The sequence below is a fragment of the Camellia sinensis genome, chromosome 7 (genome assembly GCF_055761805.1).
Source record: "Camellia sinensis isolate YWXY chromosome 7, ASM5576180v1, whole genome shotgun sequence".
NCBI lineage: Eukaryota > Viridiplantae > Streptophyta > Magnoliopsida > Ericales > Theaceae > Camellia > Camellia sinensis.
The window spans coordinates 115,112,604-115,184,692 of NC_138967.1; the positions used below are offsets into that span (position 1 = coordinate 115,112,604).

The window sequence follows — 72,089 nt, forward strand, 5'->3', positions numbered from 1 at the left end:
AACAACACTTGTTGGATTCAAACCACACCTATTCATTTGAATTATATACCTGTTCGGACAGCACTTGTGCTGCCTATAAATACCAACATTCCAGCAGTGTTTTTGGATCCGAAAATCAATCTGCAATTTTCGTATTGCTGTCCAGAATTTTCTCCTTTGCATTTTAATCTCCATTCTAGTTTTAGAGATAAAATAAAGAGAGTATAAGAACACAAGGTTCTAGTTCGTCGTACAAATTTGTGTCGAGTGTGACTACAAGTTTGTGAAGATCATCGTATCTTGGGAGATAGACGCCACTCAACTGTAAGCACCGTAGCAGGGCGAATCTGTCTTAAGGATACAGTGTCATACACTCGAGTTGGTCTTTTATTTTTCATTTGGTTCATCAAAATAAAATCTGTAAGTTTTTATTTTATTTTGTTTGAATTAGTTTCAATTTATTTTATTTATACAGAAGATTGTTCCAACAATCTTATGACAGACTCGAATTATTCTATTTACAGAATTTTTTGTTTGTTTCCCTTTCTCCTTCTTCTTTTATAGAAATTATTTTTTGTGGATTTACAAAATAATATTCTGGTTGGAAAAACAAATAGTGATTATATGCTATTTGACAGATAGTAGTAATATACTGTCTATTTTCTTTGACAACTAGTAGTAATATACTGGTGTCATTAACAATTCAGAATATATTTTTGTGAAATTTTGTCAGAAAATTAATTTTGGCTTTTAGAAATTATTTTCTGAGTTTTCATTAATTAAAATTTTGTTTCAGTATTTTAATTATTGAAATGAAACAGAAATTTAATTTTCTATGTGGAATTAATTTGGTTAAATAAAATTTTATTTTTTTTCCAAATTAATTGAAAAATAAAAGTTACATTCTTGTTTCTTTTATTTTTACAGAATTTAATTCTGTGAATTTGGATTAGTTTTCTGTGTCGTATAAATTCTAATTATAATTTTGTTTTATAATTTAGAATTAATGGCTATTGAAACAAATGCTCAAACAAGTACTACTGTGGTGGTTGTAATGACGCCAACCCACTCTCCTGTGATGACAGTACCGGTAAATCACGATGAAAAGCCAGAGAAGTTCTCAGGAACTGATTTTAAAAGATGGCAACAGAAAATGTTGTTCTATCTTACAACTCTGAACCTGGTTCGTTTCCTCCATGAGGATGCTTCTATTTTGAAAGAGGTTGAAACCGACCGGCAAGTGGTTGCTGCGGTCGATGCCTGGAAACATGCTGATTTCCTTTGCCGGAACTATATCTTGAACGGACTTGACAACACATTATATAACGTTTACAGTCCTATCAAGACAGCAAAGGAACTTTGGGAGTCTTTGGAGAAAAAATACAAAACGGAAGATACCGGCTCAAAGAAATTTGTAGTTGGCAAATTCCTGGATTTTGTAATGGTTGATTAAAAAACTGTGATAAACCAAGTTCAAGATCTCCAACTCATTCTGCATGACATTCACGCAGAAGGCATGTCTCTCAGTGAATCCTTCCAAGTTACAGCCTTAATTGAGAAATTACCACAAGGCTGGAAGGAATTCAAGAATTACCTCAAACACAAGCACAAAGAAATGTCTATGGAAGAATTAATTGTGCGTTTGAGGATTGAAGAGGACAACCGCAATTCTGAAAAGCGGGCTGGTAAGCATCCTATGGAGTCTAAGGAAAATGTGGTAGAACATGCTTCAAAAACCAAGAAACGAAAGTCTTCTGGAGAAAGTTCATCATAAGGCTTTAAATGAGGGGAAAATAAAAAGTACAAATTTAATGGCAAATGTTACATCTGTGACAAAGAGGGACACCGAGCCAAAGATTGTCGTAGCAAAGGCAAAGGCAAAAGAAGAACAAGCAAGAAGCCTGCTCAAGTCCATATGACCAAAGTGGACAATATTTCCAATGGTGTAGATAACATCAATCTTTCTGAAGTTGTTTCCGAGGCAAATCTTTTTAGAAATCCGAAATAATGGTGGGTGGACACTGGTGCTACTCGCCATATCTGTGCTGACAAAAAAATGTTTACATCTTATTCTACAGTGAACAATGGTGAACAACTTTTTATGGGTAACTCCTCAACTTCCAAAGTTGAAGGACAAGGGAAGATTGTTCTGAAAATGACATCTGGAAAGGAACTCACTCTCAATAATGTGCTGCATGTACCGGACATTCGCAAGAATCTTATTTCCGGATCTTTGTTGAGTAAGAATGGGTTTAGGCTAGTATTTGAGAGTGATAAATTTGTACTTACTAAGAATGGGATGTATGTAGGGAAATGTTACATGTCTGATGGCCTTTTCAAGATAAATGTAATGACCGTTGTACCCTCAGTTATTAATAAAAATGCATCTTCTTCTTATTTGCTTGAGTCTTCAAATTTATGGCATGGTATGATAGGACATGTTAATTATGGATCTTTGTGTAGATTAATTAATATGGAATGTTTACCTAAATTTGACATTGATTCAAATCATAAATGTGAAATTTGCGTTGAGGCAAAATTATCCAAAACTCCTTTTCATTCAATTGAAAGAAGTACGGAACCACTTGAATTAATTCATAGTAACATTTGTGATTTTAAATCAATTCAAACTAGAGGTGGGAAAAAATATTTTATCACTTTTATAGATGACTATACTAGATACAGTTATCTTTATTTAATTCGAACCAAGGATGAAGCTTTGGAAACTTTCATTCAATATAAAAATGAAGTTGAAAATTAACTTGGTAAGAAAATCAAGAAACTTAGAAGTGATAAAGGTGGTGAATATGAATCACCTTTTGGTGAATTTTGTAAAGAACATGGAATAATTCATCAAACCACCGCTCCTTACTCACCTCAGCAAAATGGAATTGCTGAAAGGAAAAATAGGACTTTAAAAGAAATGATAAATGCCATGTTAATAAGTTCTGAATTACCTCAGAACTTGTGGGGGAAGCAATACTTTCTGCAAATTATATTTTAAATAAAATAACCCGAAAGAAAATAAATCAAACACCTTATGAATTGTGGCATGGAAAAGTACCATCCTACAAATACTTAAAAGTGTGGGGGTGTTTCGCTTTAAAGCGGCTATTCCTAGTCCTAAAAAGACTGAGATAGGTCCTAAGACCATTGATTGCATTTTCATTGGTTATGCCAAGAATAGTAGTGCATATCAGTTTTTGATTCATAAATCAGAACATACTGAAATGCATGTAAATACTATTATTGAGTCTCAGAATGCATCATTCTTTGAACATGTATTTCCAAATAAGACTGGACAAGAGACTAGTACTAATAAAAGATCTTTTGATGCTATTACTAGTAATGATCAAGAACATGATCAAGAGCATGAGTTAGATCAAAATGAGGAAGAGGAACCTGGGCGTAGTAAACGTGCTAGAACCTCAAAATCTTTTGGTCCAGATTTTCTAACTTATTTGTTAGAAAATGAGCCTTTAACCTTTAAAGAGGCTATGTCCAGTCCTGAAGCTCTTTTATGGAAAGAAGCTGTCAATAGTGAAGTTGAATCCATCTTGCAAAATCACACTTGGGAATTAGTGGTCTTACCACCAGGTTGTAAACCATTTGGGTACAAGTGGATTTTCAAAAGGCAAATGAAAGCAGATGGATCAATTGACAAATACAAGGCAAGTCTTGTGGTCAAAGGTTTTAGACAAAAAGAAGGTCTTGATTACTTTGACACATACTCACCAGTTACTAGAATAGCATCCATTAGAATGCTAATTGCCATTGCATCTCTATACAATCTAGAAATTCATCAAATGGATGTGAAAACCGCTTTCTTAAATGGTGAGTTAAATGAAGAAATTTACATGGAACAACCAGAAGGTTTTTCTGTTCCAGGAAAAGAAAAGAAAGTGTGTAAATTGTTTAAATCATTATATGGTTTAAAACAAGCGCCAAAGCAATGACATAAGAAATTTGACAAGGCAATGATGTCAAATGGATTTAAAATTAATGAGTGTGACAAATATGTTTATATTAAAACCAAAGACAAAGATTATGTCATTGTATGTCTTTATGTAGATGATATGCTCATCATAAGTAGTAATAATGATATGATTAAAACTACTAAGAAAATGTTGAATAAACATTTTGACATGAAGGACATGGGCATTGCTGATGTAATTCTTGGTATGAAAATTATCAAAACATCAGAATGATATGCTTTGCCACAATCTCATTACATTGAGAAAATACTTGACAAATTCAGCAAAGATGATGATCATCTTTCCAGAACACCTGTAGATGTTAATTTGTATCTTTCTAAGAATGTACAGGAAAGTATTTCTCAATTAGAGTATGCCCAAATTATTGGAAGCTTAATGTACTTGATGAACTGCACTCGCCCGGATATAGCTTATGCAATAAGTAAATTAAGTAGGTATACGAGTAATCCGGGAGTAGAACATTGGAAAGCAATTATAAGGGTTCTAAGATATCTCCGATTTACTCGTAACATTGGGCTTAATTATACTAGATATCCAGCAGTACTTGAAGGATACTGTGATGCAAATTGGATATCGAATACTAGAGACTCAAAGTCCACCAGTGGGTATGTCTTTACTCTTGGTGGGGCGACTGTATCTTGGAAATCTTCCAAACATACTTGCATTGCTAGTTGTACTATGGAATCAAAATTCATAACTTTAGACAAAGCAGGGGAAGAAGCAGAATGGCTTCACCACTTCCTTGAAGATATTCCAATATGGCCAAAACTGGTGCCTGCTATATTCATACATTGCGATAGTCAATCAGTAATTGATAGAGCACAGAGTCATATGTATAACGGTAAGTCACGACACATTCGTCGTCGACATAACACCGTGTGATAACTACTCTCCGATGGAATTATATCCATTGAATATGTGAAGTCTAAAGATAACATAGCGGATCCACTAACTAAAGGGTTAGCAAGAGAGTTAGTTGAGAATTCATCGAGGGGAATGGGACTAAAGCCTATTAAATAAGAGTTACCACAATGGCAACCCAACCTAGTTGACTGGAGATCCCAAAATCTAGGTTCAAAGGGACAACCGAGTTGTGTATGACTCAAAAGGATCACTGGGGAGTCAAACTCCTACCCATTTCTAGGATGAAATAATGATGTCTGCAGCGTTTTAGGTTAAGTAAAATTTTAATGGTTCTTATATCTAGGTAAACCTAGTGGAGTATGGCAGGATACTCTTTATAAGAATCACCTATATGAGTGTGAACTGGGCCGGTTCTATGAGATTTGTGAAGGGCTACAATTCTCTAGAGCACTCATGAAAGACCAGGTTGTTTAGGGCCAAAATGAACACAATAGTGAGAACTAAACTGTGTCTGGGGATATACTGTGTGAGTTCTATTGTCTTGGTTTACACAAACGGCTGAACAGTTCAAGACATCATGTTCACTGTTTAGCTAGTAAATCCGATAGTATCTCACAATGGAAGGTTCAAAGCCAAAAGCTACCTATCATATGCAGAATATTTCCAATTTCTGTACTCTCTGTAATTAGATCATGTTGTTGTATTTTCTCTTCGTCAAATTCCATTCATGTGGAGAATCATTGAAAATTTTGGTTTATTAGGCTTATTTTGGGCCGACTTTGAGCCCAAAATTGAGTGGGCCCCAAACGTCTTTTTCGGGTGGGTCCGAAAAGGTGAAGTGTTCCTCGCTGCGTGGCAAGTTACACGGTGAAGACGGTTCGTTAAAACTATTTATGAGTGAATGGGAACATGACGTCGTTTTCGGATTCGTGAAATGAACATTTAAAGTTTTTAATGTGGGTTTTCTTGTGAGGCTTGTCCCACATTGAAACTTTAAGAGAGTTTTGTTAAGTATATGAGCTCTAGCCTACAACACTTGGGATGGGCCCCAAGGGGCACCCCAAGTTTGTAGAAGGGAAGAGTTATGGACAAAGTGAACCTTAGCCCAAACCACTACACACGCGTGCCGCCACAGCCGTCCGTCCGTCCGACCGAGCTGAGCTATGCCGGGCGGTTGTGGGTCGGGTCGGTTTTAATATTAATTTTTTGGACAAAATTCATTTGAATTTTTTCAAAAAATTATTGCGGGAATTTAATTCAAATTTGAATTCCAATTTTTGTCCAACATTTAAGTTTCATTCTGTTCAAAATTCCTCTCAGATTCAAATTGAAAAACTGCCCAGCAGGTTCGGTTTTAACTGCCCAGCAGTTACAAATCTGTTACTTCCGAACAGATTCAAAACCTAGCAGAATATCTGTTTGTTTTCAAAATAGCACCTGTTGGATTCAAACCACACCTGTTCATTTGAATTTTATACCTGTTCGGACAGCACTTGTGCTACCTATAAATACCAACATTCCAGCAGTGTTTTTGGATTCGAAAATCAGTCTGCAATTTTCATATTGCTGTTCAGAATTTTCTCCTTTGCATTTTAATCTTCATTATAGTTTTAGAGATAAAATAAAGAGAGTATAAGAACACAAGGTTCTAGTTCGCCGTACAAATTTGTGTGGAGTGCAACTACAAGTTTGTGAAGATCATTGTATCTTAGGAGATAGATGCCACTCAATCGTAAGCACCGTAGCGGGGCGAATCTGTCTTAAGGACAGAGTGTCACACACTCGACTTGGCCTTTTATTTTTCGTTTGGTTCATCAAAATAAAATTTGTAAGTTTTTATTTTATTTTGTTTGAATTAGTTTCAATTTATTTTATTTATACAGAAGATTGTTCCAACAAGCGATGCATTGGTATGGTATTAACCAAGGGGGAGTTAGAATTGCTTGTAGCCAGTGTTAGTGGTTGGGTAAGAACGACATTCTGCGGGGAGTTGCCTAGAACTAACTAAAATTGACTATTATTCATGAGAACTGAAATTTAATTATAAGCTCTGCTTAATTAGTGCTTTTCGCTGTATGTTATGATCGTGGCGTTATGTTACTTGTGTATTTAGAATGGGAAAAGGGTCGGGGTGTGTGTGTTTACTGGACATTCTAAGCTCATGGCGTTTTATGTCAGGTGAATGCGAGTTTTACACTGAGAGCAGAATCCCTAAAAGCTTTGCAAAACTATGGCTGCCTTAGAGATTAGATTTTATATTTCCTGTATTTGAGATAATCTTTTTGTGTCAAGGAACTGATCTGTATTTAAAGGGTTGAAGAATTTTATCTGTAACTATTATTAATATTTTCTTTTAGTATAATTATTTGTATTTTGTGCATAAAAATGATATGTATCTGCTAGTTAAACTCCGGTGTATCATTTTATTATATTATCAAAATTTGAAACGTCACGTGAAAGGGTTAACATCATATTTTACAAATTTAAAATTTCTAACATTATGATGTTTTTGGTTAAAGATATAAAAAATTTGTTATGTCATGAAACGTTGAGGATAAAAAAAAGATAAATTTTTTTAAAGATTTATTTATTTACGGAACAAAAAAAAATTTATTTTGTTATATTTAAAAGACCGTCTAAATGGTAGTAATAATACCATTTGTGTAATGAGTTTTGAAAAGACTTTTAAATTTTGTTTGGATCAAAATCATGATCTCAAAATAAAACCAAATGGTACCAAAATATTTTCAATATCAAAACAAATGATTACAATTGTTAAGAAAGGTAGTAAAATGATTTAATAAAAATATTTCTGCTTTGTGTTGGGTTTATTTTTTTCGTTAAATATTTCAAATTGTTGTTATTTTATACAACTTTGAAAATATTTTTTTTGTTTTTGTAATATGCATTTATTTCCAGAACAAACAAAAAACAAAATTATTATTATTATTATTATTTTTACAAAAAGAGTTGCGCAAATAGTTGGGTTATGAGTTTTCAAAATGAATTGTTATAAGAGTTTTTGAATTTTACAACTTTAGTTTGGTTATGAGTTTTGAAAAGAATTTTGAAATATTTTGATCAAAATCGTCATCCCAAATGTGAAAAAAATGTTTTCAATATCAACAAATATGATTTGTACATATGTAAAAATTTGTATAAATTATTTAAAAATTTTGTTAATATTTAATTAATTTATTTTAAATATATATTTTTAATTATTTCGTTCTTTACAAAATAACAAATAAAGAATGATTTATTATTTATTTTTTTTAAAAAAAAAGAATTTTGTAAAAGAGTTTAGTTATGAATTGTGAAAATAATTCATGAAAGATTTTTTGAATTTTAAAAATTTAATTTGATTATGAATTTTAAAAAGAAATGTGAAGTTTTTTGACCAGGAATCATGATGCCAAAAAGCAAGACCGTACAAAAAAAATTCAATATCAAAAGTAGGAAAAAAATTGTTTTTACTCCATTGGTAGAGATTCTTGAGTGCAAATGGACAAAGGTTTATGTATTTATTGCGCCTTCACAATTTGTTGCGTGTTATGACTGTAAGATGTGCAATATGGCAATAGGTGACAGCTACTTAACCGTTGCCAGACGAACAAAAAAAAGAAAAAAAATTAGAGTCTTATTAGAGCATTCCCATCAAGCTAAATAAATTTTAGTTAAAAAAGTTACTTTTTTATTTTAGCTAGTTATGTTTTTGAATGTCTTCTGCATCAAACTCTATATTTAAAAAATATATATTTTATTTAAATAACTTTTATTTGTTTTTTTGTTCCTATTATCGATTATCATATTTTTTAAATCATCAATTTTGGGACAATCATATTTTATAATGGTAATATTTTAACAGTCATATTTTTTATACAGTCACTTTTCCTAGATTAAGAAATCGCATTTTCATAACTGTTTTGTTAACTTTAATTTCAAGAATTAATTTATGAGATGTACAAAAACTAAAATAATTTAAGTTTATATGTGGATAAAAATTATAAGTAAAAACAAAAAGAATAATCCTATATTTATCGTCTATTTTGATTATTTATATTTTACTATTTGATGTGACATACTTTATTAATATAATAAATCTCACGTACATATAATTGGTATCTAAGAATTATGGGGTGTATCACATGATATGGTATAATAAATAATAATTATAGTATTTAAAAAAAAATAAAAACAAAACAGTGGAAGAGAGATGAACACTGTTTTATATATTTTATTTTTTTAAATTCAGTGTCAAGCCTTCAAAGGCTGGCTACATGTGGCGAGAAAGTGCAGCCTGTTCTAAAATGGCACAAGCACTAGCAAGCTTGATGCAGAAGGAAATTGATGGCTTTACTCCACAAATTAACAGAAAAAATGCTTTGGCGAGATTGAGATTGATATTGATGCTCTTAGGTCATCTTCAACGGTTTATCAAACCTTACATCAAATTTAAAATTTGGTGAAAAAGTTACTTTTTAGAACTTTAATGGTTTCAGCAAATTGGTATTAAAATGAGAATGGAACAAAAAATTCATCAAAGTGAGAACAGGTTCCAGATTTCACTATTTTACTGTGTTTTACCGTTGGGGAGACCAACCGGTCAATTAGTCAGATGCCCGGCCGGTTGACCAACCGGTCGTCCGGTTCCCTTTCAAATAGGTAAATTCAAACAGGTCAAAAGGTTCAAATAGGTTTTAAAAAAAAAATTAACCTTACCGATTGACCGGCCGGTCGACCCACCGAATGACCCTTCCCTTTTGATGCACTGTTGGAGCAACCCATATCAAATTGAGAAATCAAAAATTTTTTACTCAAATTTAGTGAAAAAAATAGTTAACGGTTGGAGATGCTCTTACACGACTTGCAGCTTTGTTGGTCAAAAAAATATGGGTATAAAAGTAAATTTATATGTTTATCTATTATTTTATGTTACATTTTTTTTTAATTTTATAAAAAATTAAAAAAATAATCCAAACATATAAATTTTTTAATTTTTTTTAAACTAATTTTTTAAGGAAAAAGTCAAAAATGCCCACCTTATACTGGCCACTTGTTAAGATTATGAAATTTTGATTCGCTGGATAAGCCTCCATATCCATTCCAACCACACCTCCGCTCTCTTAAATTTTCCGAGAAAATTAGACTTCTCTTTCCTGCGGATTTTCTCATCCTCTCCACACTCTCCACCATGAGAATCCACTTCCGATCCTGAAAAATCTCCCTCGAAAATCTTCCAACCTATAACTTATCTGCTCTCCCTTTTGCTCTCTCATGGCGGCTGTTACTTCTCTATCTTTCTCCACATTGGGTCAATCCTCTGAGAGGAGAGTCTCTGTTCCGTCTTCTCGTCTGTTCGTCTCCAATTTCGACGCGTTTCGAATCCGCACGAGCTTTTCCTGCGATTCTGCTGGTGTTCGAGCTTCGAATTCGAATTCTTCAATGGTTATTCGGTGCATGTCTTCTGGAACTGGTAATGCTATGTAAATTGATTGAGTTCTATTCATATTTCAAATGCTTTGTTCTAATGCTGAGAAGATGCAAAATCAATTTTAAGTTCCAACTTTGTATTTTTCCCCTAATCACGATTCACGATTGCTTAAATTAAAATTCCACTGAACTGACACTGATGACTGATGGAATAGCTATTCGGCTTAGTTGTATTGCACTGAGTTCATCAGCTATGAGAATATATAGCATTGAACTGAATTCTTGGTTGTCTGTCTTGTTTTTCTTTATATTTTCTCAGTTACCAAACAGAAGGTTTTACTAATGATTTCTTTAGTTCTTCGGAGTATACTTCTGTTTGAATTACATCAATACTTTCTTAAAAGTAACTATGGGACTATGTGGTGTTTCATAAACACTTTTGTTATATGATAATACGGAAATGTCCTAGATTTGGATAGCTATAAAGTAGAGAATTTTACTTTCTGCAACAATTTAGTGTCTATTAATTTTCTGGTCTTTTGCATTGATTTTCATTAATTGAGATCAATTCACATCTATATGATAAATAGATACACATAGTTATAATTAGATTTGCATCAATCCAAACAGAATGCATGCACGATATACTTTCTAAGAACAGTTTTGTACTATATGACCACATAATGATTCTTGGAAGAATTTAAGTTAAATTTTGTTTTCGTTGTGTTTTGAATTTTGATGTGTTTTATTTACTACGTTTCAGATGTGCCCACTGTTTCAGAAACAAAGTTGAATTTCTTGAATGCTTATAAACGACCAATTCCCAGTATCTACAACACTGTGCTGCAGGAGCTGATAGTCCAACAGCATCTGATGAGGTATAAGAGGACGTATTGTTATGATGCTGTCTTTGCCCTTGGTTTTGTTACTGTGTATGATCAACTCATGGAAGGCTACCCAAGTGATGAAGATCGAGAGGCCATCTTCCAGGCATATATCAAGGCACTAAAGGAGGACCCTGATCAATATAGGTCTCTTTAATTTTTTCCCTCTTTAGTTTTCCTTTCATTTTTTCCCTCTACCAAACATGAGTAGGCAGTTATGCATGTTAAGTATTTTTTTCTCAAGGTAGAACAACTGTGAGTTTTTTTCACCTAATGTTTCATGATGGGTAATTCTATTAATGCTCCACATTTTAGCTTGCTAACCTCCATTTTCTGGACATCATTGAATTCCTATGAGCTTACAAGTACAAGCCTGTTAATGGAGTGCCTATAGTACTTATATTCTGTTAGAAAATAAAAGCTTGTTGGGTACTAAAATTGTGGTAGAGCATTGAAGTTTTTGATTGCATGAGATCAATAGACCTAGCTCTGCCTACTGTTCCATTAAATATTTTGTCAATTTTTAATGTTTGGTGCGAGTAATAACCTTTATTTTTCCTTTAGTTCATTTATTGTAGAAAGAAGTGATTGGTAATCCATATTTTCTAATTCTGAATCTATTTAGCACTTGGTAATGAATAGAAACCTTAAATAATTTTATTTACTAGACTTAGTGATTGCATATTTGTATTCACTACAGAAATGATGCAAAGAAGTTAGAGGAATGGGCCCGTGCACAGAATGCTAGTTCATTAGTTAATTTTTCATCGAGAGAAGGGGAAGTTGAAGGTATTCTAAAAGACATTGCAGAAAGAGCTGGGGGTAAGGGGAGTTTCAGCTACAGTCGTTTCTTTGCTATTGGTCTGTTTCGCCTTCTCGAGTTGGCAAATGCTACAGAGCCCACCATTTTAGAACAAGTAAACCCTCCTTTACCCTCTGCGGCACTATTGCAGTTTTTCAGTAGATGAAACAATGGACTACTGTTGATATATGTGAGATCTACTTGCTGAAAATTGTATTATGTTTCATTGTTTTTGTAGTTGTTAATCAAATGATAGAATGATCATTGCTGACCTATGAAACCTGAATATGACCTATATGAAACCTGAATACTTCATTTAGGTCGTCTTATTTGTATTCAAAATGGTACACGTATGTATCGGACACGCGTCATACGTATCTGATAGTTATTTCTATGTATATATGTATTTGAGACGGATACACGATGGATATATAAGTATCTCAGGGTTAAAATTGTCTCACATTGAACCCTTAATTTTTGAATTTTGGTTTCATTTTGTAATAATGTTTTAATTTGTACTCTCTAATACTTTAAAATTAAAGGAAATCAAGATTGATTATAGTAATAAAATGAAACAAAAATTTAGAAATTGAGAGTGCAAGTAGAGGTGCAAATTTATTTATTTATTTTTTCCTTTAATTTTTAATAAACAGGTGAAATATGGGGCTGACTTTAAATTTGAGGAACAAAGTGAAGCTGTTTTAAAATTTAACAGATAAAATGTCATTAGCCCCTTTCCGAACTAGAATTTTTTCAAAACTATAATTATAATATATCATATATAATCTTATCAAACTAATAATATATTTTATTATAGAATTACCATGGCCGTATTTGTATCCTAGTTTTAAATTTTTTGATGTATTGTTGTATTCGTATTGCATCCATATCTGTGCTTCCTAGTTGCTAGAGACGATGATACCATCCTTACTTGAAATTGATCAGTTAAATGGCTGCTATTGCATTCTTCTTGTTGCGAGGTGTCTTGTCTTTTTACTGTATACTCATACTACTGTGAGGGGCTTTTTACAGAGGCTTAAGGGTTGAGGCTGTTATACCCATATTGCCGAACCACGTATATCTTGTGTTCTTTTTGTTTGATTGTTTCTCTTTGCTTCCCTTTTGGATTCCACTAGGTGCAAAAGAAGAGTCACATGGGGTAAATCAAAAGTCCCTTTTTGAAAGTCTCATCTAGCTAGAAAAAATATCTAGAAGGAAATAAAAGGTCAGTCAATAAGTCTGCTACCCAAGAAAAGGAAGCTTACCGAAAAAGCAATTTAAAAATGGAAATCCCAAGTCATTTAACCAACAGTTCGTCCGTGCCTAGCTAATATGCGGTTTTACTAGAATAAAAATGTCAGGATGTGTCAATACCTTTTCCTCCCAAGTCAGTACCTTTTCCTCTTTTTCTTATAGGGGTCAGTACTTTTTCCTCCCTCTCTTTTTGTCGTGTCTGTGAAGTGTCACCTACGTGTCTTGGGGTGTGGCCGTGAAAAAAATTGAGAGATGGCCAAATATGTCTCAGACACGTGTCCGGGATGTGTCGTCGCTTCATAGGGTAATGATGAGCTGTGAAAGGCCATTGGAAGAGGTATATTGATAGTCAAGATGTTTGATGGTGTTGTGAGGGACCTAACTAATGTCAGACATGTTCCAGAACATAGAAAGAATTTAATTTCTGTGGGTGTGTTGAATTATTTGGCAAAGTGTGAAGCAGTAAGATTAGCAAAGGTGTGGGGACAGAATGTGGGAAATCTGTATAGATTGGTTGGGAACATAGTTGTAGATGGAGCAGTAGTCTCCATGCTGGTAGATTCGTGCACGGATGACACACAACTTTGGCACATTTGGCTTGGTCATATTGGCAAGCGTGGTATGTTGGAGCTTCATAAGAAAAATCTGTTGAAGGGTATGAAAATGTGCAAACTGGAATTCTGCAAATATAGTGTGTATATATGGGAAGCAGCACACTGTCAGTTTCAAGACAGGCTCTCATATCAGTAAGGGTGTTCTTGACTATGTCTACTCAGATGTTTGGGGGCCAGTGACAGTTTCTTCTCACAAGTGGTGCACATTACTTCATTAGTTTCATTGATGATTATAGGAAGGTATGAGTTTACCTTATGAAGTATAAGTTTGATGTTTTCAATATATTTGAGAAATGGAAAGCGCAAGTTGAACTTAGATGGACAGGAACATTAAATACTTTAGAACAAATAATGGCCAAGAGTATAGAGAAAAGGAATTTATGGGGTTTTGTGTATCAAAAGGCATTATTTGTCACTTCACAATGAGGAAAAGTCCACAGCAGAATGGAGTTGTAGAAAGAATGAACAGAATTTTGACAGAAGGCCAAATGTATAGTTTAAATAAAAGGGTTGGCCAAGATATTTTGGGCAGAGGCAGTTAACACAACAAGCTTCATCATAACAACCATTGTTTTCAAGATTCTGCAAGAGGTTTGGTCAGGTAAAACAGTTGATTTTTTCAAATTTGAGAATTTTTGTTTGCCTAGTTTATGTGCTTGTACAGAGTGGAGAATGCTTGAAACTGGATCCAAAATCAAGAAAATGCATATTTCTTGGTTATGAAAATGGTGTTAAAGTTACGATTATAGGACCCAGTTTCAAAGAAGAAGGTGATCAGCAGAGACATCACAATTGATGAAGCATTCATGGAATTAGAATGAAGTTGAGACATGTAATGATGGTTTGAGGGAGAAATTAACAGTTGAAGTGGAGTTTGATGAGGTTGGTTCACCTGGTGATACAGGTGATGTTGATATTAGTATTGACCTACAGCAGTAGCAAGATCCTTACAGAGTTGCTAGAGGCAGATAAAAACGACCTCACAAAGCTCTATAGGGGTATAGATTTATGGCTAGTTTTTCTTTAGTAACTGGCATTGGAGGTCCATTGTCTTTCAAGGATGCTACAAACAGGAAAGATAGTAAAATGGGTAGAGCAGCAACGTCCGAAGAGATGGAATCAGTATAGAAAATTAAGACTTGGGAATTGGTGAAATTTCCTAAAGGTAAGAATGTTGTAGGCTACAAATGGGTATACCACAAGAAAGAGGCATTGCTAGAAAAAGAGGTGAGAAGTACAAGGACAGTTAGTTGCTAAAGGTTATTCGAATAGAGAGGGAATTGACTTTAGTGAGATCTTTTCACCAGTTGTGAAGCACACTTCAATTCAGGTAATCTTAGCAATGGTGAAAATGCATGACATGGAGTTAGAGAAGTTCGATGTAATTATAGCATTCCTCCATGGAGATTTGGAAGAGCAAATTTATATGCAACTGTCTGAAGGCTTCAAGGAACCTGGCAAAGAAGAGTATGTATGTTTGTTGAACAAATCCTTATATAGGTTGAAGAAGTCTCCCAACCAATGGTACAAACTTTGACTCATTCATGGGGTCACATGGGTACATATGCTGTGAGTATGACTCTTGCATTTATTTTGGAGTGCTTGTTGATGGTTCATGTCTTGCTTGCTCCTTATGTTGATGATATGTTAGTTACTGCAAAGAGTAAGCTGGAAATCGTTAAATTGAAGCCTTTGTTGTGTAGTGAGTTTGACAGGAAGGATCTTGGCTTTGGGCTGCCAAAAAGGTCCTTGGAATTGAGATTCACCGTGATAGGAGGGTTAAAAAGTTGTGGTTGTCTCTAAAAGGTTATTTGAAGAAGGTATTAGAGAGGCTTAGCACGTTGGATGCAAAACCAGTTAGTACACCACTTGCTGCTCACTTCAAATTGTCTTCAAAGTTGTGTCCTAGTTTAGATGAGGAAGTAGAGCACATGTCTAAGGTGCCATATGCAAATGCAGTTAGCTGTCTTTACATATTTGAGGGTATGCACTAGATTTGATATATGTTTGCAGTCAGTGCAGTCAGTAGATATCTGGAAAATTCAGGGAAAGAGCGTTGGAAGGTGGTAGAGTGGTTAAATATCTTGTGGGCACTCGTGACTTCAGTATCCTGTTTGACCAGAAAATTGTTACTAGAGATGTTATGGGTTATGTGGATACTGATTATGTAGGGGATCTTGACTTCAGGTTGTCCATGACAGGCTTTGTGTTTATGTATCTGGTGGCACAATTTGCTGGAAACTACTCTACTGGATATAGTTGTTTTATCCACCACAGAGGCAGAGCATATGGCAGTAACAAATGTAGCAAAAGAAGCAGTTTGGCTGAGAAGACGGATTAGTGAGCTTGGGTTCAAGCAAGACAATGTTTCGTTGTATTGTGATAGTTTGAGCACCGTTGATCTGGCCTAGAATCAGGTATTTCATTTGGCCAAGTATCAGGTATATCATGCAAGAACAAAGCACATTGATGTGTGATATGATATCACAAGATCATAGAATGAGTTTCTTTGGGGGAAGTATCTTTTTCAAAGATTCACACAGATGAAAGTGCTTTTGAATCTTGATATGTTGACAAAGCCGGTTTCTAGGCATAAAGTTCGAGCATTGGTTGGACTTGATCCATGTTCTTTCTTGTTAAAGAAATGAAGGGTAGTGCACCCTTACCTATAAAGGGGCTGAAGAGACGTACCTATGGCTAGGTACTACATGGTGACATGTACAAATTTTCTTCAGGATGGTTTATGGAAATATAAGCCAAGGTGGAGATTGTTGTGAGGTGTCTTGTAGTTTTTCTGTACATTTAGATTTACTGTAAGGGGCCTCTTACGGGCCTCGGCCCAGAGATTTGGAGGTACATATGTAATAGTTTCTGTTAGGGTTTGAGAGACAGTGTGACAGCGTAGTAGAGTGGTTGAATCGAGAGGTTCAGAGCTATATAATCCTTATTGCGGATAGTGGATTTGATCTCCTCCCCTCCGTGGACGTAGGCATATTGTTGAATCACGTATGTCTTGTGTTCTGTGTTTGATTGATTATCTTTACTTATTTTGTTTTGTTTTATTTTTTGTGATTAGAACTATTTGATTTCTGCACAACACTTCTCCCATTCATTGTCCAAACTAAGTTGCTATATCACTTCTTGTGGCCTGATTACATATTCTTCTCAAATGCTAAATAAGTGTAAGAGAAAATGTGTCAAAGGAGAAATGAGAAGATCATCAAAATCTCAATTTAAATGAGGTGACAGAGATAAATTACTTTCATGCATGTACTTAAAAACTTAACAAGCAGCTAATCCTATTCCTTCAATCAGACTGATCCCTACTAGCAATTAAAACCAACCAAAGAAACTGTAAAGACTAAAGAATCCATTCGAGTTTGTTGATACAGTAGTGTGCACTTGGCTAAAACAACATGACTATAACAGAGCAAGCTATGCCTTGATAACTTGAAAGTTTCTGTCTTGACTGAAAAACAAAATGTAGATTATTAAATATAGACTCAAATATAAATATATAATGGAAAGCAATTGAAGGAATTACATAATTATGACAGACCCTTTTTTCATATCATAAAATCTTCTTTATTAACGTGATCCTAGGTCATTCGAGCAATCCTTTTTATTTAGGCATCTGTTTAGGTATCAACCACCGCAGGTTCAGGGTCTCCATTGAGGTCATCATGAGGGTTTGGTTGCCTCTTACAATGAGGAGAACCAGTTTAAATTTTGATGGATGCTCTCTTGGTAACTTTTTAATGGTAATTGGTGGCTTTACAGAGATCATAATGAGGAGTTATATTGAATCAGTGTGTTTGGCTTAAGTTTTTTGAATTTGGCTTAGTTTTTTGAAAACTGAGTTTTTTGTTTTTCATGTTTTTTTTTTTTTGTTTTTAGTGAATATTTTTAAAATTTTAAGCATTTTTTTTTTACTTTTTTAGATGTACCTTACTTAGATGTATCTAAAAAGTATAATATTTGTGAAAAAATTAATAAATACACAAAAATACGAAAAATATTCTGAATTTTTGTATTTTTTTTTTTTTTTTGTATTTTTGGTATTTAGTGAATTTTTTAAAGATTTTTTTCACAAAAATTATACTTTTTAAGTGTATTTATGTTAGGTGTGTCTAAAAATTAAAAAAAAAATTGCTTAAAATATTAAAAATATTCACTAAAAACAAAAAAATACGGAAAACAATAAAGTAAAATTTTCTGAAAAGTATTTTCAAAAAATTGGAAACAAACATGGTGAAGACTATCAGGTATTGAGTTTACTATCAACATTGATCCTTGCCCTTTTGGAAGGTTTCAAGGAAATTAGAGTTGGGGGGGTTTAGTAGTTTGGTGGTTCAGGTTGATGAAGGCCAGATCCTAGCAGTATGGTCACTGACTAAGCAATATTAAGGATTTGGTAGTCTGATGGTTCAGATCAACAAATGTCAAACCCTGGCAGTATGGCTCATTTACTAAAAAAATATTAAAGTTTTAGCTAGTGTAATATAGTGGAGAATACTAGGTTTTTGAGACCAAATAATGAAGAATTACTGGTATGGTAAAAGGGGAGTAACTACTTTTTATATAGATGGGCTTTTCTTACGTAGGCTTTATTTTTTCTTTTGGGTTTTTATTCTCTGGAAGGAAGTTTCATTTCTTTATCTGCATGTTTATTTTTCCATAATGATATAGTTTTCTGTTGCTTGGAAAATGAATACACAAAGATCAGGCACTATATTATTTGGTATGAAATAGGGGTGACTTGAGCTTAGCAGAGAAATATCATTAATCACTGACAGAACATATCTCCATTTAGGCATTTTATGGTCCCTTGGTTGCCAAAAAGTTTTTGTTGGTAAGCTGAATTTTGGGTTTGAGAAATATATCAGTAAGTTTGTATCTATTGACATAGCCTAGTGATTGAGAAACATCTGTTTAGATTCACAAACGCCGATCTTTTCTTCTCTAATGATTGAGAACATCAGTTTAGATTCACAAACATCGATCTTTTCTTCTCTAAGGAGCTAACATCCTTGAGGCCCCAGGTGCTTGTAGAAAGTTATGGTAATTTGCAATGTTAGTAGGGATGCCAAAATAAGTCTTGTGTCCTGGAGCTTTGGCTTGCTTGTGCAAAATGACAACCCAATATATATATTCCTAAAGTTCACTACCATGTGAAATTTGAGAAAAAGAGAAATGCCAAAATTTGGTTCACATAGATTTCTACTTATAAGCCACTTATGAGCTACTTGTCATGTGCCAACTCATTGGAGGTGCGAGTTCTACACCATACGACTTGCAAGCGCATTAGTTTGTGAGCGGTAAGGCAGCCAGGGTAGATCCTTATTGCATCTCCTGGGTTGGTCTTTGGGCATAAATTACATGGGGTATGCAGTACCACTAGTGGAGCCGGCTTCTCGGGAGAATGACAAGCGCCTAGTCCATGACAAGTGGTATCAGATCCAGCATAGGAGTACTATGATGGGGACGGTACATGGGACTTACACCAAGCACCTTCATTATGGGGTCCACACCAAGGGTGGTGTCTGCGTGGGGCGGGTTTCCCATGGGTAGGGGATGGACAAGCATGGAGGCAGGCAGGGTAATGTCCTCCTGACGAGGGTGCCACGGATTGGCGGTGGTAGCATGTCACGTACTGGCTCATTGGGGATGCAAGGTTTACACCAAACACCTTGCAAGCGCATTAGCTTGTGAGTAACAAGGCAGGCAGGCAGGATAGATCCATATCGCATCTCCTGGGTTGGTCCTTGGGCATAATACACGGGATATGCAGTACCACTCGTGGAGCCGGCTTCTCGAGAGGATGACTAGCGTCCAGTCCGTGACATACTTCTCATTTAATAGATTATTACCTCTTGGCCTTATTTGATCAACAGGATTAATAGTGAAAGGATTAATAATCCCATGAATTAGTGTAGGATTAGTTATCTAATTAAATTAGTGAGATAATCATTTGGTATGTATTCATTTTGTTTTTTTTTTTTTGTTTTGTTTTTTTTCTTTCATACTTGAAATTATGATCCCCATCCCCTCTCAATATTAGAAGTTTCCCAATTTTGTCGGATTGAATGTCTGGCATACATGTCATCCGGTTAATAAAATTTGCAATCAAACATGGGATTGTGAGTCCATGGACTAACAATTCCAATCTTATGCTATAATCTTACTAATCAAACATGCCCCTTATGTTCTTCTTGGTGAAGTAGCCTTCTTGCTTAATCTTGTATAAGGACACAAGTTGTCTTTTGAAAGCAGAAGTGAATTTTGTGATATGTGATGCCTATTCTCTTAGGTGTGCTTGGTGGGAAAGCTCTGCTTAAAGGCCTTTGTGTCTTGCGGTTGGCTACCTACCACTTGGCCTCTTTTGCTCTTATATCTAGGATATCTCTAGACCAGTGACGAATCTTCTTCTAGTCTCATTTCCTATGTACAAAAGTTAGGTGATCTTGTCTTGCTTGGTAGGAGAGAGGAAGATTCCGAACGACTTGTTCTAACTTTTCTTCATTCTTTGCTTTGAAGCCTTTTGGGCTTTGCTCGACTTTGATAAAGGAATATATATACTCGTTCCGTTCCATAATATTAGTCCCTTTTGGGGAATCCAACTTTTTTTGGTAGAACAATTATTACATTTCAAAAATATTAACTTTTCAAAACTACCCGTTGGTAGTATAATTATTACACTTCAAAAATATTAGTAATAAATTTAAAAGAATGGCAAAATAGAAAATTCAGGTTATTTTAATCTTTGATTTTTGAAAAGAGACTAATATTTTGGGATAATGAAAAATGGAATAAGGGACTAATATTTTGGGACGGAGGGAGTATGCATATATTTTCTTTCTTGTTTTGGGGGGGTGGGGGACGAAGATATTGAATACTTGAATGGTAATCATAAAAGAATGATACAATGTGGAGCAACCAACCTTATATTTGTATGATAAATAAGTTATGAAGCATGGGTACTTCAAAAAAATGTCGTACCTGTACCAGGTATGTATTGGGTACTGGTATTTTGCATTGTATTTCTATATACGTATTGGATACACAAAACATGTACCTAAATGCTTTTTTTTTTCTTAATTTTTACTGTATCCCCAAGGTACCTAATATATATCCAAGCTATACCTCAACCGGAATAATATTTTCTTTTATATAGAAGTGAAGTTAGTTTCATTAGATTTTTACTATGCTTAGCATGAATCTTGTAAATTATTTAATACAATGAATTTAACTTTGGTTTATATGTTACTTTTTGACAATAAAATGTGAGTTATAGGTTGGATCCTTAACAACCTAATTCACAATACTTATTTTTACGTTACTCCAAATTAAAATAAATACCTTTTTATGTATGTACGTAGTTGTATCTATACAATTTTTTTAGATTGTACCGTATTGACATACCCGTACAGTACCAGTGCCCACACACATGCTCCATAGTAAATAAGTGAGCCAACAAGTGTCTATTTTTTATTGGGTTAGAGGTTATGTCGGTGAAACCGATTCTCACAAGTATAGAATGGATTGTCTCATGCTTCGTCTCTTCCTTGCCATTCTCATTTCTATCCCCTACTTCCATGATCAATGTGGCAGGGCAAGTTTCCTTGATTGGTCTCAGCTATAGCTTGCTTTGCTCATTCACTGGGGCTAGAGGGCGGGATAAGAATGGTATTGCCTTCCCAGTCTTGTTCTGTCTTGTCTTGTTTAGTAGAAATAGTCAAAAGTCGAAAATAGGATTTGTGACCTAGGCTCTTTTAGCTAAACATTGTTTGTGTTCTGGGAATTACAGAGGTATTTTTTGAAATCTCTCTTCTGATTTGAAATTGTGATGTAACATGTATCCTCCCTATTCCAGTAACGGAATAGATGAAATAGATCAAAAATGGATTTTTGTTCAAGGTTGAAATCTTATTGGAACGGTCCACTGGATAGTTCATCGCCGATCATCGGACAACTTTCTTCAATACTTGAAAGTGTCATCCAAGTGACTTAGTGATTGACTTCAAAGAACACTATTTCAAGTTAAAAGGAATCTTTTTCACAAAGCATGGCCAGTGCGTTGATTTCACATCCCAATTTAGAAAATGCTATTTACGAAACAAACCTTTATCAAGTATAGCAACATGACCTGGTTCAGAACCAATCTTCACTTTTCAACATCCATAACGGATTAAGCAAAGAGTTCTAACAGCAGTTACACAACCGCTGAATGTTGTAGATAGCTGTAAGTGAAAGAAGCATACTAACTAGCTGGGAATGCAGCTAGCTCAGCTAGTTTACTTGTTTATACTCCCATCTGAAATAGTACTTGAAAGTCCAGCCTATGGTGTGTTCCAGCAAAGCACCAGGTTGTTGATAAGGAGCATGAGGATAGATTCATAAGGAATATCCTTACAAAGATGCTACCAAACTGGTGAAGACTCATTATGATTCACCAAAGGTCAAGGCTTTCTTAGAGAAGGTGCAGCGTGGAAGCATTTTAGATTCTTCTGAACTCAAAAAGTATAAATTTACATCAAAGAGTCTTAGACTCTCCTTTTTCTTCTCCAATGGCAATGCCAGTAGTAATCTGATTAAGAAATTATTACCTTTCCATATGATTTTGTGCTCCAAAAGACCCTAGGTGTCGTCAATCCACAAAAGACCAGACTAATTTATGACGGGGTCATTCAGAGAGCCTGAAGTTTTCATGAAGGTAGTTGAGATACTGAGGAAAGGATGTAATGTCCATTCAATTTATGGAAATAACACAGTACATACACTTTGTGGTATGAATACGGTGGCAGTTTGGCAATGTTTCTTTCTTTTATTTATTATTTTTACTAAGAGTGGGAGTTATGCAACCTTTACACTCATAATATTAGGTCGACTGACATGCTCTATGGAATTCCTTGAGGGCTGTAATTTAAAATGTTATAAATTCAGAATGATGCTGCAAATTCATCTGGTGATTGATTTTTGTGGTAAAGATTAGGGATTTTGGCATTGTTGGACAGTGTCAGTGTGGACAAACATGTTGCCATCCAACTAGTGATGCTGCTCTACATGTACAAACCACGGTGTGAACAAGGAGAAACCAGGTTCCAATTGGTGCTGGAGTTTGATTGGTGATGAGTTTGGAGGTTGAGTCAAGGGTTGGGGCAGTGTTATTAAAGGCGATAGGCGCACCAAGGCGCCAAGGTCTCTTGGGGCCGAGGCCTAGGCTCAAGGCGCAAGGCAAGGCACAAGCTTCACCGAAGTGAGGCACACCTTGTACGGGAAAAAAAAAAATTTAATATAAGTAAATAGTTTAGGGTTCAACATAAATAAAATGAAATGTTAAACATTTAGTGTTTTTTGGAGATTAGAAATTAGGTTAATTTTTCTTCTATCATTGATTTGGGGTTGAATGTCCAATATATTGGCAACTGTAATAAAAATAGGGATCTTCTGTGGCTGCACCATATTAAATTAATGGTCATATTTTAAACAAAACCAATTAAAGCAACAATAAAAAAAAAAAACCTTCAAGAAGCAAGCTTTGGGCCAGTCAGGCGCCTTATCATAGTCGCTTGGTCTAGAACACTACAAGGTGCAAATCTTGGGCTTGGCCGGACTTGGGCCTAGATGCACGCCTAGGCGCACCTTATTGAAGTCACTTGGCCTGGAACACTACGAGGCACAAACCTTGGGCTTGGATGGAACTTGGGCCTAGGTGCACCTTTAATAACACTGGGTTGGGGAGTATAATGTGGGCATCTTCAATTTTTGTATTGTTTTATTTTATTTTCCTTCAACTTTTGCTTCCTTATTGTTTAAATTTAAAATAAATCCATCTGTTGCAGTATATTCATGTGTATTCATATTATCTCTCCTTTTCTTTCTTTTATCACCTTGTGGGGGGAGGAGGGAGGGATGCTATACAAAGAAAGGAAAACACACTTCAAATGTTATTCAAAATGAGAGAATGATTTTATCTGTGTGGTTTACATAGAAATGATGCATGATTTTGTCCATCTGAATTCCGTTCTAGTTTCCATCTATTATCAACTAACTTGATGACGAGCTATCACATATGGCATGTTTATCCTTGTAAGAAAATGATATTTGCGTCAGACAAATTTGAAAGTTTCATTATAGTATTAATGTTAACTGTCCAACTACATATGTCAAAAAAATGTCCAATATCTAGTTATATGTTATGGTTAAGACTTGGTTCAATGGTTAAGACTTGGCCTAATAACCTTAAGGTTATGGTTTCAAGTCTTGGGGCCACCACTTTGTGCATTATGCTAAAGGTTAGGTGTGTACTTAATCTTTTCCCTCCCAAACACACATTAATGTTGTTAGAATTTATCTCCACCTACCACCTCCACTATCACACACTCCACACCTACCACCTCCACTATCACACACTCCACCTACCACCTCCACTTCACTCCTACACCTACTACCACATTTTCTTCTATATATAGGAATTGTAAATATATCAACAATCAATCAATCAGATATCAATCAATAATAATACATCAGTTATTTTACATGGTATCAGAGCAAGGTTAAGAAGCTAGTAATTCTGCTTCACCAGCGGGCGGCAACCTCGCCTTGGCCGCCCGCCGGACCTCTACACATGCCTTTTCTCTCTCTCTCTCGCTCTCCCTCCCAACTGCGACTGAAAATGGAGAACAAGGCAGAAGCAGAGCTCTCACCACCACCACCTCAAAACCCTGATACAGAACTATCAACAACAGCAACTTCCTTCGCCGCCGTCGAATCCTGCTTCATCCTCGGCAACGTCACCTACGGCGCTTGTTGCGTCGACGATCTCTCCGCCGCCGCACTCTCCGCCGACCTCCTCATTCACTACGGCCACAGCTGCCTCGTCCCCATTGACAACACTTCGATCCCTTGCCTCTATGTCTTCGTCGATATCAAAATCAATGTGAATCGCTTGATCGAAACAGTCCAGCTTAATTTCGATTCGTTTATCCACAAACAGATCGTTTTGGCCGGGACGATTCAGTTCGCGAATGCGATTCGGGCTGCGAAGCCTGACTTGGAAACCCTCGGGTTTAAAGTTTTTTTTTTTTCTGGGTTGTACTGCGCCGAGCGTATGTATAACGCCGCCGTTTGATCTCCACCGGGAGCCACTCATACCAGAAGACAAGACTCGAGCTGATGAAGAAGATGGCTGTGTACCAAGGAGGAGCCTATGAGCGCATGTTTAGGTTGCCTGTTTACAGGCAGAAGCATGAGGTCGAGAAGCACCTAAACCGCTTGAACAAACCTCCCCTTAAAAGCATTAAGGGTCCAGATGGGGATATCATTGACTGTATACACATCTCTCATCAACCAGCTTTTGATCACCCATGCCTCAAAGCCCACTGATTGACAGTCCATCTGCAGACGTTTTTTATTTATATATTTAATCTGCCACACACTCCCACTTTCTATATTTTAATAAGATGAGTGCCTCACTTTTCCACCACTTTCTATATTTTAATAAGATGAGTGCCTCACTTTTCCACCGCACATACATCCATTTACCTTTTTTTTTTTAAAAAAAATCACTTTACCTTTCTTTATTTTTTCTCTTCCCTTTTCCAACCTTCTCCACTTGCCATAATGATGCTGTCCATGCCTTGGTTCATCTTCTTATTCTTATTACCAAAAAAAAAAAAAAAAAAAAAAAAAAAAAAAAAAAAAAAAAAAAACCAAGTTCCATATTTGCACAACACACCATATTTTATTCATATTGGGAATCAACCCCGATCACCATTTTACAAAAAAAAAAAAAAAAAAAAAAAAAACACCCACACCCACAGTGGGTTTTTCTTCTCTACTCTGCTGCAGGTCTCTTCTTTTTGCCTCCGTCCTGGGCGGTCCTTGACGGTGCTGCCTCCGTGCTTCCTAGTCCACCGAGCACGTTCACTCCCCCCTGCTCCTCCACTACAGCATATGGAGGACCTCCAAAACGGAACATCACGGTGGCCTTCCGCTTCAGCTCCTTGTTTTCTGCCCTTAGCACGCTTATCTCTGCTCGCGCATCCTTATACATGCGTTGGAGCAGAGCCAGCTGGGAGTTTAAATGCTGCACCTCATCTGTCCTACTCTGCAGCCGGTTCGACAAGTTTGTGACCGCCGTCATGCTTTCCACACATGCCTTCAGAGTATACTGATTGGCCTCCACATCCGACTGCACTGCCATTCTTTGCTCCACCGACCGCATCGGAAAGTTCAACGGAGCAAACTCCGGGGCGCTTGGTTGAGTTTCCAGTGCCACCGCACCAGTTCTCTCTCTCGTTGACTCGTTGAGGTCGGGAAAGAGGGTGAGCAGCCCGCGGGAAGACGATGAAGCCATTTTCTAGGCAACAGAGTGTTACACAGTATCTCTCTCAGAAATCTCTCTCAGAAAACAGAGTGTTACAGAATCTCTCTCAGAAATCTCTCTCAGAATATCTCTCGCAGTTTTTTTGTTGCCTCAGCCTCAGCCTCCGTCTTATAGCCGAGGCAGCCACGCGCATCGCGCGCCTCTTACCACCAGCCGACAACACGGGCGCGCAAGCCAAGGCGCCCACATGCCTCGCCATCATGTCCGGCACACCTTTTGATGGCACGCCTTTTGACAAAATTGGGCACGCCTTTTGACAAAATTGGGCACACCTTTTGAGGGTGCACCTTTCCACAACGGTCCGACATGACCCCATAAATTGTCCCGACATTGATTCCGGTTAGCTCCTTTATGGGTCCGACAAGACTCTGTAAACTGTCCCGACATTGATTCCGGTTAGCTCCTTTATGGGTCCGACAAGACTCTGTAAACTGTCTCGACATTTGATTCCGGTTAGCTTTTTCAAGGGTCCGACAAGACTCTGTAAACTGTCCCGACATTGATTCCGGTTAGCTCCTTCATGGGTCCGACAAGACTCTGTAAACTGTCCCGACATAGATTCCGGTTAGTTTCTACAAGGGTCCGACAAGACTCTGTAAACTGTCCCGACATTGATTCCGGTTAGTTTCTACAAGGGTCCAGCAAGACTCCGTAAACTGTCACAACTACTGTCACCACATTGTCTGCTACAACGGTCCGACATGACCCCATAAACTGTCTTCTACAACGGTCCGACATGACCCCATAAACTGTCTTCTACAGCGGTCTGACACCGCCATACAGTGTCCTCTACAACGTTATGACACCACCATCCAGTGTCTTCACCAATGGTCTGACACGACCATACAGTGTCTCCTATCCTCTTTTATTTTTATGTATTTTATTATTTTGTTCCTCTCTCCAAACTCAAGTTGGTTAGTTTCTATCCTCCTTGAGTTTGCGGGGGGCTGTTAGAATTTATCTCCACCTACCACCTCCACTATCACACACTCCACACCTACCACCTCCACTATCACACACTCCACCTACCACCTCCACTTCACTCCTACACCTACTACCACATTTTCTTCTATATATAGGAATTGTAAATATATCAACAATCAATCAATCAGATATCAATCAATAATAATACATCAGTTATTTTACAAATGTGTATTAATTGGGCGTTGTTTTTATCTAGTTATATGTGTGTGCATCCAACATGCTAATTACACTCTTGGTAATATGACATCTGGCTGATCTATTTCATCTGTCTCTTGCAGCTTTGTGTTGCATTGAACATAAACAAGCGAGGTGTGGATCGGGATCTTGATGTATACCGCAATCTGCTGTCTAAGCTGGTTCAAGCGAAAGAACTCCTGAAGGAATATGTAGACAGGTAAAATTCAGTTTATTGCAACTCCAAATTGAGTATATTTCTCCAAGTATGCTTTATTTTTCCACATATTTGCATGAAGTCAATAGTAAAATAAACTGTGTTCGCCACAAAAAAGGGAAAAACAGGGAGGAAGAAAGATGAAACAGCTGTGGTCATACCTCGACCTAGACTTCAGTTTTTTTTTTTGGAGCAATCGGCAGAACTTAAATTCATGGGTACAAACTACAAGCTTAGCACAGAAAAATTTGAAGATCTATTGTTGCCGGGTATCCATGTGCTTTTAGTGATCCCCCCTAGTCCCTTCATATTGAGAAGCAGTTTTTTCGCCGTATGAACACTTGAAACCAAAGCAGTGATGGGTTAAATCATGAATCAGTTTAATAGCCTGGCTTTCTCAGTTGCCCTAGCGTCAATAGTGTGTATAGTTTCCTAGCATCCAGGATTGGTTTCAATGATGATCAAGGCATTAATGTACACCTGTTAGTCCTCATATGTTCTTATGAAAGTAAATTCCCCATATAACTCAAAAAGTAAATTCTCATTGGTTTTCAGGGAGAAGAAGAAAATGGTGGAAAGGGCAGAGTCTCAAAAGGCTAATGAGGCAATTACAAAATGCTTGGGAGAACCTCAATACACAGAACGATAATTCAAGCATTGTTGTGGTCACTTGCAGTAATCCCCATCCATCAATTTCTTGTTTATTTTGAGGTAAGAGTTGAAACCTCCATGGTTGAGGCCTACTTGCAGCAAATAGGGTATGCATTTGATTGTAGTACTATTGTGATGCCTCTTTAACAACATGATCGTGCTTGCGTGTTTAAATCATCATATTTTCCATGTTATAACCCACTTCTATTTTATTCAATGGTAGTTAGTGAAACACAAACGGATTTGTTTATTTATTTTTAATGTATGAAGAGCAATGTTATGAAGATTTCTTTATTTGGTTTTAATAATATTATTTTTTTGCAATTATGTATAAAATTAGTGAGACGGATATTAATAAATGTATGTGAAAAAAACCTAAATTGTAAGAAATCTAAAATCTTAATGACTCTCTTCCCCTCCCCATCCTGGTGTTTAGAGATCATTACCAGTGAATACAACCATCCACATTATCCTTTAATTGCCTAATGGATTTGAGTAGAGATTTGAAAAGGAGAAGGAAAAAAATGTGGGAGAAGTGTGTAAAATGTAATTATTTTTCATTCACATTTTACCTATTTTTTCACTTTCCAAATCTTTCACCAAATTTATAAACAAAAAGCAACCTAAAGGAATAGGTTGAAGCAAGGTTTTAAAAAGTGGCTGCAACTGCTACGTAACGTCATTACGTAATGGTTGTGGTGGTTACTTCACCTGTTATGGCCGCTATAGCGGTACGAAGGAAATTTATGTGTAATGGCTGTTTTACGTTTTTTAATTTTTGTTACATTATATTAACATGTAAAATAAAAAGTATATAAACAGTGATTATATTTATTTTTATAACTATTTTATTTAATATTTAATTATACATACTTTTTATTTTGTTACTATAATGTGTTGTCTAAAAAAAGTTTTTAAGAATCTCAATTTTTTTTTAAATTTATTTATGGCATAATCCTTATTTTTATAATCATTTCATTTAATACTTAATTGTATATAACTTTATTTAGTTACTTGTAAAATGTTGTCTAAAAAAATACCTCAAAATAATTTTTGTTTATGGCACAATTTTTATTTTTATAATTATTTCATTTAATAATTGTGAATATTTTTTATTCAATTAGTTCAAGTATGGATAAAAAATAATTTGTAGACATTTAAATCAATTATTCTTAAACTCATTAACTATTAAAATAAAATGTAAAAATTCATTTTATAGTCATTTGAAAATATAAAATATATTGGATGGTACTTAAAAATTAATAAAAATTTATCAAAATTTATTTTAAATCCTAATAAATGTGATTTTAGAATATATATATATATGTGTGTGTGTATCGGTACATTTTTTTTTTTTTTCAAATTGTGCAATTTTCAGTTATTGCAATCGTTAAGTTACGGTATTTACATCCCACAACCACAATCCGGTTTTGAAACGTCGGGTTGGAGTATCATTTGCTCCAGATCTTTAACTGGGAAACCATCGCCATTTGTCATTGTTCTTTTGACATGGACAGTCATAAACAAAATGGTTAAACTTACAAATAACAATATATATTTTTTTGCACAATGGCCTGAGGATAGATTTTGTTAGAAAATTATTTCTTCGTAATCAGGATTAATGAGACATAAAATAACAAATAAGAAAAATAAAACGAATCAAAGAAATCAAAAACATACAAGACAAGGATTTACGTGGTTCAAAGTTCGCAAGACCCGACATGTTTGGGGCTAGCTTTTTTATTAGGATTCATTGCAAAATCATAATTAATATTTTTTAAAAAAGCTCATGTTCTATTAATACATAATAGGTTAATTCACAAGTGTATACAGTCACATTGTGAATATGTGTAACTCCTAAATGTCCAAAAATAGATCTAGGGTTTATGGCACCAGCAAGGGAGGGGAGGGGTGGAGGTTTCGCTAGTTGGATAGGGCAGTGAAGGGTTGCATGTTGCTGAGAGTTGGGGTGTTTGCGAGTCACATGTGAGAAGTGGTGTGGGGTAGTTGGGGCTGGAAGGCTATGGCCGAAGCTAGGATTAGAGTTTGGCTATTTTAGTAATTTGATTGAGGATTAAAATTGTATTAATTTTTTTTTTTTAAAGAAATTGAAAAGCAAACAAAATATTTTGAGCGCAATTAAAGGCTACATAGTTTATTTTTAAGGGAAAATTACATATCGATCGGGAACAATTTTTTTTTTTTAATGCAAAAAATAAAAAAAAAATTATAATTATAATTATTAATATATATAATATTTATCATATTTATACGTATATATATTTTAATCCCACTAATATGTAATGATAACCCATATTTTTAATCCTGTCAAATCAGATATATGTCAGATTGTACTACACAAGGCATATTAGAATTTAGACATGTTATTTATATGGAGATTTTTGTAAATTAATGAGAAATATCACTTTGATCGCTTAAATTATAAAAACGTATAAATAGATCATTTAAATTATTGAGAAGTATCACTTAGATACCCTTTAAACTATAAAAGTGTATGAATAGACCACCTAAAGTGTTGGTATATTTTTACTTTGATTCTTTCTGTTACTGAATTGACATTTTTGAGATGAAAATATACCTCAACACTAGATAACACACCAGAGAACATTTCTGCACAAATTTTCTCATTTTTCCGTTCTATTATTTTTTTATAAATATTCTTTCTATAAAAATATATTTACAAAGAAAATTTAAAAAATAATAATGGATAAATGTTTATATTTAAAAAATAATAAAAAAAAATTATAAATATATAAAGTGGTGAAGGGTATTTTCATCTAAAAAATGTTTAAAAATTTTATTTAATTCACGGTGTAATAATGGGAGGGACCAAAGTAAAATATGCCAATAAGTTAAGGAATCAATTTGTATATTTTTATAGTTTAAAAGATTAAAATGATATTTAATAGTTTAAAAATTTTATTTATATAATTTTATAATTAAAAAAATTAAAATAATACTTCTCAATAATTTAAAAATGATTCTAAATAATCCAATTTAGAACAATTAGCTAATAATGGAGCCCAACGGCTATCTTATTCTATACCATTAACTACCTAATGCGTGCGTGCACATAAACTTTCGAATGGCTACAAAATAATTCTGTAATAACCGAGTAGATAAATAGTCACGTTTAATTCGTTAGCTATAAAATAATAATAATAATAATAATAATAATAAAAGTATTGTGAATTCAACGACTTTATTTTGTAACAAATTGAACCTTTGCAGTTAGGGGTTGTTTGGAGTGTTTTAAATAAGCGTACTTTTTATCTTTTTAAATTAAAAAATTGAAAAAAAAAATGAATATTTAAATTAATTTTTTAACTTTTTATGAAAAAATATGTATTAAAATATTATATAAAATTATAAAATTGCCTCGCTGACAAGAGAGTGCAGTACTGCAGTACACTTTAGGTCTCTTTTCAAATTTTTTTTTTTTTTTTTAATGACATATGTGGCTACACAGTGTGCCACGTAACTTTTTGACTGGGATGGGTGAATCCGGATCCTCGGCCGCCTTACCCAGTAGCCCCCCAAAACGACGTCGTTTTGGGGGTTTTTTGTTTGTTTGTTTTTTTTTTTTTTCTTTTCTTCTTCTTCGTTCTTGCTTTCTCTCTCTCTTCGAAACCAGAGGGGAGGGGAGAGGGAGAAGAGGGAGGAAGGAGGAGGGAGGAAGGAGGAGGGAGGAGGCTGCGAGCTCGCCATCGCAGCTCGTCGCCTCGCCGCCGGCCGTCGCAGCCGTCCGATCCAGCTCGTCGCAGTAGCTGCACCGCCGTCGCCGCAGCTGCACCGCCGTCGCCTCCGCCTCCGCCTCCTCCTCCTCTTCTTCCCCCACTGGTTATGGCCCGCTCCAGTCCGGCCCTTCCCTTCCTCCTACTCCTCCTCACTCCTCCTTCCTCTCCTTCCTCCCTCTCTTCCTCTGCGTTTTTTTTTTTTTGAAAATTTGCCCCCAAAACAACGTCGTTTTGGAGGCTGCTGGAAACGGCTGCCGGGTAGGGCAACCGAGAATCCGGACTCGGGATGGGTGGCTGCACCGTATCTGTGCAGCGCTGTTTTTCCCTTTAACTTATTTTATGTTATTTTTTCAATTGAGAGATTTTCCTAAACAATATGATTTTTTTTATTTTTTTTAATAATTTTTTGACTTTTTAAATATATATATATATATATATATTTTAAGGAAATCAAATATAACCTTAGCCAGAACCCAAAATATAAGACAATTAAAGGCGTCCACGGGTCAGCACCATTATTTTATTTTTTCTAATTGACGTCAGCACCTATTAAAAGTGGGGTTGTTAATTGTTCTACATCAAACACCTCAATTTTGTCATTTTTTTTGTGTGTAATTTACGCTAAATATAATTTTATTTTAATTTTTTTAATATTTATTCATAAATTTCTCTTCATTTATTTATTTTTTGCTTAGTTCAATTTATTATTTTTATATTAAAATAAATTTTATAGGTAACATAATTACCAAAACACTATTAATAATAATAGGATAAAACGGTCATTAATATTCACATTAATAATATGCGTGTGTTCCATGATGTGAATATTCATATTGTTAAATTTATTTAATATGAATGTTCACATCATATAACATTCACATTGTTAAATTTATTTATTTATTTATTTATTTTTTATAAAATTACATATTTAAATGAGATCTTATTTAATAGATGTTAATCACGTGGTTTAATTTTAATGATATCTAAAATATTATATGAACGGTTAACAAAATATTTATAAGGATACAATTATTTATAAAATATGTTAAATATGATAATTAAGATTTAATGAATTTAATATTTAAATAATAATATTTATTAAAATATTAGAATATATTATAACTAATTAAGATACAAATAATTAAAAGAGAATTTCGTAATAAATTCACCTTTTTATTTTTTTTAAAGTTAAGTAACTCAGGTATATATCTAACCTTTGGAATATTTCTGAACTTAGAAACACCTCTCTCTCTCTCTCCCCCCCCCCCCCCTCTCTCTCTCTCTCTCTCTCTCTCTCTCTCTCTCTCTCTCTCTCATATGGCTTCATCATCACACAAATTCAAGGTGCTTGAACAACGTAAAATCTCTCCACCACCCGGCTCAGTTCCTTCAACCACTCTACCTCTCACCTTCTTTGACATACCTTGGCTTCTCTTCACTCCCTCCCAACCACTCTTCTTCTACGACTTCCCTCACTCCACCACCACCACCACCACCACCACCACCCTTCTCTCCAACCTCAAACACTCCCTCTCCCTCACCCTCCAAAACTTCTTCCCTCTCGCCGGAAATCTGACGACTCCTCCACCACCCACCAAGCCCCACCTCATTTACACCGACAGCGACTCCATTTCCTTCACCGTCGTCGAGTCCACCGCCGATTTCAACCACCTCTCCGGCCACCACCAAAGACATGTCCAAGAATTCCACCACCTTGTTCCCACCCTACCTCCAAGTGTGTCAGATTCTGACCCACATGTACACCCTCTCCTAGCTGTCCAAGTCACCTTGTTTTCCGAATATGGTATTTGCATAGGGTTCACATTTCTCCACGTGGCGGCTGATGGAAGGACATTCGATAACTTCTTGAAATCTTGGGCCTCCATTTGTAGAGTGGGACTAGACCCCAACCTGTTACCAAGCTATGACAGGTCCGTGATCAAAGATCCAAATGGGATTGAGCCAATTCTCTTGAAACAATGGTGGTACCAAAGAAGTACTCGCGAAGATCTCATGGACCAAAATGGTTCACGTTTAGAAGACAGGGTTCGAGCCACTTTCGTTGTGGGTCAACCCGATATGGAGAAACTCAAACAATGGATCTTGACCCGGTCCAATAAGCTATTCGGGTCATACCCATTGTATCTATCTCCATATGTGGTAATCTGTGCATGTATATGGGCATGTTTGACTAAAATTCGCTGTTCCAACATCAAAAGCCTAAGTAAATCAGATCCACATTATTTTGGTTTTATTGCGGGTGGTATGACCCGGTTGGGTTATGCTGTACCCGATACATATTTGGGTAATTGTGTCTCGTTTGGTCGATCCATGGCAATGGGAAGTGAGTTAATGGGAGAAGATGGGATTTTGATTGCGGCGAAAGCCATTGGAGACACAATTAAGAAGTTGAATGGGGCAGTGTTGGGAGGTGCAGAGAATTGGATTTCGGATTGGGAGGAGTTATTTGGGTCGGATCTCCATGTGAGGGTTACTGGCTCACCAAAGTTGGATCTATATGGGTTGGATTTCGGGTGGGGCAGACCCAGGAAGATTGAGGAAATTGCAATTGATAGAACACATGAAGTTTCTCTTACCGAGAGTAGAGATGGGGAAGGTGGCATGGAGGTTGGTTTGGTACTCCCTAGGGCCAAAATGGATGCCTTTGGTTCTCTCTTCATAAAAAGTTTCAATGGTCTTAAATGAGAAAATGTTATGTAAATAAAATTTTTGAATGTGCTATTTTGTAATTATTTCATTTCAAATTAAAACATTTTGTATTGTTTGTCATCCTTTAAAAAAGTCAAAAAAGTTATTATTCTATTTAAGTCTCATCATCTTATTTAAGTCGCATCACTTCTCTACCACATCACTTCAAACCCAACCTATATTACATAAAAATCAAAAAATACACTTATTTAAAACATTCCAAACAACCTCATAATTTCATAAAGAACTTTGTTAATAAGTATTCTTGAAATACAAGAAAAAGACAAAAAAAAAATAAATAAATAAAATAAAGAATACGAGTTACTTTTTATTAAATTAAATATACTTTTTACTCAAATGAATATATATTTTTACATATTTTTAAAATGCATATATCAATTTCAATATTAAACCATGTCCTAAGAGCACTATTTAATATTTGTCATTAAAATATGTCACTATTATTTTATTCGATAAATTATACTAATTTCTCTTAAAATTTAGAGAAAAAAAATAGAATAAGTCTCCCAAATTGAGTATAATTATATTGAGCTTTCTTAAAACTTTAATTCTAAATATTACTTAGCTTCCATTTCATTGATAATTCATTAGTCATACAAATAAAAAAAGATGTTGTATTCTATTTTCTATTGAAACGTATATTTTATTTTTCGTGTCTTTATACTATTTACATTAGTTTTGAGCTCTCTTACTTAATTAAAAGGGAGTCTTGTATAATTATGACAAAATTATAAAACTTAGTATTTGTTATGACAAAATTATAAAGTTTATTGTATTTTTTCCAAACTTTAAGGGAGATAAATGTAATTTATCCTACTTTATTTCAGATGATTTATTTATTTTTTAACATTCTGTTTAGACATCATTTTTTTAATTAATTAAGGTGGTACTAGACTACTTGGGGAAGTAAGTTTTGCTTTTTGCTAAGTTACTAAAGAGTGAAGTACACTATGCTTTATGTTTGGTTATTTTTTCACTTTAATTTTTGAATTTAATTTTTTTCCACTAACTTTTCATGTACTTTTTTTCCACGTCCAAAAGTTAATTTATATTCAAAATTACATAGAAAATAACAAATTGACATTTACGTAATATAAAAATATTTTATTATGACTTACACCTCTAGTATAAACATAAATCTTAATATAATAATATATTTTTTTATGTTATGTACATTATAAAAAATTAAAGTTTTAGAAACCAAAATTTAGGGATAAAATTATTTTTTATGAACCAAATAATTTTGTTGCGAAAAGTGTCATTATATTTTTAGCAACAAAAATTGGACATTAGTGATGAATTATTATCCTTTTAAAACCAAATTTTTTGTCTCAAAACATAAATCATTTTGAGACCAAATTATTTTGTCGCTAAAAGCCTTGTTTTTATTTTTCGGAACGACCTTTTAGCGACTACTCTCATGACGATGGAAATTGGTCCCTAAATGTCTTTTATAACAAAATTTTCAATTTTAGAGACCAAAACATTTGGTCTTTAAAACTCTTATATGTTGTAGTGGTGGTAGTTAATGTGACATTTTATGTTTAATTTTGAACATAAGCTAGTTTTAGGAATAAGTTGAGAAAAGCTTGAAACATAAAGTGTTAAAATAAAATAAAAAAATATTTAAAGATTAAAATGAGAAAATGAGAAAATAATCAAACATAAATAAAGTAAGGTGTGATTTTCCCTTAATATAATTATCTCGTATTTTAAGCAGTTATAAATGAATTTGTCAAAAACAAGGCCTTGAATTTCTTGTTTCTTTCAAGCACTCCAATAGTGTTAGGAAAATAATGTTGGAAAAAATGGTTTTTTTTTTTTGTGACTTTAATTAAAGATTAAAGTGGGTCCCAACCATCTATTGTGTTGGGTCTAAGTGGGTCTAGATACTTTGCATTGAAATCTTTACACCACAGATAGAATTGCCAAAAACCATTGAGATTTGAATGAGAAATTACCTCATGAAGTTAGCTTCATGGAAAAAAGGTAATGAAGTTTGTAACTCCTGCATTAATGGGGTTTGTAACTCCTACATTAATGGGGTTTGTAACTTCTGTCTTTATTGCAGAGGTTAATGGTGTATTATGAACAGCTATAAAGGCTGGAGGCTCTTCCTCTCTCCCCTATACATGTATAAATTGAGATCCTCCTGTCAAGTCTCAAACACAGAAATTTTTATTTCCATTTCACAAGTCAGTTTGCCTGAAAGTTCCTACAGTGAGAGAGTGCTGCCACTGTTTTGTTCGCTAAGCTAGACAGAGAGTGCTTCTGCCGTAGCTGGTTTTGACCGTCGTATCCTGGGAGACAGACGCCGGGATTCCTCAAGCACTCGACCAGTGAGGCGGCGAAATCTGTTTTAAGGAAACTACTTCCGTGCAGGCTTCGGTTTTGTCTCTTTACCCTTTTATTGTTTTGTGTATTTTTGTTGAAATTTAGTTGTAATTATTAGCATGTATTCTTAGTATATATATAATTTGATTTCTTCATAAATCTATTTATTTAATTTCAAAATTTGAACAACAAATAAATTATCAATCTATTAATTGATTGTTGGAACTTCGGGTTTTTTCTCTTTTTTTTTTGGTGTGTGTGTGTGTGGTGTACTCCATTCTTGAAAGGAGATGAATGGAGAGGGTGTGAAGGGATAGTGGGCGTGGGAAGAGAGAATGATTGCAATTTTGAATTGAGTAAGAGAGAGGTTGATGCGAGGTGGTTGGGGATGTGAAAGGAAGTAGCAATGGTGACATGTGAGTTGAAAATAGTTGACAGTGGATTTGTGCTGGTTAGGGGGAGGGGTTGATATAATGTGAGAGGGTAGTAGTGATAGTGGGACGAAGGAAGGGGAGGCAGAAGAGGTGGCAAGTAGTGGCAGAGAGATGGGAATGGGTGGTTGGTCCTTTTAGGGTTAGGGTTAGGGTTGTGTTCTGGGAAGACGATGATTGGATATAGGATTTTCTAGGAAGAATATGAAGTTTAGGGTAAATTTGTCTTTTTGAATGTTATTTTAATTTTTGAATAATTTTTTTTTCCATATCAACTCTAATTTTGGCGCGTGTATACATTTTGTTAATTTAGATTGAATATTTAATGGTAATGAGGTAAATTGCAAAACAGAAAAACTCACATGAGGGGTAATTGGTTATTTTGTCCACTCAAAGAAATGGTAATTGGCTATTTCAGAACCATAGGGAAGGTAAAGTGTTTTAGGGCTAAATCACAAGGTAAAATTAATTTTTCCCTTTTATTAATAGATAATTTTTTTTTGTAAATTATAGTATTTATTACCATAAATTTAAAATGATATATGAAAATATCGTTAGGTGCCATACTTGATAATAAAAGTGATCATTAATACATTGTTTGGGTTGACTTAATCTTTTAGCCATTTTGTTTATTATAAAATGACTTACAAATAAAATAAAAAGATGATATGACAATTTGTATAACAGTTCCGATTCGTAACTCGAATTTCCCATGGCTCAAGTGGTCCGAAATATCAAAACGACGTCGTTTTGATATTTCGATTCGTTTTGATATTTCGATTTTTTTTTTCTTTTTTTCATCCTTTCCAACTCAGACAGAGGAGAAGCCGAAGAGAAGAAAGAAGGACGAAGAAGAAGAAGAGGAAGAAGAAGGAGGAAGGTTAAGAGCAACACGGGAAGGTTAGGAGGAAGGTTAAGTGCTCCGTGCTCAACAATATATCATCATCAACAACAACAACATACATAACAGAGATCAGATCAGCCAATATATTTTTTTTTTCCTTTACCTTCAAATCTGGATCTACTAGAATAAATAATAAAAAAAAATTAAGAACAACATCTTCATGAACACATCTTCATCAACAATTTTTTTTTTTTTAATTTTTTCTTTCATCTTCAGATCCAGAAAAAAAAATAGAGAAAACAGATCTACCGGTGATGGCAGTCGCCAGTGATGGCGAGGGTGGAGTGGAAGAGGAATATCGTGGAAGAGGAAGATCAGATCGTGAAAGAGGAAGGAAGACACGATCAGATCGGGCCTTTCTCCCTTTCTCTCTCTTTCTTCTCTTCTCTCTCTCTTTCTCGCTCCTTCCCTCTCTTTCTCCCTTTCTTCTTGCGTTTCACAGATAAAAGAGAAAAAAAAAATCGAAATCAAAACGAAGCCATTTTCGAGCCTGGGGATTTCGAGCTACCAGCCATTTTTCTTTGTATAATTGAGCTAATAAACAGCTTATTTCGGTGGTACCTAAAAACCACCACAAAGGCCTCGTTTGGGAACATGCTTTTTTAGTAATTTTTTGACTTTTTTGTTAAAATATGATATAAAAAAAACTAGCATGTTTGGGATGATTTTTTGACTTTTTACGAAAAGATGTACAAAAAGTAAAGAGAAAATGAAATCTTTGATTTTTTGGTATATGTTGTTGACTTTTTTATTTTTTTAGTGATTTTTTAACTTTTTAACTAAAAAAATCACTTGCCAAACGAGGCCTAAATATTGGCAAGGTACCATTTTTGCTTTGGAGTATTCAAAAACAGTTGTTGGAATTTTCAATTCGTATTTTTGTATTTTTTATGATTTTTTTAAAATATTTTAATCAATTTTTTTAAAAAAAATTAGATTCAGTTAATCTTGGTATGCTTTTTATACAAAAATCTTTAAAAAAAATTCATTCAATACAACAAAATATGAAAATTTAATATAATTTCGTATTTTTTGTATTCAGTGATTTTTCAAAAAAAATCAAAAATATTATACTTTTTAACTGTATTTAAATTAGATATATTTAAAAAGTAAAAAAATTACATATAATATTAAAAGAATTTGATAAAAATAAAAAATAAAAAATTTAATTTTATGAAAACTGAGTTAAACGAAATAAGGTCACGATATTCTTTTCCTCGCATTTTGAAAATGACACTCTTTTTCTAGTGTTTGTCTTTAAATGAAAGTAAAAGAAAATGTAAAAAGACTTTTCTATCTAAAATTTTTTACACCATAATACCAGTGACTAGTTCTCCCTGTACCATTATTGTACCCATTGACCAACACTTCATTTTTTCCTCCTCCATGACCACTTCCACCACCATCACCAAGCCGCCGCCACCAAGCTCCACTGTCAACTATCCGTGAATCCTATTATTACAACATCGTCGCCACATTCTCTCGTTTTTTTTTTTTTGCTTCATCTCTTCTTTCTTCTTTACTTTGATCTATTATCTCATGGTGTAGACACCCCATTTTTGACCGACCTTAAGACTCAGACGTCACCGATTGAGCGCTTGGTGATGTTGCATATCGTGCTCGTTCAGAGGTTTCGGAGTCTTGGCCACGAGCCTTGCCTCCGGACTTCCGGACTCTTTTGTGCTTTGCCTCGGTTTGCGAAGCAGGCTCTTTTTTCTCCGTTTTCTCTTCCCAAAGGGAGGGAGAGGTCCCGTAGATCATCTCTCAGTGGCCGTAGGCTACGTTTCGTGGTCGTAGGCCATTTTGCCCGTTTGGAGTCCGGTTTCCGATTTTTTTGGAGCCGTTGGTCGTGTGCCTCAGTTCGGGACAGCTTAACCACCTCTGTTTGCCCCGGTTTTTGGCATACATCTTATTTGCTCCATTTTGAGGGACACTGTGGTCCGAGAGACCAACTTCGTGGTCGAACACCACTCCCGGTGCCTAACAGCCAGTTTTCGGGGCCTCAGGCTGCGCGTTTCGGCCCCCGAACCTTCGTTTTGCGTCGGTTTTGATTCGTTTTTGGCAGGGACCTCTGTTTCATTGCTGAGAAGGTCGTAGAAGGGCGGGAGGCCAGTAATTGTCCTGTCAGCCAACTTTATCCCTTCATCACCCTCCGTCGCCCGATTTTACTCACTTCAAAACCAATGTTGACCATCCTTGGGCCATTTTCTTGCACCCTAAACCCCATATTTGTGATGTACACATCTGGGAGGCCAGCCAGTAATTGTTGTTGAACCTTTTGAACCCCTTTGAAAAGTGGGTTATTCTCTCTTCTGGTTCACTATTTCCAGTGTTTAACCACATAGTTGTGTTGTGCACACATGGGAGGCCACTAATATGGCATGGCCGGCCACTAATCTTCGTTGACCTTTTTGACCCTTGGCTGGCCGGCCATGGGAGGTAGCCGGCCGGCCACCTAAGCCCAAGAAAACTGGCTGGCCATGATCCTCAGGGTTGGTACATTACAAATCTGTATTCATTTTCCCCCCAGATTGTGTATCTGGGAGGGTGCATTTTTTGGGGGAAACTTGATTGTTTTTCCTCCATTTTCCCCCCCTTTTTCCCCCTTCTCTTGCCTATGTAACCAGCCTTCCAGCTCTAGTTTAGGGGTTGGAAAAATGACCTAAGAGTTTTGCATACATACACCTTCCTCTCATTCTCTTCCAAGCTTCAAACCTCTCAAACCCTACACCATTTCTTCACCAACCCATAGCCCCACCCTTCCATCCTCCATTCCAGCAGCTGGAGGTTGTTTTCCAGAGCTAAGGAGCCACCAAACTCAAGCCAAGAGGCTTTCAAGACTTGGTCTACAAGGGTAAGCTCCATTTCCCCCTTTTTTGTCCATACTTTGCATGCTTTCTACGTCATTCTTGCTTGCTGTTTTGGGCTCCGACCGTAACTGGAGTTAAGCTTATTTTGAGCTATTTTTCATGTTTTATTAAGGGCCTTTACCTGTTTGAGGTCTCCTTATTGCACTTGCTTCATTATCTCCCTTGTATGCCATCTTCTTGTGTAGTATTTTTGGCCTATGTATAAACTGTTTTGAGCTCTATCATGAACTGAAAAGTGGCTTATTTTGAGCCTTTCTTCAACATTGTTGAAGGGCTCATTGCTGATTGAGGCTTTCATTTATCACTTGCCTTTATATCTCTCTTTTGGCTCCATTTTTGCATGGTTTGTTAGCCTCTTATGCTTCTGTTTTTGGGCTCTGGTCTGAACTACAAATGGCCTTATTTTGACCCCATATTCATGTTTCATTAAGGGTATTTCACTATTTGAGGCACCCTTTATACACTTTGTGTTATATCTCTCTTTTTGGCCTTATTTTGTGTAGTATTTTAGACTTGCATGCATACTGTTTTGGGCCTGGCCATCAACTGTAAAGTGCAATATTTTGGGCCCCTCTTCAACATTGTTGAAGGACCCATTTGTGTTTGAGGCCAAAAACCACCACTTGCTTCTTTGTCCCTCTTTTGGCCCATTTCTTGCATGAGAGCTTAGCCATACCTGTGTTGGTTTTTGTGGTTTGCTGTAAACTGTAAAATATCATATTTTGGGCCCCTATTCAACATTGTTGAAGGGCCCTCATCTGTTTAGAGCCGGAAGCCATGACTTGCTTCTTTATCTCACATTTAGGGTCATTTTTGCGTATCGGTTTAGCCCTATTTGTGTTTGCTGTTTGGCCTTGCTTAAAACTATAACATGCTTTTTTTTGGGGCTGCCTTGAATCTGTGTTCACATGTCATGATCAAATAATGCATGCTTGATGTAGCTACAAGTCATTTCATGTGCTTAATCTTGCATTTCGGTACCATTTCATGCATCGGGTGCTATATTGTCATGATTCGGGGCTGTTTCGAGTCATTTTTTTTAGTGCTGAAATTTGCATGCTAGCATATCATATTTCATGCCCTGCCATGTCTTGTTAGAGTGGCATTTGATGCCTTAGGGTCGGTCCTCGGTTTGCATACATGCGTGTACGCATCTCGAGTGTCTCATTTTCATCTCATGGCCTCTTATGCGAGTGTGGCTGAGGTCCACTTGTGTTAGTGTAAGTCCATTTATGTATTATGTACGCCATTTCATTTCATAGCATTGTGTATGCTAGGTTGTACGTTAGCGCATTGTGTATGCCATGTTACCTCGTGCATTGTGTATGCCATTTCGTTTCATAGCATTGTGTATGCTAGGTTATATGTTAGTGCATTGTGTATACCATATTACCTCGTGCATTTTGTATGCCATTTCATAGCATTGTGTATGCTAGGTTTTATATTAGTTGCATTCATGCATGTCATGCATATTGCATTGTGTTTGGGATAGGAATTAGCCCAGGCATAGGAAACGAGGTACGTTTCGTACTCCAAGTGACGGAACGTGTCTCAATTCCCAGTCGCCGACACTCCGGATTACCCATGATGGAGTCTAGGTTTTGTTTTGTTTTCATGTGCATTCATTCTATATTGAATTGCACAATTCGACTCCTCGGCCATCATGCATCGAGATGCGTGATTGGTGGCACGAGGATCGAGGCATGCATACATTTGTGAAAATACATTGCCATGCCTTTTTCCTGCTCTCTGTTGCAGCAAATCAAGAATTAGCCACCTTCTGGAGCTTGGCGCGCTTTCCAAGAATAATTGCAAAACAGAGGCTAATTGGGGCATCCCAGTGGATTTCCGCGCAAGGCAGCCCAAACATATATCATTCATCAGAGTCGAGGCAGTCCCTGGCTTGCATGCCAGTTTATAGCTTTCTTAGATTAATTTGTAAATTAATTAGGACTCTTGTATTTATTCGGGACTGTATTATTTATTCATTTGGGACTGTATATTATTTATTCGGACCCTCTGCGCGAGGGCACAACTGTAATAAGTGTGCGTGTGTGTGTTGTATGTCTTCCAACCCCACGTCTTTCTCCCTTTTATTTGTCCGCTTATGATGGTTAGATTAGGGCATATTTCAATTAGCATACAGTATGATAGAATGTTTGCATTCATTCATCTGTTTTGCATGCACCGGGCTCGGCGCATCATACTAACTGCATTGTACTTTCAATTCCAAGTTGAATATATGTTAGCTGTAGCATTTCATATGCCATGTTTAGAATAGCCGAGCCTGTTATAGTTACATTTTTGCATGCGTTGCATTAGGCATCTCTGTATAATTAGGATCATGCATGGATTTCTAATGAGCTTTTGTTTTGGCTTGGAGTACTCGGTGAGTTTTATGCTTTAGCATCCTTGCATGCGTGTGAGTGACTGCCATGAATAGTATGCTTACCATGAGGCTATATGCTTATGTGATATAACTGCCTGAATGCCTGTGGGTGAAGGTTGGGTTATTTGAGTTGGAACAATCCATCAAATGTGTGTTTTAAGCCCACTAGATGATGGCAAAATCATGTTTTCTAAGCCCACCTGAGGGTGGCAAATCCACGGCTTAGCCTACTTGCGGGTAGCACCATCAAACCATTTTCAAATAAACAAACATGAAATGTTTTTGTTCCAATTCAGGCGATCTAGTCTATACTTGTATGCTGTGCGCATCACATAGTAAATCTAGGCTAATAACCGGAATAAGAACACATAATGTTTTCAAAAATAGATATCATGGTTAGTAGAGGCCAATCTTTGATCGGGCGAGCGGGGGTGCTCACGAAGTGACCTTCCCCAATCGTACCCAAGTTCCCGAGCCGAGGCAACTTTGGTGATGACGGACACGTGGCCTTAGGCAAACGAGTCAGGGTTTCCTAAATTTTTCCAAAATAAAATATTTAGGCGGCGACTCTGTATCTGGCAAAGCAATCTATGTTTGGCACTTCTTTCAAAATCTGTTTTCTCAAAACGATTTGCCGGATTTGGACTCTTTGGTTCAGATTAAGAACCGTGACAATTTGAGAATCCTGAACTGTAGTGAGCCCAATATCGAACAGAACGGGAGCTCGTTCCTCCCGGGGCGTTCGGGGACGTCTACAGTTTCTGGCGACTCTGCTGGGGATTTAGAGAACTTGACTCGAACTCATGATATCTTGTTTTGATTACACTTATGTGTTTCTTTGCATTGCATTTGCATTGGTGCACCTAGGACACCGTGTTTGCCATCTGCTATTCCTGAACGGTTTGCCGGAGGCTTGTCTTGTCAAGACATGACCATAAGGCTGACCGGTTGTGGGCTCTGCCAGTATGGGAACACAAACCCCGGTTTTACCGAGGCACCCTTTTGACCATTCGACCTAGTGCATATTCGGAATCCATAGTGACCACTCCAAACTAGGACAGGTTGCTTACCCGATCATAGGTTGTTTGAAACCGCTGCGTGCGTAGTGAAACCCTAGCTCCTGACAAAATAGGACAGGGAAACCCTACCCCAACATAGGGGTGCTTTGGCTCTCACTTATCTGTTTTGTGCTTTTAGAGTGCGTCTCCACAGGAATGCATGTATCAGTTTGTAAGTTTGGGCATCAGGCCTGCGGGCACCAGTTCAGTATTTTGGGATTCAGTTTACCTGAGGGTATCAGTTTACGGGCAGAATTCTGTAGAGGCACAATCATTCAGCTCTGCTCATATGGGTTATCGTGAAAACAGGTTGTGATGCTCTCTGTTTTCCCTTTTGTTAGGTAGTCCTGGAACCATAGCTTCAGAAGGCTCCGATATCCCCTGGGTACATTGGACTAATGCTGATAGACTTTGTTAGGTCAGAAGTTCGATTCAAGGGAAACTGGTGTTCTTTCACTGAGGCAAGGTAAAGAAAAGTCGGTCAGGGCTCATTGGTTCATCTAATCCGTCAGTCGCCAGTCACATCACCTTTGTTCAGACTCAGCAGACCGTGATGGCACAAGGTTCGGAAGAATTTGTGGCCGTGATAGCAGCGCTAAATCAGGGAACTGCCATGTAGGCTGAGACCAGTATTGAAACGCAACGCCCATCTGTGGCATCTGCCTCACATCCAGCTTTGGGACCCCAGCCGAACTTTGACCCAATTCTGCTAGTTGAAGATTTGCAGTATCCGAATCCTCGAGAAAGGTTGACTCAAGCTCAGGTGCTCAGACCCCTGGTGCAGCCTAATAAGAGAACTCAACCCTTTCATGTTAATGAGTTCAATCTGACTGCAGTGAAAATTGCAAACCTTGAGAAGTAATTCAAAAAGGCACAAGGCCTTAACTCCATTCCCGACATTGAGGATGGGCACACCGAGGCTGCCATCCGGCTCCTAGACAGATTCAAAATGCCATATATCGACCGTTTCGACGGGTTTGGAGATCCAATGGTACATATCCGACTTTTCTTGGATGTCCTAAAGCCGATGGGTCTGACTAAGCCACAGAAACTCTCTGTGTATGGGAGAACCCTGTCGGGTGTAGCAGCCACTTGGTACGCTAAGTTAGAGAATACAGTGAAGCAAAACTGGGAAGAATTGGCTGAGGCCTTTGTTGATCAGTATTCTTACAATACCCAAATTGAAATGACCATCCAAGAGCTTGAAGCAACCCGCCAGAACCCAACAGAGCCTTTTGTGGAATTCGTTGCGCGGTGGAGAGCAAAGGCAGCACAAATGACAGATCGTCGCCCTTCTGAGAGGGATCAAGTGCAGATGATGGTGCGAAACCTCGAGCATGATATGTTGCAAAAGTTGATAGTCGCTTCATTATTCACTTTCAAAAGTCTACATGAACTGGGGGTTCAGGTCGAGAATGCGTTCAACAGTGGGATCATTCCCAGAACAAGGGAACCGACAAAGAGGGTGATTTCAGGGAGTACCAACGCTGGAAGTAGAACTATTCCCAAACCCACTGAAGTCAACACAATCGTCACAGCCAACCCTTTTTCCAAACCAAGCCTATAACCAGCCAGCCCAGCCTGAGCTCAGGGCAGAACTTGCATCCCCCTCTATATGAGCCTAACTAGCGCACTAAAACTCCTGATGGAAAAAGGGCATCTCAAACCCCTCAATCCTCAACCTCTTCCCGACCCACTCCCAGCCAGACATAACCCTGCCAAGTACTGTATGTACCATCAGCAGCGCGGTCATGGCACCGACCGCTGCTATCGCCTTCGTCATGAGGTCCAAAATCTCATCGACAACCGGACGATAGCTTCACCTTCAGACCCCAATAACCAAACATCTCCTGCCTACCTCAATCTCATCCATATATTGCCATCCACCTACGACCCCAGCATATACATCACCCCGGCCCATCTACCCAAGCCTGAGGTGTTTATCCCAGAAAGCATGGACTTATGCATGATGGGTGCACCTGAACCTCAACCATCTCAAACCCGTGAACCCACTACTTCTGAGTTGATGGGAATGATTAAAGATCTTCAAAGAACCGTGACAGATCTGGCCTCCGGGACATTGGCTCCATCATCGACCACACCACATACTGAGAATTTCATGTCAAAAGGCTCCCCGGTCTTGAGACGGACTGCATTTGAGGAAGGCCAATCCCTTGGCAAAGTGGAGGCCAGCAGTAAGAACAAGGTCGGGGCAGGCATTGGTCCCCATGAACGTCTTCTGTTTGCTGTTGAGGCTTTGAAAGCCGAGGGACTGAACAAAGAGCAAGTCCTTGTAGTTGTTGCAAAAACCGTGGATGACACTTTCGCCACTCAAGTTGGGGGCAGTTTGAATCAAGGGGCCAGCCGGGAGAAGGGCCGTTGTACCAGAAACAATCCTGTTAGCTCTAATCCTCCACTCAGAAGAGATCAACAAACCAGGCCAGCACCTGCCAATCTTTTTGCTGGTGCGTCCAGCAAAAATCCACAAACCTTGAAGTACCAACCCCGAGGTCGGAGGGTCTTCCATGCCCTCTATATGCCTTTGTCCAAAGCTCTCCAAACCCTTGTTGGACAAGGGCATCTCAAACCCCTTGAGCCTCGGCCTCTCCCAAACCCTCTCCCGGCTACATATAATGCTACCCAGTACTGCGCATACCATCAACAAACTGGCCATACTACTGACGACTGCTTCCGTCTTCGCCATGAAGTACAGGATCTATTTGACAATGGGGTCATCCTCCCGCCGAGCTCAGCAAAGTCTATCGGCACTGGATCGGTGAATTTGGGGGGATAATGTTATGTGATCGGGAGATGAACCACCTGCAGGCAGCGCTCGATTAACTCCGGACGTGGGAATGGCATGCACTGTTCTGAGCAATATGCAAATACCAGTTTTTAGGCTTTCTGACTTGGGTATTGGGTTAGTCTTGTTGTGTCGTACAGAGTCAGTCTTTTCTTACTGATTCAGTTGGGTCTGTCTTGTTGTACCGAGTCAGTCCTATTTTGTTAGAGTCAGGTGATTCCGGGGGTGTTACCTCGAGCATCACTATTTTGTTTTGTGTTTATCTTTTTGCTATCTTTTGAGTCTGTTTCTGTCTTAGAGCCAGTAATACCAACAGATTTGAATGAACAACAGTGATTTTCACATTCTTGTGTCCGCTTCTGCCTTGTGCCAGTTGTGCCAGAAGTTCTGAATGAAACGACAGTGCTTTTCACCTACTTTTCTGTGCTTTGAAAATCATTGCATCGACCTAAGTTTTTCAAAACCCTTTGAACACTGCGGTGAAAACGAAGAGGAAGGAATTCCTCAGGTTTTGCAAAAATTTGATCATTTGAGAGAAAGAGAGACATGCTAAGCCTTTAATAATCGAGATCATGCTTGTTAATGTGAGTACTAAGAAGGATCCTAGCTTGATCCAGATTGGTCCCACACTGTCTTCAGCGCGAGCGACTAGTCGTTTTCTTAAAAGATTTCAAAAAAATGTTTTGCGCGGTCCTGCGAAGACCTGTGTGGAATCGCTCTTGAGATTGTGCAGCCTAGGATCGCTCTCAGCCTCAAGACTCGACCCCTCATTGTCAAACCTTGGACTTAAGTTCAGAAATGTTCAATGGTCAACTACAACGTGAGGCCTGTGTGGCCAGATTCAAAGCAGCCCTCGAACAAGAGGCAAGGAAGTCAGATCAAAAAGATCAGAAGATCAGAAGAAGCTTGCAAAGCTAGAACAGAAGTACCCCTCGCACTAGGGGCAAAGGTATCAGACATGCTCGAAGAGCTGAAGATGAGTCCTCTTGTAAATCAACAGCCACTCTCCTGGATACGGACGGCTTCAAAACCCTATAACCATTTGGCATGGACCAAGCTACACTTTTACCCTTGAGAGGCTCGCTGGGCTGAAAACTCGGAAGGGCGACCCAAGCAAAAGTTAGAGCAAGAAAAAGAACAAAAAGAACAAAAAGAAGAAAAAAAAAAAGAAAAGAAAAAAAAAGAAAGAAAAAAATGCAAAAAAAAGAAAAGAAAAGAAAAGAATATCAAAAAAAAAAAGAAAGAAAAGAATTGAAAAGAGAAAGAAAGAAGAACAAAGCTCGCAAGGTCGAAAACCCGCAACGGGCGCCTTGGCAAAAGTTAGAGCCTAAAAAGGAGAGGTTAATACCCGAGTGTACCTTAACCCCGAACTACGTAAGGCTTGATTCCCATCTTTGGGATACGTAGGCAACTTCATTCTGAAGTCCAGCCGTAAAACACTCCAAATCAATTGTGCCCATGTAATGGTTTTTATCATCTTCGCTTTCTCTGTATCCGAGAATTTGGTTGTGTTCGTCACTCTGAGGACTGACTACAATGCGCTGCGGGGCCATTCAGACAAGGGGCAACTTTCCGTTGCCATTCAATGCGCTGTGGTGCCATTCAGACAAGGAGCAATTTTCCGTTGCCATTCAATGCGCTGTGGTGCCATTCAGACAAGGGGCAACTTTCTGTTGCCATTCAATGCGCTGCGGTGCCGTTCAAACAAGGGGCGACTGTCCGTTGCCATGTAGCTCCTCTCAAGCAAGGAGCAATTTTCCTTCGAATATGAGGTTGTGCATCTCGAGAGTAGGTTCTATGCTTGTTGAGCAGTGGTCGTTTGAAAAAACAGTTTTTGAGAATTTTTACTAAGGTTGACTGATCTTCTCTCGAAAACTATTCCATTTTCCAAAACTGGACCTTTTTCTTGGACCTAAAAAGGAAAATTTTCAGTGCCCATAACCTAACTTGCATGATTTTGAATCAGAAAATTGAACAAGCGTGTTGATCTAACTCTCATTTTGGTTAGAATTGTTTTAGTAGAAAGTCAAAAACAAAAATGGTCAAAATGATGAACTATGGGCACAGTTGAGCCAGGTGTTCTGCCTTTTCCCTATTGTCAACATACATGCCAGAAAAGGCGCCATACTTGCTAAGAAGGGCACTCTACCTGCCAGAAAAGGCACAACTAAAGGCGACAGCGAAAGGGCTGAAAGCTCTCTCATCCTCCAAGCAGCGAGATATCAAGCCAAGTGCGAAGCACAAGATTAGAATGGATCAAGATACTCCATTCCCTCATCCGGCGCATCGACAGATCTTACCGAAGGAAATAGCTGCGAACTGATTATGTTGGACAAGAACCCGCAACTTTCTGTTCATCCATCAACCACCCAGGGGAGGGATAAAAATGAGAGATTGAAGAATAGAGAGATGTGCGCTGAGAGAAAAAGTGAAGAAAGGGCTTTTTCAGAAAAACAGAGCCTGAGGGCCGAGTGATGTGAGAATCACAAATAAGAAAAGGGTGGGAAATAATACCCGGAGAAACTGGCTCCTCGTGCACCAAGAGGTCTCTCGTCTTTGTAACACGTCTGAGTGTTGTGTCTTTTGTTTTGTCTCGATTCTTGCTTTGAGTCAGTCCGAGTGTGTCTCGATGTGTTTAGGTTGTTTACCTTTTGTTTTCCATTATTGAGTCTTTTTTCGCTGTGTTCAGTTGTAGGCTCAATACTCGGTCGAGAACTCATTTCTCAATTTCAAAAAAATCATCTTGTGCTCAGAGTGCTGTGCCATTCTCCACATTTGTGCAAAACAGGATTTGTTCTTTCATAAAACTGCAGGGTCCACCCCCGATAAGTGTGAACGGTAAAACAAGGACCTATCTGAAGCTATATAAGTTCCAGACTGCAAAGCACAAGAAAATAGGGAAAATTTTGAGCATCTGAGTGGTTTCACCTTCAGAAAATTCTGAGATTGCATTCCATATGTACCTCTTCAGGCCTTGTCAGTGCTCTGAAGAATGAGTGTGCCCCTACTCCAAGCTTAAGTATGCTTCAAGTCAGAATGGCAATTAAAGCAGCAGCAGCAGATGTTATCTCTCGCCAATATGAACAGGGTGTGCCCTTTTTGAGCTGAGTGTGTTGCAAAGTCCTCTAAGAGGTAAATCAGGGGCACCAGAGTACATATTTGATGCTCCTCTACTACATAGAATGTGAACTTTCATATACACTGTTGTTGCATGCGTGCTGCACATCGTTATGATTCATGCATAGAATATGCTTGCTTTCGATTCCGCATAGAATATGCTTTGCTTGTTTCATGCATAGAATACACTTGCTTTCAATATTGCATAGAATGTGCTTCCATACTTGCATAGAAAATGCCTGTATCTTTTGTATGCAAAATGCCCCCATACTTGCATAGAAGATGCATTTTATCGCACTTTCTTGTGCGTTTTATCTCACTCGCACTGTTTTGTGCACTTACACTTTGTGTCTCACTTGCATTGTCTTGTGCATCTTGTGGTTGTATCTCTATCGCACTGTTTTGTGCATTTCAAATCACTCGCGCTATTTAGCGTGTCACACTGTTTTGTGCATTTCAAATCACTCTTGCTGTTTAGCGTATCGCACTGTCTTGTGCATTTCAAATCATTCGCGTTATTTTGCGCATCGCACTGTTTTGTGCAGTTTATCATTCGCGCTATTTTGCGCACCTCCATCGCACTGTTTTGTGCAATTTATCATTAGCGCTATTTTGCGCATCGCACTGTTTTGTGCAGTTTATCATTCGCGCTATTTTGCGCATCGCACTGTTTTGTGTAGTTTATCATTCGCGTTATTTTGCGCACCTGCATCGCACTGTCTTGTACATTTCAAATCAATCGCGCTGCTTAGCGTATCGCACTATTTTGTGCATTGTACCATTCGCGCTATCTTGCGCACCTTATCTGTATCGCACTGTTTTGTGCATTCACTCTGCATCGCACTGTCTTGTGCACTCCCTGGTCCAGGAGACCTTAAATCCTCTGGTCTGAGGAGACCTTAAATCCTGCATCATCATTCGCGCTGTTTTTGCGCATCGTACTTGCATTTTACTTGCATTTCTTCGCACTGTCTTGTACACTCCCTGGTTTAGGAGACCTTAAATCCTCCAAAGGTGCAATTCCTTTGGTGTTTGTCGTGCTCAAACGACTTCCGGTGGTCTGGTATAGCCACCTGCCTGTGTTCGCGGTGAGTTCCTAGGAGACCAACTGAGACGGTGGAAACTAGAGTTCGAATGGCTTATGCCTATAACGCAAAGGTTCGGGATTTCCGAGACTAAAGTCTGGTTTAAATACCCATGGGTATATCCTCGGCTTGAAATCTGTATGACAACCCCATAGATTGAGACAGCATCTGTACGCACCTCAATTCTAGATACCGATCCAACCTAGTCTGTCACCCTGTTGGAGAATAGGGAAAACTGCGACCATAGTCAGGGAGAAAAGTAGTACCTGTGGTTCAACCAAGAAGAAGCGAGAGATCCCCAGCACCATCAGGCACGATATTGTATGTACGGTTCATTTGAGGCTGGTGCGACCAGACGAATCGCGCAGGTATCATATCTTCTCCGTGTGAGATGCGACGAGAATTGAATAAATCTCTGCATTCTTAACTACATGAAATATAGTTGTTGCTTTGCATTCTTGCTTAAAACTGTTGCATCTATTGTGAATATGTGCTTCATTACAACTTGCTGCATTTGCATGACCTTGAGCTACCTTTGGCTTCTTGCATTGTCAGTTGCATTTTGCCCCTGCCTGCGGGCACATTTGTGTGTTTGTCTAAGTCTTCGGCCTTATCAAAAATGGGTCGTCTCTCGGCTTTGACATTCACTCCCGTCACTTATGACTTTCGAGTTCTGTCAAAGAGCGGCAACTGTAGACACCCCATTTTTGACCGACCTTAAGACTCAGACATCACCGATTGAGCGCTTGGTGATGTTGCATATCGTGCTCGTTCAGAGGTTTCGGAGTCTTGGCCGCGAGCCTTGCCTCCGGACTTTCGGACTCTTTTGTGCTTTGCCTCGATTTGCGAACCAGGCTCTGTTTTCTCCGTTTTCTCTTCCCGAAGGGAGGGAGAGGTCCCGTAGATCATCTCTCAGTGGCCGTAGGCTACGTTTCGTGGTCGTAGGCCATTTTGCCCGTTTGGAGTCCGGTTTTCGATTTTTTTGGAGCCGCTGGCCGTGTGCCTCGGTTCGGGACCGCTTAACCACCTTCGTTTGCCCCGGTTTTTGGCATACATCTTATTTGCTCCCTTTTGAGGGACACTATGGTCCGAGAGACCAACTTCGTGGTCGAACACCACTCCCGGTGCCTAACAGCCAGTTTTCGGGGCCTCGGGCTGCGCGTTTCGGCCCTCGAACCTTCGTTTTGCATCAGTTTTGATTCGTTTTTGGCAGAGACCTCTGTTTCATTGCTGAGAAGGTCGTAGAAGGGCGGGAGGCCAGTAATTTTCCTATCAGCCAACTTTATCCCTTCATCACTCTCCGTCGCCCGATTTTCGTCACTTGAAAACCAATGTTGACCATCCTTGGGCCATTTTCTTACACCCTAAACCCCATATTTGTGATGTACACATCTGGGAGGCCACCAATATTTGGTGGCCGGCCAGTAATTGTTGTTGAACCTTTTGAACCCCTTTGAAAAGTGGGTTGTTCTCTCTTTTGGTTCACTATTTCCAGTGTTTAACCACATAGTTGTGTTGTGCACACATGGGAGGCCACTAATATGGCATGGCCGGCCACTAATCTTCGTTGACCTTTTTGACCCTTGGCCGGCCGGCCATGGGAGGTAGCCGGTCGGCCACCTATGCCCAAGAAAACTGGCTGGCCATGATCCTCAGGGTTGGTACATTACAAATCTGTATTCATTTTCCCCCCAGATTGTGTATCCGGGAGGGTGCATTTTTGGGGGGAAACTTGATTGTTTTCCCTCCATTTTTTCCCTCCTTTTTCCCCCTTCTCTTGCCTATATAACCAGCCTTCCAGCTCTAGTTTAGGGGTTGGAAAAATGACCTAAGAGTTTTGCATACATACACCTTCCTCTCCCTCTCTTCCAAGCTTCAAACCTCTCAAACCCTACACCATTTCTTCACCAACCCATAGCCCCACCCTTCCATCCTCCATTCCAGCAGCTGGAGGTTGTTTTCCAGAGCTAAGGAGCCACCAAACTCAAGCCAAGAGGCTGTCAAGACTTGGTCTACAAGGGTAAGCTTCATTTCTCCCTTTTTTGTCCATACTTTGCATGCTTTCTAAGTCATTCTTGCTTGCTGTTTTGGGCTCCGACCCTAACTGGAGTTAAGCTTATTTTGAGCTATTTTTCATGTTTGATTTAGGGCCTTTACCTGTTTGAGGTCTCCTTGTTGCACTTGCTTCATTATCTCCCTTGTATGCCATCTTCTTGTGTAGTACTTTTGGCCTATGTATAAACTGTTTTGAGCTCTATCATGAACTGAAAAGTGGCTTATTTTGAGCCCTTCTTCAACATTGTTGAAGGGCTCATTGCTGTTTGAGGCTTTCCTTTATCACTTGCCTTTATATCTCTCTTTTGGCTCCATTTTTGCATGGTTTGTTAGCCTCTTATGCTTCTGTTTTTGGGCTCTGGTCTGAACTAAAAATGGCCTTATTTTGATCCCATCTTCATGTTTCATTAAGGGTCTTTTACTGTTTGAGGCACCCTTTATACACTTTGTGTTATATCTCTCTTTTTAGCCTTATTTTGTGTAGTATTTTAGACTTGCATGCATACTGTTTTGGGCCTGGCCATCAACTGTAAAGTGCAATATTTTGGGCCCCTCTTCAACATTGTTGAAGGGCTCCTTTGTGTTTGAGGCCAAAAACCACCACTTGCTTCTTTGTCCCTCTTTTGGCCCATTTCTTGCATGAGAGCTTAGCCATACCTGTGTTGGTTTTTGTGGTTTGCTGTAAACTGTAAAATATCATATTTTGGGCTTCTCTTCAACATTGTTGAAGGGCCCTCATCTGTTTAGAGCTGGAAGCCATGACTTGCTTCTTTATCTCACATTTAGGGCCATTTTTGCGTATCGGTTTAGCCCTATTTGTGTTTGCTGTTTGGCCTTGCTTAAAACTGTAAACATGCTTGTTTTGGGGCTGCCTTGAATCTGTCTTCACATGTCATGATCAAATAATGCATGCTTGATGTAGCTACAAGTCATTTCATGTGCTTAATCTTGCATTTCGGGACCATTTCATGCATCGGGTGCTATATTGTCATGATTCGGGGCTGTTTCGAGTCATTTTTTTTAGCGCTGAAATTTTCATGCTAGCATATCATATTTCATGCCCTGCCATGTCTTGTTAGAGTGGCATTTGGTGCCTTAGGGTCGGTCCTCGGTTTGCGTGCATGCGTGTACGCATCTCGAGTGTCTCATTTTCATCTCATGGCCTCTTATGCGAGTGTGGCTGAGGTCCACTTGTGTTAGTGTAAGTCCATTTATGTATTATGTACGCCATTTCATTTCATAGCATTGTGTATGCTAGGTTGTACGTTAGCGCATTGTGTATGCCATGTTACCTCGTGCATTGTGTATGCCATTTCATTTCATAGCATTGTGTATGCTAGGTGTGTATGCTAGGTTGTATGTTAGCGCATTGTGTATGCCATGTTACCTCGTGCATTGTGTATGCCATTTCATTTCATAGCATTGTGTATGCTAGGTTATATGTTAGTGCATTGTGTATACCATATTACCTCGTGCATTTTGTATGCCATTTCATAGCATTGTGTATGCTAGGTTTTATATTAGTTGCATTCATGCATGTCATGCATATTGCATTGTGTTTGGGATAGGAATTAGCCCAGGCATGGGAAACGAGGTACGTTTCGTACTCCGAGTGACGGAACGTGTCTCAATTCCCAGTCGCCGACACTCCGGATTACCCATGATGGAGTCTAGGTTTTGTTTTGTTTTCATGTGCATTCATTCTATATTGAATTGCACAATTCGACTCCTCGACCATCATGCATCGAGATGCGTGATTGGTGGCACGAGGATCGAGGCATGCATACATTTGTGAAAATACATTGCCATGCCTTTTTCCTGTTCTCTGTTGCAGCAAATCAAGAATTAGCCACCTTTTGGAGCTTGGCGCGCTTTCCAAGAATAATTGCAAAACAGAGGCTAATTGGGGCATCCCAGTGGATTTCCGCGCAAGGCAGCCCAAACATATATCATTCATCAGAGTCGAGGCAGTCCCTGCCTTGCATGCCAGTTTATAGCTTTCTTAGATTAATTTGTAAATTAATTAGGACTCTTGTATTTATTCGGGACTGTATTATTTATTCATTTGGGACTGTATATTATTTATTCGGACCCTCTGCGCGAGGGCACAACTGTAATAAGTGTGCGTGTGTGTGTTGTATGTCTTCCAACCCCACGTCTTTCTTCCTTTTATTTGTCCGCTTATGATGGTTAGATTAGGGCATATTTCAATTAGCATACAGTATGATAGCATGTTTGCATTCATTCATCTGTTTTGCATGCACCGGGCTCGGCGCATCATACTAACTGCATTGTACTTTCAATTCCAAGTTAAATACATGTGAGCTGTAGCATTTCATATGCCATGTTTAGAATAGCCGAGCCTGTTATAGTTGCATTTTTGCATGCATTGCATTAGGCATCTCTGTATACTTAGGATCATGCATGGATTTCTAATGAGCTTCTGTTTTGGCTTGGAGTACTCGGTGAGTTTTATGCTTTAGCATCCTTGCATGCGTGTGAGTGACTGCCATGAATAGCATGCTTACCATGAGGCTATATGCTTATGTGATATAACTGTCTAAATGCCTGTGGGTGAAGGTTGGGTTATTTGAGTTGGAACAATCCATCAAATGTGTGTTTTAAGCCCACTAGATGGTGGCAAAATCATGTTTTCTAAGCCCACCTGAGGGTAGCAAATCCACGTCTTAGCCTACTTGCGGGTAGCACCATCAAACCATTTTCAAATAAACAAATATGAAATGTTTTGTTCCAATTCAGGCGATCCAGTCTATACTTGTATGCTGTGCGCATCACATAGTAAATCTAGGCTAATAACCGGAATAAGAACACATAGGGTATGTTTGGTTTGTGTTTGAGAGATGTGTTTTAGAGATAAAAAGTACGAAAACATGTTTGGTTTGGTTTTTTTTAAAAGATGTTTTGGAAAATTATTTTGAGATAGAGTTTTGGAAAAAGTGATTGATTTGATGTGTGTGAGAGAGAGATTTGTTTGGAAAACTTGTTTGGTTTACAAGTTTTGGGAAATTTTTTTGGGAAAATTTGTTTGGTTTGGTTATTTTTGAAAACTTATTTGTAGAGAAAATTTCTCAAATTTTTTTCAGAAAATCAAACCAAACGAGCCGATAATGTTTTCAAAAATAGATATCATGGTTAGTAGAGGCCGATCTTTGATCGGGCGAGCGGGGGTGCTCACGAAGTGACCTTCCCCAATCGTACCCAAGTTTCCGAGCCGAGGCAACTTTGGTGATGACGGACACGTGGCCTTAGGCAAATGAGTCAGGGTTTCCTAAATTTTCCCAAAATAAAATATTTAGGTGGCGACTCTGTATTTGGAAAAGCAGTCCATGTTTGGCACTTCTTTCAAAATCTGTTTTCTCAAAACGATTTGCCGAATTTGGACTCTTTGGTTCAGATTAAGAACCGTGACAATTTGAGAGTCCTGAACTGTAGTGAGCCCAATATCGAACGGAACGGGAGCTCGTTCCTCCCGGGGCGTTTGGGGACGTCTACACATGGCTATGCTACCGCCATCCACTGTCAAGACCAACTACCACAACCATAACTGAGAGGGTAATTTGCACCAAGATGATTCGGCCGAGCAAATGAAGGGTGGGGCTAATCTAAGCCCTAGTTTGGGGTTAATCTAGTTATGATGCAATGCCAGCATGAGGGCATGCAAACAATGACATTGTGTGACTGGGCGAGCCTGGTTAGCGCGAAGTGAAGTTGTACACTAAGCTAGGTTACATCTGCTTTTGGTAGTAGTAAGGCTAAGTCATTTGCACTATGGGTAAGCAACTGGGATGATTATTTGCTCAGGTGCCAGACAAAGTGCCTGTTTGGTGCAGCTTAAAAGCTGCTTATTTCAGCTTTCAGCTTAATTTAAGCTATTTTGATGTGTTTGGTTTAGCTTATAGCTTATAGCTTTTTAGAAGTCAGAAATCAGCTTATTCTTTGAGTGGAGCAGGAGATACTTAATTTATAAGTCAGAAATCAGCTTATGTTCATAATTATAAGCTATAAGCTGTTTAGGCCTAAGCTATAAGCACTTTCCCACAGCTCTACCAAACAGGGCCAAAGAGATGTGCTAATTCACTTCGTGGTCAATGATGGAGGTGCAAAAGGATTGTCATTATCCTTTCAGAGTTTGATTCCTAGTAAGATTCTACGAAGAATGAATTAGAGCCTTACTAGGATTCTGCCATACATAAATTATAAAAGCTCAAAGGTAACTTAAAACAAGGCAATTTTATTCAAGAGATTTGAGAGCTTTTTTCCATATTGATCTTGAATGGTAACTTAAGCATTTAAGGGGGTTTTTGGTACACACTCACCAATAAGTTCACGTTTTTTTGATTGCAGGCTTTATGATGATGTTTGGAGGATCACGACCTTAATTACCAAGATTATACTAGTGGCAGATATTTCATGCTCGTACAATAATGATGACCAAATCAAACCCAGTGGAAACCCTAACTCATACGGACATCCAAAATCAGAGAAGGAAATGAAGGGATGATTTTGTTATTTTCTGTGAGATGATAGTTGAATAGGACATGATAGTGAGTTTGGGCATGGTGGCATGGCACGGTAGTGATTTTGGACGTAACCGCGTTACGGTGATTGGTCTGTGTTAGCATGGCAATAAGTCTATGTTGTGTGTAGTAGGCCTGTGTTGTGCATGATAGATAGGAAGTTATTAGGTATCCTTGGAGCACGGTCACGTAGTACTCTAAGGTATTATGATTAGTGGAGAAAGTGAGGTTTACGATTTTGTGTTGAGTGATTGAAGAACATGAGGGGGCATAATGAATGATGATTAGTGAAGGAGTATGAAAACGTGGTACTCCAGGAATACCTAATAATTTTCCATAATGGACATTGTGGTAATGTGAAGTAGGTGAAGAGGATAAGGAAAATTAGGGGAAGAAAATGAGGAGGTGGATAAAAGATAGCCATTCTATTTATATTCTATTTTTTCTTTTCTTAATAGAAATTTTCTTTCCATTTCTTGTAGGCGTGCTAATTATGTGGTTGGATTGTGATGGCTAGAGATGTTGGATTGCTAATTGTGTTGTGTTTGCTATGGCAATATTTCTGTGAATGCATCTGAGTGTATTTGTTTAAAAATAAAACAACAGTGATTTAGACCCCCTCAAATTTCAACCCCTACCACCCCCACACACACGTGGCGGGTGGTGATTGGAGGAGAAGAAAAAAAAAAGAAAAAAAGAAAAAGTGACCAATCAAAAAAGAAAGGGGGTCAAAGGGGGTGGGGGAAAGGGGGTCCCAATCTTTATTCAAAATAAAATAGGTTTAAAGATTGTAGGGAAAATTACATAAAAACTCCCAGAGGTTTCACGTGTTTTGCAAATTAAATCCCCGAGTTTTAGTTTTAACAATTTAAACCCTAGACTTTAAACCCTTTTACAATGTAAACCCTCCATCCAATTCTGTTTGGTCTCCTTAACGGAGAAGTTTCTTCAGCTTCCAAACTCAAACCTACACCTCTAAAATTAGGGATTTTGGGAGGCTGAGATTGGCAGCCCTACCCTGTTTACAAAATTACTTCAAATTGACTTTGAGTTTCTTTGCTTTATCTTCCTTCTTGCACTTATTCGATTGGCGTTGGGGGCTTTTTGATGTGAACTTGAACTTTATGATCTAGTTATCAATTTCTCTATGATCTCCATATTTGATCTAGGGTTTGTATAGATTGAAAAAATTGAGATCTACAATTTTGATAGGCTAATCTCAATTTTTTTTTGCTAAGAATCGAATTGATCATCAATTGATTGTGGATTCTCTCACTTGGAATGAGGAGGAAGAGGGTGAAGGAAGAGGAGGATAAGGGAAGGAAAAAGAGGAGGAGGAGGGATGGTTAGTCGAAGGCCAAAGAATAGTGGGGGATAGGTGGCCACCAGCAAGAGGGTGTGGATGAAGAAGAGAAAGAAGAGAGATTGTTTCTGGTTTTTTTTTTTTTTTTTTTGTGTGTGTGTTTTTTGCAACCATCTGTGGAAGGGTGACGAGGAAGAAAGAAAAAAAGAAGAGAGAAAAAGGTGAGAGATGGGTGGCTATGAGCAAAAAAATGAGGATGACGAAGAGAATGAAGAGAGAGAGGGAGAAAGAGAGAGAGATTATTTTCTTGGACAAAGGGTTTACATTATAGATGGGTTTAAAGTCTAGGGTTTAAAAAATTGAAACTCTGAGATTTAATTTGCTTTAATTTGCAAAATACGTGAAACTATGAGATCTTTTATGTAATTTTGACCATGATTATATTATTGTACTTGCTGAGATAACTCAAATATGATGGATATATGGGTAAAATTCAGAGTTAAAATATTTTGATTGTTGATATCATAAAAAAAATGTTAGCTGACTTAACAATCAACTAATAAAGGGACAATTTATAAATTTCAATACAAAAATTGTAATTTTTAAAATGTGAGGAGGAGTTTACATTAAATATAAACTTTAAAGACTATTAATATATATGGAAGGTAGAGGATTCTCAATAGGGAATGCGGGACGAGATAGCCCTTGCTTTACGCTGCAAAGAGAAACCAATTGGTCAATGATCACTCCCGACCAGACACGGTTGAGAGGAGCCTCCGACGATCAAGTTAGACGTATGATCGGCCATATAATATTTATTTTATGAGATGGGTTTTTTAGTTCTTTTTTCTCACCATTTGTTTTTCCTTGCTCTTTCTTTTTCAAGTGTTATGGTTTTGGCCTTGATCGTTAGATTGGCATCCTCATCTAATGGTTCTGGTTACCTTCAGACTTTGATTGGGCAAGTGGCCAGGTTGCTTTGATCCTTTGTCATCGGATTTGTCACAACCTAAATCCGGTACCCGAAGGTTCGGCATTGCAATAAGACAATAACTAAAATCAAAACAAATTACTAGTGTAGCAGTGTAAACTAAAAAAAACATAAATATTAATTTAACTATAACAAAAACATATACATTAGAGCTTCTATTTATTTACATTGCCAGAGTTGAATTATGACTACAAAGTTCCTTGTGGTTACTCCACGCTGTAGACGCGCCCGCGGAGGGGCCTTCGCTACTACAGTTCGGACTCGCAATTTTTGTTTGTCGCGGTTCTTAATCTGAACCAAAGAGTCCAAATCTGGCAAATCGTTTTGAGAAACAGATTTTTGAAAAAGTAGTGCCAAACATGGACTGCTTTGCCAAATACAGAGTCGCCACCTAAATATTTTTAAAATGGGAAAATTTAGGAAACCCTGACTCGGTGCCGAAGGCCACATGTCCGTCATCACCGGAGTTGTCTCGGCTCGGGAGCTTGGGTACGATCGGGGAAGGTCAGCTATGAGCACCCCCTTTCGCCCGGTCCGAAGACCGGCCTCTACTAATCATGATATCCGATTTTGAAAACATTACGTGTTCTTATTCCATTTATTAGCCTAGAATTACTATGTTATGCGCGCAGCAAACAAGTATAGACTAGATTGTCTAATTTGGAAATAAGCATTGCATATCCGTTTGTTTTGAAAAGTGCTTTGGAATTTGCTACTTGCAAGTAGGCTAAAATACGGATTTCAACGAGTTTTTCCAACTCAAACAATCCAACCTCCATCCACTGGCATTCAATCAACTTTAACACATAAGCACTTAGCCGCATGGCAGGCATACTGTCATGGCAACACTCACACACATGCGGGATACTAAAGCATAAATACTTACATCGTACTCCGTGCCAAGACAGTAAACTAGTCAGCAAACATGCATGTCCTAGTTCATGTTAAAAATGGCTAATGCATCACATGCAAAAATGCAATCTAGGCAGGCTCGGCTAACCCTAAACATGGCATGTGAAATGCGATCAACTACCACATATTCAATTTGTGAATTGAAGTACAAGTGCAGTTAGTGTGATGTACCGAGCCTAATGCATGCAATACAAATGCATGGATGCACACATGCATAGCATAAGGTATGCTAAAATAAACACGCCCTAATCTACCATCATAAGCGGGTAAATAAAAGGGAAGAAAGAAGTGGGGATTGGAAGACATACACACCACCCACACACACTTATTATAGATTTGCCCTCGCTCGGAGGGGCCAAATAAATATTACAAATTAATTAACTACGCAAGCTAATTAAATATTACAAATTGCCTAATCAACTAAGCAAATTAACTAAAACTAAGAAAACAGGAGAAATGCCTCGGGAAACGTGCCGCCATGCATAGGCTGCCTCTGTTTTCTTTCCTTCACTCCTTTGGAGGTTGCCAAAACCTCAGGACTGCTTCCTTGGATGCTGGGAGACATCACCGGCTGCATGGAATTTCCACCGGCAGTGTGGTGGTGGCCACCGGCACAAAGTGAAGCTGTCGGCAGAGAAATTATTGCCGGTCGGCACCTTACACTACCGGTCGGCAGAGTATTCCTGCAGAATCTGCAAATGACAACAACAGAGGGCAAGGCAAAGCATGGTAGCACAATTCAAGGCATATATGCACCAACCATGTCCCTTATCATGGTAATGACTCAAAGGGACATGTGCCTCGATTCTCGGACCACCAATCACGCATTTCCATGCATGATGGCCTAAAGAACCAAGTATGCAACTTTGATTTCAAATGCATGCAAACCAAATCAAACCAAACAAGGCCCAATTCCTATCATTAAGTCAAGGAACAAAGCATGCATGCAAAATGCAATGCAACCTAGGCATGCAAGCTAAGGATGCAACATGGCATGTCGATACACTTATGCAAGCATGCAAGCAAACATGAGGCAATGCTAGCCAATGAAAAGGTGGTCTTAAACATGATTTGGGCAGCTCTAATAGGGCCCAAAACAGTAGCCAAAATGCTATAATATGGGGGGGACCAAATACATACGCACATGCACATATTTGAGGGCCAACACTTAAGCACAAATTGAACAACCCTCAAACACATTTGAAAGGGGGTAATCATGGACACATAGCATGCAACATAAGCATTAAGAATCATGTCATAAAATGATGCCAAATCATGTTAAACAAGACAAGCAAATGCATGCGAGCATGGTCCAAGTACTTGAGGCAAGTCATGAAGCTTTGAAGCACGTTTATCACAACAAACATGGCATGCATTAAACAACTAAAAACAGGTTTTAGCATGTTAAAACAAGGCTAAAGGACTACTTAGATGGCATCTAAGTGGCTCAAATTTAGAGGCATGCACAAGTGCCAAAACAAGGAGCATTGCTACACAAGCTTATGAGGCATTAAGGATGCATTCAAGGCAAACACATAGGCATGAAAATGGGACTGAAATAACATATAAAATGACCCCAAATCACCAAATCAATGCAAAGATGTCATGCTGTACATTCATATGCTCAAGGCCAACAAGCCCAAATACAAAGGAGCTATACCAAGCATGCCAAAATCAACCCAAACACTTATGGACAGACCTAAAACATGTCAAGATAAGCACAAAATCTTCATGAATGTAAGCCTAAAACATGCTAGAAACAAAGGCACACAACCTAAGACATGTTAAGGTAACAAGGCATTACATGGCAACTATGCTAAGCATGCATGGAGTACCAAAACCAAGTAAAAACAGAGGCATAACATGACGTATTAAGCATAAAAAGCAGCCAAGTCATGGTCAATACACCCTCTAACATGGTGCTCCCTCAAGAGGCCAAAACATGTCCTTTTCAAGGACAACAAGGAGAGGGGGTGGCCCTCTCCTTCTTGGGACTTCAAGGCATCATCTTCACCACTGAAATCCCTCAAGATTTCAGTGGTGAAGAGACCCCAACACCAAAATCCCGGAGTTCACACAAAAAGGCACAAAATGAGGCCTTTCAAGGCCTAAGGGTATTCAAACTTCCCCAAACCACAAAACACTCTTAACAAACAACCAAGAGGGCTTAAAAACAGAACTTTTTTGTATTATACACTAAGCTCAAAAATGAATTTAAGATAGGTAGAAATACAATGCAAAAATGGGGTAAAAAAGGGTGAGATTCTTACCCTTGAAGCCTTCTTCAACAATGATGCTCCAATGGCCTTCCTTAGCTTGAATCCAACACCAAAACTTCAAAATCAGTCCCTTAGAACCTCAGTTCCAAGAGGAAGGTGAAACACTAGGTGCTTGTGTGCAATAGTATGGACTAAAACACACACAAGAGCACAAAAGAGAGGGAAAGAGAGATAAGATGTGTATCTAACCCTAACCCTAGAACTCAAACACTAACAATGGCTGTCTAAGCTCTCAAAATATCTTAAGTGTCTAACCCCTCAAGCCAAGAGACAAGACTCTCTCTTTATGGCACTTCTTGTCTTGTAAAGCTTACAAGACAAGCTTCATAAGAGGGAGATCCCTCCATACACGTGTATGGAGGGGAGCAAAAGCAAGACAGCTGTCTTAAAATATCTGTAAAAGCAGATGCACAGTAGTCGGCCGGCCAAAAATGCCATCTTGGCCAAAAAGAGTGCCGGCCGGCACTAAAAAGTGTTGACCGGCAACAAATAGTGCCGGCCGGCAATATACATTGCCGGTGGCAGCAAAAACCAGCCGGTGGCCTCTAGCCACTGCCGGTGGTGGGTGGGGATGGTCTACAAGCCCTACCCTGCCTCTCCAAGGCAAAACACAAGTGTTCGGTGTGAAACCAGACACTAAACGGTCGAGTTCGGAGATCCTGAGGCAAGGCGCGCGAGCCGAGGCCTCCGGGAACTCCAAACGAACACAAACATGGATAATCACCGAGTGTTCAAACGGTGACGTCCAAGTCTTGAGGACGGTCAAAAATGGGGTGTCTACACACGCAATGGTCTTGACATGCCACTTGAAAATGGTTAACAACTATAAGCACATGGTATAGTGAAATTTATTATACTGAGAGTATGAGAGTATAAAAATCACCATGGATAATTATTTGGGCTAAACAAAGATTTTTTCGATAACAAAAATACATAAATCCTTATAAACAAAATAGCCATAACCACAGTACAAAACAAAAACAGAACAGAACAGATGGATGGACTCAAGAGGTGGCTCGTACGAATTCTAGAGGAGGCTCCCACAATAGTGTAGTACTTAGCTTCGTACAACACTTTGTTCTACACCAAAAATCATAGGGTCAGTGGATCCATGACAACAGAGGGTCACTTAAAGTAACAACAGAGGGTCACTTAATGTGACAACAGAACAAAACAGAGGGTCACATAAAGTGACAATTTAGAAGCCCAATGGTTATTTAAGTCCCCCAAGGCATAAGACTTCTGTAGTGGTACTTACAAAATAATTATGTAAAACACATTTAATGAACAGTTATATCCATGGATTTCCCTTTTTAAGCAAATAGGGTTCATTTACCAATTAATATACTTTTAAAAAACTAACATAATTTGGAAAACAAATTTGTATAAAACAATTTATGGTAACTTAAAATATAATACAACTCTCTTCAAAATTAATCATTTAGTCTTACTTCTGACTTCGGCTCACTCTCTCAGATACCTCTCGTTTGTTATTCTTATGATTTCATTACCATGCAACTCACCTATTTATAGGTAAGAAGACCCTTACTATGCAGCAATATGCAGCACTGTGCATCCATGTGATTGCACCACATAACTTACCATGCCATCCACGAGGTGTTCTAAAAACGAATGAATAAGTTTTCCCAAATTCGACTATGGCCCCAAAAACTATTATAATTACATTATTTGGTAAAATACAATGATTCCTAATTAAATTACATTTTAGCACATGCAATCATAAAAGTAAATATAATTTCCAAGTATCAATTTAATTATTTGATATTATACGATAACTAATTTAACTTCAGGTATTTCAAAAATAGATCATCGTATAATTTTTGTAATAAGTATTATTTAGGGTGTTACAGGATTACATTGTTGTATAAGGCTCAGATTATGTCAGGCTTCTTAAAGACAGCCTACCAATTACTTCATCCGTCCAATTAGGTTCATCGGACCATCATTTGATTTGTATGGGCCAGGCCTGTGTACCTATCTCTAACGATTGCGATCTTTACCGTCGATTGTGAATGAATCTAATGACATTCCTACATTATGCAAATCTCTTTCTAGAAGGCGATTTTGTTCAGGCTTTAGTCACGTGACACTGTCCTCTTCTTCGTCGGACCTATCAATGATTTGGGCCTTTCTTGATTTCAGGTTGCTGGGTTGAGCTGGGCTGGACTTTTGAATATTGGACTAATACGTCTGGTTTTTAGGCCAATATTTTTACCCTTCCACAGTATAATTTAACTAAAATTTTATTAGGGAGAGTAACGACATGAATTCATTATTAAGATCGTCCATTTCCCAGAGGAATTATTCATTGTTTAAAAAACATTGATGTGACAATGTTACATGGGTATTGTAGACATCCCATTTTTGACCGACCTTAAGACTCAGACGTCATCGATTGAGCGCTCGGTGATGGTGCATGTTGTGCTCGTTCTGAAGTTTCAGAATTTGGCTGAGAGCCTTACCCCCGGACCTCGGGACCTTTTTATGCTTTGCCTGGATTTGCGAACCAAGTCTTGTTTTCTCTTCTCGAAGGGAGGGAGAGGTCTCGTAGACCATCTCTTAGTGGCCGTAGGCTACTTTTCGTGGTCGTAGACCACTGTTCCCGTTTGGAGACCAGTTTCCGGTTTTCGGAGCGGTCAACCGTACGCCTCGATTCGAGACCGCTTAACTTTCTCCGTTTGCTTCGGTTTTTGGCACACACCTTGTTTCCTCTCTCTAGAGGGACACTGTGGCCCAAGAGACCACCTTCGTGGTTGCATGCAATTTTCAATGCTTAACAGTCAGTTTTCGAGGCACCCGGCTACGCGTTTTGGCCCCCGAACCCTCGTTTTGCATCCGTCTTGGTTCATTTTTGGCATGGACCCTTTTTTTATTGTTTGGAAGGTGGTACGAGGGTGGGAGACCACCTTTTCTCCTTGGAGACCACTTTTCTCCCGCGAACCGATTTTCTTGTCAGGGAGTTGGTCTCCTTGGTTTTTGAGCCACATTTGCTGGTCTCCCACCATATTACTAGCTTGCATTCAGTTGGGAGACCACCAAATGGGCTGGGCGACTAACTTTCTTGACTTAACTCGACTCTTTTGACCCTAGTCGGCCGACCAAGGCAAGTGGTCGGTCGACCACTTGAACTGATCGACCTACCTCCCCCAGTCTTGTCTCAATGAGTTGATTCCAACTGTGCCAACTGGGAGGCACAGATTGGATCCTCCATATACGTGTATGGAGGATCTTCCACCTTGGTTTGAAGCTTCTTGGAGAAGCTTTAGTCCCTCTTGTCTATAAAGAAAGGCCTCCTCTTCCTTTGCAAGGGTTCTGAAATTCTCTAAGGCATATACATCTATCTCCCTCTATATCTCTCCCTTTAGGCTTAGAAAGTGTGAAGTTTTTGGCCCTTTGCACACCATCTCTTAGCCTAACCCCTCCAACACCAACCTAAGCTTCTTAAAGGCCTTTTTCAGAGGTTGAGGAGCTACATTTTTGGTCCAGAAGCTGCTGGAGTTGCTGAGCTACAAGGGTAACACACTTTCTCCCTTTTTAAGGCTTTATTTTGCTTCATCTTTTAGCCATACTTTCAAGCATATTTGAGCTTTGTCATCAACTAAAAAAAGTATTATTTTGAGGTCCTTAACAAGTTTGTTTAAGATTATTTTTCTGTTAGGGGTCATCTACCCCCTTTCATGCTTCATTTTGCCTTATTTTGAGCCATGCATTAGGGCCTTTGCATTGACCTTTGTTTGGCCTTCTAGCCACTGAAATCTAGTGGATTTTTAGTGGCTAGAATGCTGTTTTGAGTGCAAAAATGAGAGAGGAGTGACCTTCTCTCCCCTTGTTTTGTTTCCTAGCATATTTGGCCTAACAAAGGAGCCCTTATTTGCATGCTTCCGAGCCATGTTTCAGGCCATTTTTGGTGAGTTTTAGGACCTTCATAGGCTCTTTCCAGAGCTCGTTTTTCCATATGAGGTGTCCATCTTGCATGTGTAGAACAATCCTCTTCATGGCTTATCAAAAGAGCATGCCATTCTTGCATGCATTGACTATGTTTCAGTGAGTTTTTGGGCTTTATTTGGCATTTCATACCTTTGAGTTTTTTTGGTTTAGTGACCTCTTGAATGCCTCATATGCTTGTAGTGTAAATCCTCTTTACTAGCTTACATTGCATGCTATTTTGGCCTTTGATTCTAACATATTTTGGCCATACTCCAAACTGATTTTGTACATGTTTTGGACTGCCTTAACTTTATTTTTACGCCTCTTGGTCGAATGATGCTTGCTATGCATGCATGTAGTATAATGCCCATGCCTAGCTTTGAGTTTTGAAGCTTCTTGCATGCTTGAATGGTGGTGTTTTCATATTTTGGGGTCATTGAGCATGTCATTTCAGAGCCTATACTTGCGCCATATTCCCATATTTTCCACTCTTTAAATGTGTTTGAGAGTCGTGCTTAAATACCTCATTTATGGGCCATTACATGAGCTTCATTTCCATACCTTTCGAGTCATCATTTTAGTCCATTTTCCTACTGTTTTGGGCTTGCATAGGGACTGTTTGGGGCTGGTTTAGCCATTTGAGTATTGCTTTGCATGCCTATAGTGTAATCCATTTCACTAGTTTTGGTATTTGGGCCATCTAGCATGCATTGTGTGAGGTGTTTGCATGATTCGAGACCATCTTGCATGTCATTTTAAAGCTGGAAAATATGTGATTGTATGCCATATTTCATCGCTACCATGCTTTGGTGGAGTTGCACTTTGTGCCTTAAGTTTGGTCCCTTGCATTTGTGCATGTTACATGTGTGTTGTTGCTTCATTTTTATCATGTATGGCCACTTATTTGAGTGTGGCTGAGGCCCATTCATTTTAGTTTAAGTCCATCTTGCATTGTGTATGCCATGTCCATGTTGTCGCATGCTTGATCGTCGCATTGTGTATGCCTTGATTATGCCTTTGTGTATGTCCATCGTCATATGTGCATTGTGTATGCCATATAGCGTCATGTGCATTGAGTATGCCATTCGTAGTTCATAGCATTGCGTATGCTAGTTGCATCTTTGCATGTCATTCCTTGCATGTTTGCATATCTTAGTTGCATTTCGTTTAGCATTGCATGCTAGTTGTTGCATTGTGTTTGCATGCCATGCCATTCTAGTTGTTGCATAGTGTTTGGAGTAGGGTTTAGTCCAAACACGGGAAACGAGGGACGTTTCGTACTCAAAGTGACGAAACATGCTTTGGCTCCCGGTCGCCGACACTCTTGATTACCCATGATGGAGTTTAGGCCTTATTGTGTTCATTTGTGCATCCATTTCACATTGAGTCATGCAATTCGACTCCTCGGGCATTATGCATCGAGATGCGTGATTGGTGGCACGAGGATCGAGGACTACACTCCCTAGAGCTTTTGCAATGACGGGGAGAGTGGTCGTGCACACATATGTTGAAAATACTTTGCCATGCTCCTTTCTTGCTCTCTGTTACAGCAAACTGGAAGCCAGCAGCAAAAACTAGTTGGTAGTATCCCTACAGCATGGTGGAGTTTCAGCCTTCTGGAGTTTTGTACAGTGTTCTGGGACTAGTTGCAAACAGAGGCAAATCAGGGTATCGCGATGGATTTTCTGGCAAGGCGACTCGAGCTTACATGCATTCCTTATCATTCATGACCGAGCTGAGGCAGTCCATTTCATATGTTTTGCATGCTAGTTTCCTTACTTACTTAGTTAATTCGTTAATTAATTGTGCAATAATTAGTTTAATTAGCTTAGATTAGCTAGTTTATTCTGTACTATTCATTCGGACCCTCCGAGAGAGGGCAATGTTATAATAAGTGTGCGTGTATGTGATGCGTGTCTTCTAACCCCACGTCTTTCTCCCTTTTATTTACCAGCTTATGATGGTTAGCTTTAGGGCACGTTTCAATTAGCATCCTTATGCTCGCATGTTTGCATCCATTTATCTGTCTTGCATGCACCGGGCTCAGCGCATCATACTAACTACATTGTATTTCAATTCCGAGTTGAATACGTATATCAGTTGTTGCATTTCATATGCCATTTTAGAATAGCTGAGCCTATCTTAGTTGCATTTTTGTAAGTGTTGCATTAGGCATTTCAGCATAGTTAGGATTCATACATGATTTCTAATTAGTTTCTTTCTTTGGCTTGGAGTATTCGGTAAGTATTTATGCTTTAGCATCCTTGCATGCCTGTGAGTGACTGCCATGATAGCATGCTTGCCATGAGGCTAACTGCTTATGTGATATACCTGCCTGAATGCCTGTAGGTGAAGGTTGGATTATTTAAATTGGAACAATTCATCGATTGTGAGTTTTAAGCCCACTTGAGAGTGGCAAACCAACCATGTTTTCTAGGCCCACTTGAGAGTGGCAAAATCCGCATTTTAGCCTACTTGCGAGTAGCAAACCGTTTTAAAAAACAAACATGAAATGTTTTGTTCCAACTCAAACGATCCAGTCTATACTTGTATGTTGTGTGCATCACATAGTAATTCTAGGCTAATAACCGGAATAAGAGCACATAATGTTTTCAAAACTCCATATCATAGTTAGTAGAGGCCGATCTTTGATCGGACGACCGGGGGTGCTCACGAAGTGACCTTCCCCAATCGTACCCAAGTTCCCGAGCCGAGGTAACTTTGGTGATGACGGACACATGGCCTTAGGCACGAGTCAGGGTTTCCTAAATTCTCCCGAAATAAAATATTTAGGTGACGACTCTGTATCTGGTAAAGCAGTCCATATTTGGCACTTCTTTCTAAAAATCTGTTTTTCAAAACGATTGGCCGGATTTAGACTCTTTGATGATTCATCGATCTTACATTGTACTCCACGAGATTAGATACAGGACCGTGACATTGAGTCCAAACTGTAGTAAGCCCCAATAAACAAAACGGGATTCCCTCCCGGGACGTTCGGGGATGTCGAAATTTCCATCATTTGTATATTTGTATATAAGCTTGGTTTGGGAAGTTAGTTTGTGGGTTTTTTTTGCTAAAATAATCACACAGAAAAAAAAAAAGAAGATTTTTTAGCCTAATAAGATAAAACATCACATCCTACCCATAATCATTACATTCTCTCTCACAAAAAAGTCAAAAAATTCAAAAAAGTCAAAAACCTTTTCCAAACCAGGCTTTTTAGTTTCAGGTTAAAATAGCCAAAAAAATCAAAAAATCAAAAAGCCAACCCACTTTTCAAACAGAGCTATAGTAGACACCTAGCATTAACCTAGCATTATCTCTAATCCAAATCAGCCCCAAATTTAACAGTCGTTTGGGATGAATTTTTTGATTTGACTTTTTGACTATTTGAATTCAGTTAAAAAAAGTTTTATTTGAAATAAAGTTTGAATTTTTTGTAATTTTATAAAAAAAATAATTATAATTTAAGTATAACGTTTTATGTTATTAATTTTTTAATCAATCTTATTTTTCAATGAGTTAAATTAATCCCAATTAACTCCCCTGGCCTTGCACCAATGATTCGTTGGACCTCAATTATTGATTCCAAACAAAACCAAAAGAAACGAAGACTCACGTGAGGGGACCAAGCTGGTGGTCCTCGTCCAGCCTTTTTTAATTTTTTCAGCTTTGCACATGGTCATTATTATTTGAAAGAAGTTATCTGGTGATCCTAAGGTATAGTCAAGTGGGGTTCTAGAGTTGTAATTGACCGATAGGGTAAGACTTATAAATTTGTGTTGAAATATAAATAAAAAAGCTCTTTTCGTTTTGAAATAGTAGTCTTTTTTGAATTTTTTTTTTGTAATGCAATTATTACACCTTAAAAACGTTTTATTTAATTTTAAAATATCATATATTTTTTAAAACATTAATTATCATAATTATACTTTGGGTGAATCACGTTAACAGTCTCTATAATTTGAAATTTGTGTCACTTGGATACCCGTCTTTTCAATTGTGATATATTTGATCTTGTATTTTGAATCTTATTCTAAATAAGGACAATCAAATACATTTTCTTTGTAAATGGTTTATTTCAAGAGCAAAATCGTCATACAACTTATTTTGTGTTGGTTAACTTAAATGTTTTTTAAAATGTAATGGTTTTTTTTTTTTTGTTAAATGAATAATATTGAAATTTTTTTAATTATAAAATCTGTTTAGTTTGGTTTTCAGAATCTATTTTGAAATTTTTTTTCTAAGAAACTAAAAACTAAATTGGTAAAAAAAATTAAAAGCACTTCATTTTTATATAATTTTTCTTTTGGGAGGATATAAATAATTTTTTAAAATATATATT

General features: G+C 38.0%; 2 protein-coding genes across 2 annotated transcripts; both read left to right on the plus strand.

The window, feature by feature from the left end:
* Positions 1-9,893: 9,893 nt before the first annotated feature.
* On the plus strand, positions 9,894-28,530 carry LOC114263005 (protein THYLAKOID FORMATION1, chloroplastic). Its single transcript, XM_082879137.1, has 5 exons — positions 9,894-10,311; positions 11,032-11,299; positions 11,853-12,069; positions 27,473-27,588; positions 28,141-28,530. The coding sequence occupies exons 1-5, from the start codon at positions 10,113-10,115 to the stop codon at positions 28,232-28,234; spliced, it is 894 nt and encodes a 297-aa protein (XP_082735263.1). The 5' UTR covers positions 9,894-10,112; the 3' UTR covers positions 28,235-28,530.
* A 4,704-nt stretch (positions 28,531-33,234) lies between these two features.
* LOC114263026 (anthocyanidin 3-O-glucoside 6''-O-acyltransferase) lies at positions 33,235-34,822 on the plus strand. Its single transcript, XM_028203520.2, has one exon. It carries the CDS (start codon positions 33,312-33,314, stop codon positions 34,698-34,700), a length of 1,389 nt encoding a protein of 462 aa, XP_028059321.2. The 5' UTR covers positions 33,235-33,311; the 3' UTR covers positions 34,701-34,822.
* The last annotated feature ends 37,267 nt before the right edge of the window (positions 34,823-72,089 follow it).

Coding starts and splice junctions, on each gene's coding strand:
- LOC114263005 (XM_082879137.1), top strand. CDS start 10,113: ATGGCGGCTGTTACTTCTCTATCTTTCTCCACATTGGGTCAATCCTCT. Junction 11,300..11,852: donor GAGGACCCTGATCAATATAG/GTCTCTTTAATT, acceptor TATTCACTACAG/AAATGATGCAAAGAAGTTAG. Junction 12,070..27,472: donor AGCCCACCATTTTAGAACAA/GTAAACCCTCCT, acceptor TGTCTCTTGCAG/CTTTGTGTTGCATTGAACAT.
- LOC114263026 (XM_028203520.2), top strand. CDS start 33,312: ATGGCTTCATCATCACACAAATTCAAGGTGCTTGAACAACGTAAAATC.